General features: G+C 42.7%; 1 long non-coding RNA gene across 4 annotated transcripts; it reads right to left on the bottom strand.

Moving 5' to 3' along the window:
• Positions 1 to 25,929: 25,929 nt before the first annotated feature.
• On the bottom strand, positions 25,930 to 43,146 carry LOC126992092 (uncharacterized). 4 transcript variants are annotated; one of them, XR_007746165.1, is made up of 9 exons: positions 41,217 to 43,146; positions 39,368 to 39,468; positions 38,565 to 38,683; positions 37,352 to 37,478; positions 33,864 to 33,990; positions 28,585 to 28,685; positions 28,124 to 28,322; positions 27,852 to 28,001; positions 25,930 to 27,310 (listed from the first exon to the last, which is right to left on the bottom strand). It is a non-coding gene; the product is annotated as an uncharacterized LOC126992092 (long non-coding RNA). The 4 variants fall into 4 exon arrangements; XR_007746166.1 differs by having other exon boundaries at positions 42,323 to 43,146; XR_007746164.1 differs by having other exon boundaries at positions 39,368 to 43,144.
• Positions 43,147 to 72,089: the final 28,943 nt, after the last annotated feature.

Raw genomic sequence — 72,089 nt, 5'->3', positions numbered from 1 at the left:
CCGACTGCCTGTACATACATGTACACCGTAAGAACACAACTTCAACGGATCTTACACTGTCAGGGTCTATAAACGCCTCAGGCTGTCGGTCGTTCATCCGCCTCAACATCTTCCCTGCACCAACTTCCTTAACCGTCTGTCCTTTGCCTTCGTACTCCTCCCTCCTGTGTTGGAAACACTTGGCTCTGAACAAGGACGCCTTCAGACGACTGTAGGCCGGCCTGATGGATTTGGTGACCTCTCTGACCGTACTGTCATAACATTCCCGACGATAAATGGCCTTTGCAGTAGTAAACCTCTCCCTTATTCCTTCCGCTCCACTCTTGCACCTCTCTCCTCATCTCTCTCCACTTCTCACCCTCTCTCATTTTCCTCTATTTCTCACATCGCCAAACGGCGATAACAGGACAGGAAGTTTCCCTAAACTTTCGGGAGTAGGGAATTTTCCCCATTTTAGGGAGGGGGAGGCGGACCTCTTGTAAAGAATTACCTGCATTAGTTTAGTTTAGGTTATGACACGTTAGATTAGATACCTATCCTGTCCGCTGCGATTGGCACGGATTTTTCCTTCACTGGTAGCCTGCAACCTGTACTACCAGGTCTTTTTCTCTGCCTCTGTGGTGGATAGTGGAGTGTTTCCCATGTGGTGTGCTGGATATCCTTCCAAGGTGCAGGACTTTTACATTTTTCTTCCGTGACTTGTAGCAGGCACTGTTTGTTCCCTCCTGCAGCTTGGTGATGTATTCTTGTAGGAAATCAGCAGTAGAGGGTTATGAACACCCAAATTCTTTTATTTTTTCTGAGGCAAAATCACCCTAAGCTTCCCTTTCCGTAGGAGCCGTCCAGCTGCCCGGAGAGCCCAGCGACCACCCTGCAAGACAGCCTGCTCATCCTGGGACACACAGCCTCACCCTTCAGGCAGGAGACTGACGGTGGGTCACGCCTGGAGAGAGAGAGAGAGAGAGAGAGAGAGAGAGAGAGAGAGAGAGAGAGAGAGGAGAGAGAGAGAGAGAGAGAGAGAGAGAGAGAGAGAGAGAGAGAGAGAGAGAGAGAGAGAGAGATGTGTAACAATTGGCTTTGAAATAATGCATACCCTTCCCTTCCTTTCCCTTCCTTCCTTTCCTCTTCCTTCCACCTTACCCTTCCTTTCTCCTCCCCTTACCTTCCTTTACCTCCTTACCTTTCCTTTACCTCCCTTCCCTCCCAGCATTTCCCTTCCTATCCCTTCCCTTCCCTTCCTTGCCCTCCACATCCTTTCCCTTCCCATCCTTTCCCTTCCCATCCCTTCCTTCTCTTCCCCTTCCCTTCCCTTCCCTTCCTTTCCTCCCTTACCTTCCTTTACCTCCCTTCCCTCCCCCATCATTTCCCTTCCCTTCCCTCCTTCCTTTCCCTCCCCATCCTTTCCCATCCTTCCCTTCCCTTCCATCCCTTCCTTCCTTTCCCTCCCCTTCCTTCCATTCCCTCCCCTCCTTCCCCATCCTTTTCCTTCCCATCCTTTCCCTTCCCATCCCTTCCCATCCTTTCCTTTCCCTTCCTTTCCTTCCTTCCTTCCTTCCCATCCTTCCCCTTCCTTTTCTCCCTCCCCTTCCCTCCCATCCTTTCCATCCTTTCCCTTCCCATCCTTTCCTTCCCATCCTTCCCATCCCTTCCCTTCCTTCCTTTCCTCCTTCCTTCCCTTCCCTTCCCAGCCCTTCCCTTCCCTTTCCTTTCCATCCCTTCTCTTCCCTTCCCTTCCTTTACAGCCCCCTCCCTTCCCATCCCTTCCCTTCCCATCCTTTCCCTTCCCATCCTTTCCCTTCCCATCCCTTCCTTCCTTCCTTCTTTCCTTTCCTCCCATCCCTTCCCATCCTTCCCTTCCATTCCTTCCTTTCCTTCCTTCCCTTCCTTTCTCCCTCCCTTCCTTTCCTTCCTCCCCTTCCTTCCATCCTTTCCCCTTCCCAGCCTTTCCCCTTCCCATCCCTTCCTTCCTTCCCATCCCTTCCCTTCCCTTCCCTTCCTTCCCTTCCCGTTCCTTCCCTTCCCTTCCCTTCCCTTCCCTTCTCATCCTTTCCCTTCCCTTCCTTCCCTTTCCTTTCCCTTCCTTCCCTTCCCATCCTTTCTCTCCCATATCTTTCCTTCCATCCCATCCTTTCCTTCCCATCCTTTCCTTCCCCTTCCTTTTCCCTTCCCATCCCTTCCATCCTTTCCCATCCCTTCCTTTCCCATCCATCCTTTCCCTTCCTTCCCTTCATCCCTTCCAATCCCTTCCCATCCCTTCCTTCCTTCCCATCCCTTCCTTCTTTTCCCTCCCTTCCTTCCCATCCTTTCCTTCCCATCCCTTTCCTCCTTCCCATCCTTTCCCTTCCCATCCCTTCCCATCCTTCCTTCCATCCTTCCTTCCCCTTCCCTTCCTTTCCATCCTCCCTTCCCTTCCCTTCCCTTTCTTTCCATCCTCCCTTCCCTTCCCTTCCCTTCCATCACTCCCCTTCCATCCCTTCATCCGACACCCAACGGCTTCAGGGAAACAAGCGCTCTGCCCTAACAATTTATTAGACTTCTTCAAGGCATATATAAGAACTGGGATGCCCGCATATTCCCAGTGATGTTATATCACCTGGACTTCAGAAAACCTTCGACCAAGGTGCCACTGAACGACTCCTTAACCCGGCAGCGTCAGCGGACCCCGATTTTGGGCTCCTGCGGAAGTCGGTCCGCTGAGCAACCAGACCCGTATGGGCTGAAACGCTCAAAACTCCTAATTCAGCGAGCTAATTGTAGGCGGTGGCGGCATGAGCAACCCACCATGAATGCCCTGGGTCATTGTGAATTTGGTTGATTGATCTTGAGGTGGGCTTATTTTGTCATAGGTGGTGCTGTAAGGTCATGGCAGACTAGATTAGCCATCCAAAACAGAATCTTGTCAAAATTCTCTAAAGCTGAGAATAACAAGCGACTCTCGGTTGAATGCCGTGTGTCATGAGACTGTTTAATTTACTGTAACAAACACCACCCAAAATATATATATATATATATATATATTTTTTTAAACGGCTTTATAGTTATGAGTAGTGTGCTCTGATATATGTTCCATATACTCTTTTCTTAGTCTCAAAATGCAGTGTAATGTTGCCGTTTCTCGGCCACTTCTCTCAGCTTTCCATAGCCCAAAGCCCACGGGTTCAGAAACTTTGCACTCGGCGGGCATTGGAACCAATCTGATCACGTGGATAAGAGATTGGCTCACCGGGCAAAAAACAACAGAAATTACTACTCAACGGACGGCCTAACTGATTGGCAGAAAGCCAGTCACCTAATGGAGTTACCTCAAGGGGTCCAGTTACTGGGAACCCATCCTCTTTATCCATATATATCAATGACCTAGAATCAGGACTGGAAATCCTGGCCAAAAATTTGCTGACGACACCAAAGGTGGGTGGAGATGCCCTCCAAAGACGACTACAAAATCATTCAGAAAGACCTCAATCATTATAGAATTGTCAGAAAAAATGTCAAATGTCTTCTAATGTTGACAAATGAAAGTTATGCACATTGGGTCAATAAGTAACCACACATACATCATGAATGGGAGACCTCTGCAGGCGATGTACCAAGGAGAAAGGATCTTGGAGTCATATCAGCAGTGACCTGAAACGCGAATCACTGTAAAAAAAAGCCTGCACAACAAAGCCAACACTGCTCCCGGGTTCGCGAGGAACTTCAGGTGTAAAACACCAGACAATGATGCTGTCCTTGTATAATTCCATGGTAAGACGCACCTCGAAATTATGCTGTACAGTTCTGGTCTCCCCAATTACAGAAAGGACATTGATTTACTGGAAAGGATTCAACAACGCGCGCCACAAAGATGATTCCAACCTTCAGGGCTCCAACTGTACGAGGAACAGCTCAAGCGACTCAATCTCTTTACATTGGAGAAAAACGCCCTGTGAAGGGATATGATTCAAGTCTTCAGAGTATCTGAAAAAGTTCAATAACGTCGACTACTCCAAACTCTTTGAACTGCAAACCAACTCAAGAACTAGAAATAACGGTTTACCCATTCAGTCGAGTCAATGTAACACAGACATTGGAAGGAGTTTCTTTTTTAAATCAGAGTCATCCGCCACTGGAACAACCTTCTCTCAGAAGTAGTAGAAATCGTGAGATACCATCAACTCCTTCAAATATAAAATTGACCGTCACTTCACTGCGTCAGGAATAAACTGAATATTGAGGTGCTTTCATCTGCTCCTCAATATTAGAGGTCTTACTCATCTGCTCCTCAATATTGAGGTGCTTTCATCTACTCCTCAATATTGAGGAATACTATCATCTGCTCCTCAATATTGAGGTGCTTTCATCTGCTCACTCAATATTGAGGTGCTTTCATCTGCTCTCAATATTGAGGAATTGCTGTCATCTACTCACCTCATTATTGAGGTGCTGTCATCTGCTCCCTCAATATTGAGAAGGTACTTGTCATCTGCTCCTCAATATTGAGGTGCTTTCATCTAACTCCTCAATATTGAGGTGCTTTCATCTCTCCTCAATATTGAAGTTGCTGTCATCCTGCTCCTCATTATTTGAAATTGCCTTGTCATCTGCTCCTCATTATTGACGGTGCTGTCATCTGCTCCCTCATTATTGAGGTGCTGTCATCCCTGCTCCCTCCAATATTGAGGGTGCTGTCATCTGCTCCCCAATGGGGCATCTGTCTCTAATATCGAGGAATTGCTTTCATCTGCTCCTCAATATCGAAGGTGCTTTTCATCCCCTGCTCCCCCAATATCGAAGGTGCTTTTCATCTGCTCCCCAGGCCCCAAGTGGCAGTCAGGCAGATTAAATCCCTTAAACAGGCGAACGTTTCCTCGTAATGAGCCAATAGGCTTTCTGATTACCTGCACTTCCATATTTCCATGTTTCCTTTCTCTCCCTTTTTCTTCCCCTACTCTCTCTCCCTTCATTCCCTCTCTCTTATCTCCCTCCTCCTCCTCCTCCGCCTCCCTCTTTCTTCCTGTCTTTTTCCAGTTCCTATTATTTATTCCCTAATGTTTCTTTCTCTCATCGTTCTTCCCTTCTCCCTTTCCTTCTTTCTCTCCCTTCCTTTCCCTCACGCTACCTTTTTCTCCCCTCTTTCTGTTTCCTCCCTTCTTTCCCTTTTCTTTCTCTCTTCCCTCACCTCTGTAGACATTTTCTCTGTCCCTCACCGCCTTCTTTCCCTTTCTTTCTCTCTTCCCTCACCTCTGTAGTCATTTTCTCTGTCCCTCCTTCTTTCCCTTTCTTTCTCTCTTCCCTCCCACCTCTATAGTCATTTTTCTCTGTCCCTCCCTTCTTTCCCTTTCTTTCTCTCTTCCCTCACCTCTATAGTCATTTTCTCTGTCCCTCCCTTCTTTCCCTTTCTTTCTCTCTTCCCTCACCTCTATAGTCATTTTCTCTGTCCCTCCCTTCTTTCCCTTTCTTTCTCTCTTCCCTCACCTCTATAGTCATTTTCTCTGTCCCTCCCTCCTCCCTCCCCATTCTACCACTGGTTTTGGGAACTTAAAATACAGTTTGATAGGTGATACATAATCAATAGCATCTGTCTTGTTGCATAAAAAGAACTAGTACACTTTTTGGGGAAATAATAGACATTTTCTCTTCCTGTTATTCAGCCCTCACTATGATGCCCTTAAGGCGTTCAAGTCCTAGGCAGGAGAAATAGCCAAAGGCCTCCCCGGCTGTTGATAAAGTGTTAACTGGGATATGTTACAAGAGTGAGTGTAGCATGGCAGGGAAGGACTTCAACCATGTTACAGCAGGGCTCAGGCTCGAGGTTTTAACCTGCAAACTGCTGTACGCCTTCTGGGCGGCTGGGCAGTAGCTGCTGTAAGCCTTCTGGAAGCGGGTTTTTCAAACAGGCGCCAAAAAGTTTCCGCCGCAGCTAGATACTGCCAGAAAAACATTTTTGTGATAGAAAATATAAAAATATGCAGGATACAACACATTTCGAGCTACAGATATGTGTATTGTAATATTTATGACACGTTTATGTAACTTAGATATCATTTATTGAAGGTCAATCTCTCGCTGATATAGCCGCACTGGGCACACTCAGAATCTCAGTCCTGCAGCTTACGGGTTAATGGTGCTGTTTTGACGTGAACAGAATATACTATGTTGTGGCACCAGGATCAATGTTTACAGTCCATTAATTCTAACCTGATTTGTTGCAGGACAACAACAACAACAACAACAGGAGGAGGAGGGGGAGGAGGGTGGTACACAGGAGTGACTGGTGAGTGTTCATTTATCATTAATTTCCTGGTTCCTTCTTGTGTTCAGTTTATTCCTACAAGAGTTTCTTTTGTGATAAATTCTTTGCCTTCTTTTTTTTTCCAACATGTACACCTCTCTTCTTCCTGTCACATTACACGCTTCATTTTTTTCCATGTACCAGCTCCATCTTCTTCTGTTACTTTCCCCTCCTCCGTCTGTCCCCCTCGTCTGGTATTGTTTCAGTGAACATTCCTTTTGTTTGTAGTGTGTGTGTGTGTGTGTGTGTGAGGTGGTGTGGTGTGGTGTGGGTCAGGTCACCTCCCCTAAGGGACAGGCAGGCCACACCAAGCACTGGCTCAGAAATACAGGTAAACTCCTCCACACTTACAGAACAGTACAACACACAAACAAAAATTATTCTCACTATATAATTATTATAATTCGTTTCATTCCCAGACCAGCACAGCTCACTGAAAAATATACATATACTTTCAATTCTAGCAAACACCTTAACCACTCAAAAAAGCAGAAAAAAAAGTAATTATGGCCTTAGGAACGTTACATGGTGCCATTGTCTCTATTATGATGGAAGAATGAAATGTGAAGAGATCAAGGTGTTGCTGTGTTGAAGGCACACAGGCTGCCTGGCCCTCCTCTTAACCCGGTAGCGGCGACGGGCCAAATTTGTGGCTTTACCGTGTGGCAGCGACGGGCCAAATTTGTTATATGATTTAAACCCCTAAAATAGATGATACATAATATGATCGAAATGCTTTGATATATATTGAAATGGTTTGTGTTAGGGTGATTTTTTCACTGTTTTTTTTCTCACTAGGGTGACCATTAAGAAACATGATCCCCGCTGCTACCGGGTTAAAAACACGCTTGCCATTTTCTGGAATGAAGGAGTTGGCTTCTCTTACTCTCAAAGTTAAATTTCAAGTTAAAACACAATTTATAAGCATTAAATGTAAATTTGATAGTATCGTTTGCGTTTACACACCTCCGAGGCCATATGACTGTTTCCCAATGCCACAGAGTAGATGAACTGGGTTTTGATGGGTGGTTCTCCATTTCTTGGCACCAGGTCATGTAAAACTATCACCACCCTCACAAGACAGTTCATGGTCCATATTTATAAGCGTCTCTAGCTCCTATATAACTATTTTCAAGGCCACAGAATAGATTATCCAGATTTTCATGTGACTCTTCATTTCTTGGCACCGTGGCTGTGTAAAACCATCACCACCATCACAAAACAGTCCCGGCAAGTTCTAGAAGGGCTTTTCAAACATCCATATTATAACTGTTAAAAATACCTTAAATTCACTGAAATAATGCATACCAAGATCAGGTTATAAATGTTTGTACCCTTTTTTTATTACATGCACAGAGTCATGAGACTGTCAGTAGCAGGAGGGAGGAGTTGACACAAGAGCCTTGTGTGTGTGTGTGTGTGTGTGTGTGTGTGTGTGTGTGTGTATTTACCTAGTTGAAGTACAGGAAAAGAGCTGTACTAGGCTCATGCTGTCCCATCTCCATAACACTTATTATCAGTTTGACTTTAAATTCATGAATTGTTTTGCACACACAGTCTCCTCCCAAGTCCGTTCCATGTTGTTATGCTTCTGTATGGAAAACTGTATATCTTGATGTCTCTCCTACAGTCGCTCTTCTTCAATTTCTTACCATTGCCTCTTGTCACACTTCTGTCATGTTCCACTAGGTCTTCCTCTCAATTTCTCCAGTCCCTCTTGTATCCTGTACAATGCTATTAGGTCCTCCTCTGTCTTCTGCTCTCCAGTGTTGTTAGTCCCAATTTCTCCAGTCTCTTTCTTCTTCTTAAGTATGTTCTCTCAGTTTCTGGTAATTTAGTAGCTGCTCTTTGTATTCTTTCCAACTTTCTAATTTCTTTCTTTAATCTAGGTGACCACACTAATGCCATATTCCAGTCTTGGACGTATCATTGATGTTATTAGTTTCTTCACCATTTCTTCGTCTAAATATGTAAATGCTACTTTTATGTTTCTAAGAAGATTGTATGTTTAGTTATCCGGTCTGTGTGTTTTCCAAATGATAACTTGTCTGTTAGATCACTCCCAGATCTTTTTCTTCAGTTTTCATGATTCTTTCATTACTCAGTAGTTCCCTGATATTCGTCTACTGCTCTACCAAACTCCATCACAACACTTCTCTGTATTGAATGTTATTTCCCATGTGCATGACCATTCTATCGAGATCTTGGCTCAGGGCTACACAGTCATCTTCATTAGCCACCCTCCTCATTATTTTAGCATCATCAGCAAAACATATTCATATAAGCTTGTCACCTTCTGTCATGTCATTAATATAAGTTACAAACATAATCGGAGCCAGCACCGATCCTTGAGGACTCACTCGTCACTACCATCCAGCTTCATTTATTGTTCCTGATTACTGTTATCATTTCTCTCTTCGTCAAAAGTCCATAATCCAGTCAATATTGAACCACCCAGACCTATAACATGATTAAGTTTCCATATAAATTGCTGGTGTGGTACTCTATCAAACGCTTACTCCTTTAAGTCCAGGTACACTTTAATCTGCCCAACCGTCTCTTTCCTGTACTATATCAATTACTCTTAAATGAAAGCTGATCAGATTAGTTACAAGACCATCCTCCTCTGAATCAGAATTGGCTATTTGTTAATATACTGTATTCTTCTAAATACTCCACCCATCTGTTTTTTATAATTTTCTCACACATCTTTGCTACTACACTTGTTAATGACACTGGCCTATAGTTCAGCGGGTCTTCCTTACTTCCTCCTTTATGTATTGGGACGATGTTAGCCCTCTTCCAGTCTCTCGGTACCTTCCCTTGTGCTAGTGAGACATTAATCAAGTGTGTGTGTGTTTGTGTGTGTGTGTGTGTGTGTGTGTGTTTGTGTGTGTGTGTTTGTGTGTGTGTGTGGGGGGGGGGGGGGTTCAATGTATACATGTACATTTTTTTAGGCGGTGTGTGTATGTATGTTATTGACAAGAACTAATCTCTCTCACTCACTCTCTCTCCCCATTGACCTTGAAAAGCATTAAAAATTAAATTTCTCTCTCTCTCTCTCTCTCTCTCTCTCTCTCTCTCTCTCTCTCTCTCTCTCTCTCTCTCTCTCTCTCTCTCTCTCTCTCTCTCTCTCTCTCTCTCTCTCTCTCTCTCTCTCTCTCCATCAATGCACCAATCAATGATTTCCTGTTCTTGTGAGAGAGAGAGAGAGAAGAAAGATGATTCCATCTCTCTCTCTATCTCTCTCTCTCTCTCTCTCTCTCTCTCTCTCTCTCTCTCTCTCTCTCTCTCTCTCTCTCTCTCTCTCTCTCTCTCTCTCTCTCTCTCTCTCTCTCTCTCTCTCTCTCTCTCTCTCTCTCTCTCTCGCTCTCTCTCTCCAGGAATGCACTAATCAATGCTCTCCTGTGTTTGGAAGAGAGAGACAATCCTCAGAGAGAAGAAGAAGAACCCTCTATCTGTGTGTGTGTGTGTGTGTGTGTGTGTGTGTGTGTGTGTGTGTGTGTGTAAACCAACCCCAAGGAAAGCCAAAATATTCAGGGATATGACTCGTGGAAATGCCTAAAACTCCTCTGAAAGCCATATCAAATCTGTGTGTTTAGGTTCACGGTACAGAGGAAGGGTTAAACTACCACCAGGGTCACAAAACTACTCCTGGAAATGCCAAAAACTCCTAGGAAAGCCTCATCAATACATATGTGTGTGTTTGTGTGTGTGTGACAATGTTTGATAATATGAGCAGGCCCCTTCACCAGACCCCAGACGATGCAGGATCTTGCGGCAGTTTTTGAAGGTGGTGTGCCCGGTGCCTTACGTTTGGTGATGAATAATCCAAGGGCACAGTAGTCAAGGAAGTCTTGCTGCGTTGCTCTAATTCCCGGGAAACTAATTACAACTGGAGATTTTGTGGCCTCCGCCCCTTGTGTCGATGGGTGTAATGACGACTCCTCGTTCGTTATATTACCCTCAGCATAGCCAAAACACAGTCGCAGCCATGCCAACTATAATGGGTGGACATAGCATTGTTACAACACCAGTTTTTATTGCCTTGATCTAGTCTTCGGGTGTATATACAACTCCCTTAGTTAGTTTACCCTGGATGTTAGGGAAGGCAGAATTGTGGGCCGTGTACCGGGACCAGGTAGACATGGCTCCTGCTGGCTCTTGCCTGGGAGAGGCTAAGCGCACAGGTTTATCCATGGCCCTATAACATCTCATGAAGCCACCTTACTGTATTAATATCTGGGGCTATTACCCATGTGGTTGGACCTCAGTGAGCGACAATAGTTAAAAGACCGTCAGATGGCAGTGAAAAGTTTGACGCCACCGTAAAACTCCAAGTGTATGATAGTCTTACTTGCACTAAACTCTGAAATGGCTAAACAAACAGTACCAAGGACATTGAGGACTATCGCCGGTCACGCCACACAAGGTCTGGTCAGAGGCTCCAAAGGCTCACTAGCCAACCTCCATGCAACGCTTGTTTTAGAAACCATGTACGTCTTCCTGACCACACATCAACTGCAGCGCTGGGGTTGTCGGCAAATGAAGCTTTCAAAAGGACCCAATTTTACTCTTGGTGCCATAATGTTGGACCCGAGCTGCACCACAGACTCTATTAAAGGTACTGGTATCGTCAGGCCAATTGCAGTCTCGGCACATTTTTCTTCGAAGGCCTGGCTGGGTTCCTCCTACCCCGGAGTCAGTTTTGGGAGTGCATTCGGCTTCCCAGAACGCAAACCCTTTCCATGCCCACCTGCCACCGCTGCTTCTTCAATTTTGTCCCAGAGAAACACTCATCCAGTACCATGACTATTAGTGCCGTGAACGACAGTGCACTTGCCAGTGTTGTTACCGCGGCACGGCGAGGAATGGACGGCGCAGCGTTCCAAACTCCTGCGTGTCCCCCCTTGCACTCTGCCTTCGGATCTCCCTGGCATTTCCCAATAGTCAGCGACGTGACTGTTTCGCTTACAATAGAAACAGTTGAATTGGAAGCTTTCCCACATTTGACGGATGCAACCACGGAAAAGGTAAACGGCTTACTACCATTATCAATTTTATCATTGTTCTGCTACATATCAGCTACAGCGGGACACCCTGCTCCCTTCTCTTCCAGCTTTGGTCTTGAGTTTGAGCAGGAAATCATGTAGTTGGTCATCGGGGTTGAAGACAGAAATAAGAACTCCTTCACACTGGCGCTTCCTTACATTCCTGTCTGAAGTATATATTAGGTTGCCTTTCATCACTCGGCCTCCTTTACCCAGTGCTAGAATCATTTTAGATATCAAAGGTGTTAGTCATTCCACATTTATTCCAGTCAGGGGGATATGTGGAAATTTGCTAGCTTGACCTGGGGTGGTTACTGACTGGCCCTGGTGGTAACGTGATGATCGCTTTTTCGGTGCCAAGAACTTATTACGGTTGATGAAGAGGCGGAAACATCTGAGAGCACTGACCTAAGCTTTGTATTGAGTTATGGTGCCCCTGTTAGTCAGTCAGCTAGTTAATTACTTCATCCATTGAATTAAGTTTATTAGTTCATTGAGTCCATTAGTTGGTAAGCAGTCATCTCACACATAGTTAATCAGTTACTCCATTCATGTGGATTAGCTTATTAGTTCATTGAGTCATTAGTTAATGGCAGTCATCACACATAGTTAATCAGTTACTCCATCCATTAGTTCATTGAGTCATTGGTTAGTAAAGCAGTCATCACATAGTTAATCAGTTACTCCATCCATTAGTTCATTGAGTCATTAGTTAGTAAGCAGTCATCACGTAGTTAATCAGTTAGTTCATTCACTAGTTAGTTATATATAGGTGTGTGTGTAAGAAGGCAGTGCTGTGATTATTAAATTATTTAGGCCAGCACGTCTGTGCAGAGGTCATAATAATCCACATGATAATAATCTTTCTGTACATATTCTCATCAATAATTTTCTCATAATTTTGTTGATTTTCCTGTCAACAAGGGTCTATACTGTACACATTATAGGGTGGGCCAGACTGTGCAGTGACTTTTCCCCTCCTGCTGTTCATCTTCTTCTTCCTCCTTCAAGTCTTCCTTCACCTCCATTTCTTCCTCAATCTCCACCTTTTCCCTTCACGTATGTTTTCTCCTCCCTAAAATTCTCTCGTCTTCCTCCGGTTTTCCATATCATCTCCTCCTTTTATCTCCTCCTCCTCCTCTTTTCACTCTAGACATCCTTTTATCTCTCTTTCCCTCAATCATCCTCTCCTTTTCCTCCTCCCTCTCCTCTCCCTTGAATTCATCCCTCCCTCCTTCTCTCTCTCTCTCTCTCTCTCTCTCTCTCTCTCTCTCTCTCTCTCTCTCTCTCTCTCTCTCTCTCTCTCTCTCTCTCTCCCCACCTATAATCCTTGCCTAGGTTCAATAATTTCTCTCCCTTCCTTTCGTCAGCCAAAAAAATCCTTCCCACACTAATTTTTCCTCCCTTACCTTCCTCCCTCTGCCTCTTTCGTTGTCTTCCTCCTCATCTCCGCTCTTCCTTTACGTATATTAATTTTTCCTCCTTCCTGACGTTCCTTCTCTCTGTTTCCTCCAAACATCTTTCTCTCCTCTTCCCTCCTTTCTCCACACCTCCCTCTCATTTTGTCCTCTCTTCCTCGTATATAATAGTCCGTCTCCATGCCTTATATATCAGATTCCATGTTATTTCAGCCACTTCACTCTGGTAAAGAGTTTGGTAATTTATGATCCTAATATTACTATGAGTAAATATCATATAGCATTGGAAGAGCTCATTAAAAGGAGACATTTTTGGTGGTAAATGATCTCTCTAAGTTAAATTTTCAGGGAGATATGGGCATTATACTTTCAACTACCCCCGAATTTGCAGGTCAAAATTTTCTCACCGATATACTGTGAGTGAAATTGAGTACCTGAATTTCTCACTTGCTGGCAGAGTTTCAGAAAGTGTACTACCTGATTTTTGTGATAATTCAGAGTGCCCACTGCTATAAAACACAACATAGGGGTGCATCTCATGCACACCAGGAACCCCCCAGGCCATCAGACTATTACTGATGTGATGATGTGGCTAGTGCACATAGGGAGAGGAAAAACACCCCCTAGTGAGTAATGTATAAGGAAGGAGCTCTCAGTTCTCAGCTAAAGGAAGTGCACGTCAAAGCTGTGTCAGGAACTGAGGAAAAGACTAGTGTGTGGACAGACTCTGGGCCATCTCAGCACCCAAGCACACATTTGACTAAAGGCTTTCCAGGGAGTTGTGGGAGGCATTTCAGGGGTAGTTTTATGACTACTGTTGGTAATGTGAGCCCTTCCTCTGTACCATGAACCTCTATAGAACACATTTAACAAGGCTTTGCTGTGGAGGTTTTTGGGCATTTCCAGGGATGAGTTTTTTTGACCCCAGGTGGTAGTGTGACCCTTCCTTTGTACCATGAACCTAAGAAACACACATTTGACAAGAAACTTTCCCTAGAGTTTGGGGCCTTTCAGTGGTAGTTTTTATGACTGTTGGTCGTGTGACCCCTTCTGCTGTACCTTAACCGTCCGCTGCGATTGGCACAGTTTGAGAAGCTCTCACAGGTATCCTGGTAACATGTGCTCCCAGGTCTTCCTCTCTGCCTCTGTGGTGGATAGTGGAGTGTTTCTCCCATGTGGTAGTGTTGTGCTGGATATCCCTTCACTGGTAGCCTGTAAGGTATTGCTTCTGTTATTTCTCTGAAGGAAGGAGAGAGAGAACACTTGGGCTTTTTGATAAGTTTTCCTTTCTATAAAAGTTTTAAAGTAACTCAGAAGGAAGGCTTTTTCATGGAATACCTACTTTCCCTTTTTGTTAGTAGCAGAAGTCTGAGTCATGGGATTGTACGGAATTTTTGCTGGTAATATTTTCTACCTTTCTTCTACCATTCACAATTACTGTGTGTGGTAGGTGGTTGACATTCGGTAGGCTGGTGAGATGGGTCCTTTGACTATGTTCAGATAAATTTGCCGATTTTGGTTGATTGTGGTTTGATTGTGGTGGTCAGAATAGAGAGTCATGCATTAAGTGTGTGGGTTTTCAGGACTTGTAAAGAGGTACATTTTTGTAACACTGTCAGCCTTTTCTCTACATTCTGTTACTGTGTATGGCAGATGGTTGACATTTTAGTGAGCTGATAGATTGGTCCTTTGGCTAGGTTGGGATGAATTTTTGGTTACTTCTCGGTTGATTGTGTGGTCAGAATAGAGAGTCATGCATTAAGTGTGGAGTTTCAGGACCGAGAAATTTTTGGCAATATTGTCAATCTTTACATCTCTACCTTTCAGTTACTGTGTTTTGGCTGGAGGAGATGGTTGACGAGAGGATTTGGTAGGCTGAAGGAGATTGGTTGATTGGTCCTTTGGCAAATGAAGTAAAAACTAGTTGGTAAAGTGTGTGGCTATGAATTTTGGTTGCTCTGAAGCCCGGTTGATTGTGTGGAAGTGGTCAAGAACTCTACAGAATAATCATGTATTCACCTTTCAATAAATGTCGTAATAACCACTAAAACACACCATAGAAATACTCTCCTGTTCCCTCTCACTGGAAAGCCTTAGTACGTACGCTGTCAACAAAGGCTCATATTGTAGGCAGTATAATAATATCTATATGTTGTTACCTTTCAAAACGCTGTAATAACCACTAAATTATACTGTAAATAATGTCAAATTTCTGCTGGATATTCACCGTTCCTTTCTCTAGTAGTTTGACGAGAAGCCTCCTACCACTTTAATCGCCCCTATTTAACCTCTGAGGACTGCATTTGTTTACCTTTCATAAACGTCATAATAACCACTAAATTACCCTAAATTAACCCATGGAATAACATTAAATTTTTCACTGTACCCATTCACCATTCCTTTCTTTAGTAGTTTGATGTGAAGCACTTGCCTTCAACTTCTATTTGACCTCAGGTAATGCTTTCCATCAGGTTTCTCAGGGTAGCAGTAATACCAGAACGCGTCCTGAAGCTCGCTTTGCACCCATAGTAATATTGATACTGTCGATGTGTCAGCCTCCTTATCCTAGGTGTTACTATTACACACTGTGCTGTATAGGTGACAAGGTCTGGTGCATTCACAGAGCTAGCTAGCTATATATATATATATATATATATATATATATATATATATATATATATATATATATATATATATATATATATATATATATATATATATATATATATATATATATATATATATATATATATATATATATATATATATATTTTGTCCAGAAACCTCAGTTTTTAGTGATGTTTAGCGTCTTTGTGTTCTCATTTTTGAGTGGTGTTGTTTTTATGGGTTTTTATTTCATGTATTTCTCTTAACTTCCATTGCTTTTCCAATAACTTTTGAGCTCTTTATATGCAATCTCTTGTCGTTCTCTTATAAAGTTTCCTTTGGTCTTCTCTAGTATTTCTCATGTTTGTTCCCTCGTATTAATCTATATTTACTTTTATACAAGTAGTTTTATGCTCGTTTAAAAATTTGTTTTCCCTTTTAATATAAATAAAATTAGCTTTAAAATGTTCAAAATATCAGGTTTATGGCTCCAAAAAGTAGCTTGAAAATGACAAAAATTGCTGTTAATGCTTGATAATGTTGAAATGCACCTAAGTCAATTTTACCTCAAAAGCGTCCGGAGATACCCAGATTGTATTTTTGGTTAAGATATAAGTCCATAGTTCTAATTTATAACTTTATTTATAAGACTTCATAGTACAGAGATTCCAGTCTCCATCTTCCGTGACGCTGGCTTACAAAACAGTCCCTAGCAGAGTAGAGTCCACAGAGATGTACAAGTCATCAGAGTTGATTAACGTGACTCTCTTTCCTTCTGCAGAATCGAACGGCTGAACGAAACATCTCCTGAAGGGTTCAAGGTGCGTCTTGGTCTGCCTGCGCTGTCTCTGCAAGCGACACACCACAATACCTCTGGAAGAAGAAAGAACAAGATGTCAGGTTCATGCAGAATCGGCCTCATAGCTGAAGGAAATGTGCTCTGTTGGCTGATGTGTTTAAGCTGTCTATTAAATAAATAATTGCCAAAAAATTTTATAATTATTATTTTGCAGACACCAAAGCAGTTTATCTCTGGAGAGTCTTTTAAGTAAAATGGACTTTAAGAGCATTTTTGCACTTTTTTGCCAAAATGGGCAAAAAAATGCACTATATATATATATATATATATATATATATATATATATATATATATATATATATATATATATATATATATATATAGGTGAAAATATATATATATATATATATATATACATAGGCAGATATTAAAGTTCTTAACAAAAGCTATTAGAAGAGGAATCAAAATGGTAAAAAGTTGATGGAGAGTATCAGGTAAGTCTATAATGAAGAAGAGTTGAGATGCTTTGAGTAAAAGGAAAATATTAAAAGGGGAGAGAATAAGAGAAGGATTAATAAGGGAGTCAAAACAAGGAAAAGTTGGAGAGGAGGAGGTAGATTGTTAGAGAGAACAAAGAGAGAAGTCAGAATGAAAGCAGATTGAAAGGGAGAGAGAAACATGAGAAAAAGTGAACTCAGAGAGAGCAAAGCATGAAAGACATGAGAATAGACGTTTTAAACAAAAGTTCTAAATAATAAACAAAAACCAACAAATGAAACAAATATATCAATGGGAGAAGCCTGAACAACACACACAAGTCTCACTAAAAACAGAACAGAGAAGGTAAAGAAATCTTGATGTCAGCCAAAGCAAAAGATTACAAAACTGGTTGGAAGACATCAAACTAAGATAGGCATTAGAGACCTTGTATATGGTGTAAAGGCGAGGGGTCAGAGAGTCTTATAAGTGCTTCTGGGGGAAGAAATCGACCTTAGTATACTCGAGAACAGGTCATCAAACCCTATCTTGGCCAGACGCCTCCATACGAATATTACGCACTGAGGAGGAGATCTTGAGTGGCTGAAATAACATGGAACCGATATATGTATGGAGACGGACTACCATACCGAGGAAGAGAGGACAAAATGAGGAGGAGGTAAGAGAAGTGAGGAGGAGGAGAGAAAGATGTGATGTTTGGAGGAAACGGGAGAGAAGGAACGTCAGGAAGGAGGAAAAATTAATATACGTAAAAGGAAGAGCGGAGATGGAGGAGGAAGACAACGAAGGAGGAGGGAGGAGGTAGGAGGAAGAAGAATGGTGCCAAGGAGGGAGGGAAGGTAGAGGAAATTAGTGCCGGAAGGATTTTTTTGGCTGACGAAAAGGGGAAGGAGAGAAATTATTGAACCTAGGCAAGAGGATTATAGGTGGAGAGAGAGGTGAGAGAGAGAGAGAGGATTATGATTCCGGAGCAAAAGGAAGAATGCAAAGAGATGAGGAGGAGGATGAATTCAAGAGAGAGGAAGGGAGGAGGAAGGAAGGAGAGGATGATTGAGGAAAGAGAGATAAAAGCGGATGTCTAGAGTGAAAAAGAGGAGGAGGAGGAGAGATAAAAGGGAGGGAGACGATATGGAAAACTGAGGGAAGACGAGAGAATTTTATGAGGAGGGGAGAAAAACATGCGTGAAGGGAAAAGGTGTGGAGGTGAGGAAGAAATGGAGAAGGAAGACTTGAAGGAGGGGAAGAAGAAGATGAACAGCAGGAGGGAAGAAGTCACCACAGTCTGGCCCAACCCGCAATGTACCAGTATAGACCCTTGTTGACAAGGGAAAAAATCAACAAAATTATGTGAGAAAATTATTGATGAGAGAATATGTATGAAAAGATTATTATCATGTGGATTATTATGACCTCTTGCTGTGACGTGCCGGCCCTAAATACAATTTAATAATCACAGCACTGGCCTTCATTATTGTCACACACCTATATATAACTAACTAGTTCAGGAATGAACTAACTGATTAACTATGTTAATGATGACTGGCTACTAACTAATGACCCAATGAACTAATAATCTAACTAATGGATGAAGTAATTAACTTAGCTGACTGACTAACAGGGGCACCATAACTCAATACAAGCTTTACGGTCAGGTCTAACTCTCAGATGTTTCCGCCTCTCATCAACCGTAATAAGTTCTTGGCACCGAAAAAGGATCACGTTACCACCAGGGCCAGTCAGTAAACTACCCCAGAGTCAGAAGCCAGTAAAATTTCAATACATATCCCCTGACTGAAATAAACGTGAACGACTAACACCTTTGATATCTAAAATGATTCTAGCACTGGGTAGCGAGGCCGAGCGATGAAAAGGCACTAATATATACTAGACAGGAATGTAAGGAAGGCTGAGGTGGAAGGAGTTCACTTATCTCTCGTCTTCAACCCTCGATGACCAACTACATGATTTCCTGCTCTCAAACTCAAGACCAAAGCTGAAGAGAGGGTGTCCCTTTGCCAGCTGATATGGAGCCTTGGGAATAATGATAAAATTGATAATGGTGGCGCTTCCTACTTCATCCGTGGTTGCATCCGTCACCGAGCCTAAATTCAACTGTTATTTTCTATTGTAAGCGAAACAGTCACGTCGCTGACTATTGCAAAAATGCCAGGGAGATCCGAAGGCAGAGTGCAAAGGGGGGACACGCAGGAGTTTGGAACGCTTATGCGCCGTCCATTCCTCAAAGCCGTGCCGTGGGTAATAACACTGGCAAAGTACTGTATCTGTCGTTCACGGCACTAATGGTCGCGGTAATTGCTGATGAGTGTTTCTCTGGGACAAAATTGAAGAAGCAGCGGGCAGGTGGGGTATGGAAAGCGGTTTGCGTTCTGGGGAAGCCGAATGCACTCCCAAACCTGACTCCAGAGGTAGGAGGAACCCAGCCAGGCCTTCAAAGAAAATGAGACTGCACTAAGCCTGATGATAGTACCTTAATAGAGTCTGTGAATTTGCGATCAGTCTAACATTTGTTATGGCGCTGAAGAGTAAAATTGGGTTCTTTTGAAAGCTTCCTTTGCCGACAACATCAAAGGCGCTGCAGTTGATGTGTTGTCAGAGAAGACGATACATGGCTTTAAAATAAGCGTTGCATGGAGTTGCTAGAGCCTTCGAGCCTCTGACCCAGACCTTTGTGGCGTGACCTGGCGATAATCTCAATGTCCCTTGGTGCTGTTTGTTTACCTGTGGTTCAGGCAAAAAGACTTGTTATCATGGGTTAATTGGAGTTTTACGTGGCGTCAAACTTTTTCACTGCCATCTGACGGTCTTTAACTATTGTCGTCAAAAAAGAGGTCCAACCACATAGTAATAGCCCAGATATTAATACAGTAAGGTGGTTTCGATGGAGATGTTATAGGGCCAGCTGGATAAACCTGTGCGCCTAGCCTCTCCCCGGGCAAGAGCAGCAGGAGCCATGTCTACCTGGTCCTGGTACACGGCCCACAATTCTGCCTTCACTAACATCCAGGGTGTAAACTAACTAAGGAGCGCGTCTATACACCCGAAGACTAGGTCAAGGCAATAAAAAACTGAGTGTTGCAACAATGCTATGTCCACCATCATTATAGTTACATGACCTGCGACTGTGCCTTTGGCTAAGCCGAGGGTAATATAACGAACGAGGGAGTCGTCATTACGCTCATCGACTACAAAGAGGCCACAAAATCTCCAGCCAACAGTGGTTTCCTCGGTATTAGTTGCAACGCATGGGGAGTTCCTAGACTACTGTGCCCTTGGATTATTCATCACCAAATGTAAGGCTTCCAGGCACACCACCTCTAAAGACTGACGCAAGATCCTGCATCGTCTGGGGTCTAGTGAAGGGGTCGTGTACTCATATTATCAAACATTGTCACACACACACAAACACACACACATATGGTGATGAGGCTTTCTCTAGGAGTTTTGGCATTTCCAGGGAGTAGTTTTGTGACCCTGGTGTAGAAGCTAACCCTTCCTCTGTACCGTGAATCTAAACACACAGATTTGATATGGCTTTCATTAGGAGTTTTTAGGCATTTTCCAGGTCATATCCTAGATCATTTTGGCTTTCCCTGAGGTAGGATTACACACACACACACACACACAGATAGATAGATAGAGGGGGTGGGAGGGAAATCAGTCTCTCTCTCTCTCTCTCTCTCTCTCTCTCTCTCTCTCTCTCTCTCTCTCTCTCTCTCTCTCTCGCTGTCTTCAGCACAGGAGAGCATTGATTAGTGCACCTGAAGGGGAGAGAGAGAGAGAGAGAGAGAGAGAGAGAAAGAGAGAGAGAGAGAGAGATGGGGTCGTCTCTCTCTCTCTCTCTCTCTCTCTCTCTCTCTCTCTCTCTCTCTCTCTCTCTCTCTCTCTCTCTCTCTCTCTCTCTCTCTCACACAAGAACAGGAAATCATTGATTGGTGCACTGAAGGAGAGAGAGAGAGAGGGGAATTATTCAATCTCTCTCTCTCTCTGCCAGCACACTCTCTCTCTCTCTCTCTCTCTCTCTCACAAGAACAGGAAATCATTGGATTTTCTGGTGCACTGAAGGAGAGAGAGAGAGAGAGAGAGAGAGAGAGAGAGAGAGAGAGAGAGAGAGAGAGAGAGAGAGAGAGAGAGAGAGAGAGAGAGAGAGAGAGAGAGAGAGAGAGAGAGATTTACAGAAAAATCAGACCAATACAGGACTCCATGGTCCAGACTTGTGGTCTGTCCTTAAACCTAAGTGATTACATTAATCAGAAGACTCAAACGCTGCATTTCTACTCTAGTTGATATCAAGTTGAAGGCTAGTTAGACGCTATCGAGCTTATTTTGGCGAGTCAATCGTGTTACACTGACCCACTAGATGATGGAGTTTATTCCATTCTTCGCACTGCTACAACGTTGGGTGAAGAAAAATTTCAGCAGTCTGAATTTACTTGTTCACATCTGAGTTTTACGCCATTGTTCCTGGCAAAGTGTCATCGATCATAAACAATGTTGATCTGTCTACATTCGTGAAACCATGAAGCATTTAAACATTCGATCAGTTTTCCTCGGAGGCGACAAGTCAAGAGGAGAACACATGTTATGGTAGAGCCTTCTTCAGAGGGGATTTTATGGTGCAAGGAAGGGATAATTTTGCCGTCTGACGCTGAACACCTCTAATTCTAGCAATATCCTTTGTATGGTGGGGAGACCAAAACTGGTACCCGCATATTCCAAGGGGTCTGCTGACTAAACTGTTGTAGAGCGGGAGTATTACATCTTTATTCTAAATAAAAAGTTTCTTTTAATAGTCACACTTGTTCGCTTATTTGCTGCATCGATGCATTGCTGTGAGAATTGAGGTTTGACGCGATTTTGACCCCCAAGTCCTTGACGATTGAACGCTTTTGAGTTTAACGCCGCGCATTTCGGTAATCAAACTTCATTCGTTCAACTTGAAGGACCTGGCACTTGTTCACGCAAGGGCATCTCCCATCTATCCGACCAAGTTGAAATTTTGTGCAAATCCTTCCTTGGAGGCTTTCTTTGGTCGCCTTCAGTGAGAACCGAGTTACCAATCTTTGTGTCGTCTGCAAATTTACTAACGGTTATTGAGTCCAACATCCACGTCGTTGATGTAAATACGAAGAGCACTGGCCAAGAACTTAGCCTCTGGAGGGACGCCACTAGTGACCGGCGCCCACTCTGAGTTAAATCCGTCAATCACTACTCTTTACGTTCGTTGCTCAACCAATTCGCGATCCATTGGGTTTACCTGACCGTCAATACCTATTTGCTTAATTTGTACAATTTATGATGTGACTTTATCAAACGCTTTCTGAAATCGATAGACTACGTCCATGATTTGGTTACGTCATAAACAGTGAAGAGGTCGTTATAAAAGGTTAATAGATTTGATAGGGTGATCTTTTGTTTCGAATATGTTGTGAGTCCCAATTAATGAGTGCATTTGGCAATCCTGCCAATTTGTTCTACTATGCCTCAAGTAGCTGCCTACAACCGAAGTTAGACTAATGGGCCTGTAATTACCAGTACTTTTTTTTACCTTTTCTAAAAATCGGTGTCACGTTAGCTCTTTTTTCCATCTGAAGGGACAATGCCTTTGTCGCAAAGGATATATTGAATACGGTTGTGAGGGAGGAGAGTGCCTTTCGCCTCTTTGTTTCTTTCTAGCAGAGTTGGACATATTTTATCAGGTCCAGGACTTTTATTTGTTTTAAGTGATTTGAGGCTTTAAGGACTTACTGGGTTTTATTTCAGTTAGCACGTATGCTCGGGATTTACATTAGCACTGGTGTTGGTGGTGGTAGGGAGGACTACATTATTAAACACTGTGAAAGTACTATTTAATAGGTTTGCAACGTGTTGGCTGTCAGCTCACTAGTGCAACTGGCTGCTGTTTGTTAAAAGGTCCACCCACTTGATTGCCTTTTCTGTTGTTTATGTAACTGAAGAAGGATTTCTGATTTATTTTACAGTTGGCTGCACATTTTCTTCATATCTACGTCAGATGCAATTTAATCTTTTTACTCGTCGCCTTGCATCATTGTAAAAGTCTAATGTTTTCGGGCGTGCTTTTTGGTCTTTTTCTTAACCTGTAAGACAATTTTTCTCTCCTTGACTGAGAGTGTTTGACTGCTATTAAACCAAGGTGGACTTTATTAGTGTTAATTCGCTTTCTCGCAAGGGGACAAATGTGTCCTGCCGAGTGAGCATGATTTTTAAAGTTTAGCCAGGCGTCTTCGCATTGCCGTCATCTGGATAGTTGCACATTCATTAGTTTTCGCCGGATTTCTACGAAGTTGGCTCTTTTAAACTGGGGCACCTACTTCATTTTCAGCCCACCACGCTGAGCTTCCACGCGCACTGCTGCGATCGCAGGAAACCGAGGTGTTCTCCTACCGTGACATTACGACTAGGTTATTCTACCATAACAAGGCCGGCGCATATTATTTTGTCGAGTTATTCAGAAACCATTTGGTCAGACACTTTCTTCTGAAATTGGACTTCTATGGAACTCACCTTCAAAAATTTATTGGTGTCGCCCAGTCGACAGGTAGCTAAAGTCTCCTAGTATCAGTGAGTCGCTGTTATTGGCGACTGCCCAGATTGCATTTCCAAGATCGCCATCAAGGATTGCCCGGAGCCCGTAAGTGACAGATATATTTAAATTGACTTTTGCACGTTTACTCGCACGCAACAAATGTTCAACGTTACTGCTCTTGCGCTTTTGTCAGTAGGTTGCGTAGCTTTGACAAAAGGGCGACACCACCCCCGCTTGTCAATGATCATTGCTGGAAGAATCAGACACTATGTTGTATTCGGAACTTAAATCGATCATAAACAATGTTGATCTGTCTACATTCGTGATACCATTAAGTATTTTAAAACATTCGATCAGTTTTCCTCGGAGGCGACGTTTCTCAAGAGAGAACATGTTAAGGGAGGAAAGCCTTTCTTCGTAGGATTTGTTGCGCAAGGAAGGGATCATTTTTGTTGCTCGACGCTGAACACCTTCTAGTTTAGCAATGTCCTTTGCATGGTGGGGAGACCAAAACTGTACCGCATTTTCCAAGTGGGGTCTGACTAAACTATTGTAGAGCGGAAGTATTACATCTTTATTTTTTAATAAAAAGTTTCTTTTAATGAAGCTCAACATTCTGTTCACTTTATTTGCTGCATCGATGCATTGATGTGAGAATTTGAGGTTTGACGCAATTTTAATCCCCAGGTCCTTAACACTTGTGAGTTTAACGCAGCGTATTTCGTAATCGAACTTCTTATTTTTTGTTCCAACTTGAAGGACCTGGCACTTGTCTACGTTAAAGGGCATCTCCCATTTATCCGACCAAGCTGAAATTTTGTGCAAATCCTCTTGGAGGCTTTGCCTGTCTTCGCCAGTGAGAACCGAGTTACCAATCTTTGTGTCGTCTGCAAATTTACTAATGCGATTATTGAGTCCAACATCCACGTCGTTGATGTAAATAATGAAGAGCACTGGGCCAAGAACCGAGCCCTGAGGGACGCCACTAGTGACCGGCGCCCACTCTGAGTTAAATCTGTCAATCACAACCCTTTGTTGTCTGTTGCTCAACCAATTCGCGATCCATTGGTTTACTTGACCGTCAATGCCTATTTGCTTTAATTTATAAAGTAATTTATGATGTGGGACTTTATCAAACGCTTTCTGGAAATCAAGATAGACTACGTCCAATGATTTGGTTACGTCATAAATTGAGAAGAGATCGTTATAAAAGGTCAGTAGGTTTGACAGGCAGGATCTTTTGTTACGGAAGCCATGTAGTGAATCCCCAATTAATGAGTGGCTTTCGAGGTAACTCACAATTTTGTCTCTAATTATGCTCTCAAGTAGCTTACCTACAATTGAAGTTAGACTAATGGGTCAGTTACCTGGTATTTTTTTGTCCCCTTTCTTAAAAATCGGTGTCACGTTAGCCTTTTTAGAGAGAGAGAGAGAGAGAGAGAGAGAGAGAGAGAGAGAGAGAGAGAGAGAGAGAGAGAGAGAGAGAGAGAGAGAGAGAGAGAGAGAGAGAGAGAGAGAGAGATGGGGTAAATCAACCTCTCTCTCTCTCTCTCTCTCTCTCTCTCTCACAAGAACAGGAAATCATTGATTGGTGCACTGATGGAGAGAGAGAGAGAGAGAGAGAGAGAGAGAGAGAGAGAGAGAGAGAGAGAGAGAGAGAGAGAGAGAGAGAGAGAGAGAGAGAGAGAGAGAGAGAGAGAGAGAGAGAGAGAGAGAGAGAGAGAGAGAGAGAGAGAGAGAGAGATTAGTTCTTGTCAATAACATACATACACACACAGCCTAAAAAAAATGTACATGAACCCATTGAAAACACACACACACACACACACACACACACACACACACACACACATACAAACACACACACACACACTTGATTAATGTCTCACTAGCACAAGGGAAGGCACCAAGAGACTGGAAGAGGGCTAATATCGTCCCAATACATAAAGGAGGAAGTAAGGAATACCCGTTGAACTATAGCCCAGTGTCATTAACAAGTGTAGTAGCAAAGATGTGTGAGAAAATTGTAAAAAAAACAGATGGGTGGAGAATTTAGAAGAAAACCGTATATTAACAAATAGCCAATTCGGATTCAGAGGAGGATGGTCTTGTGTAAGTAATCTGATCGGCTTCTATTTAAGAGTAATTGATACAATACAGGAAAGAGACAGTTGGGCAGATTGTGTGTATCTGGACTTAAAGGAGGCGTTTGATAAAGTACCACACCAGCAATTTATATGGAAACTTAATCATGTTGGAGGTCTGGGTGGTTCAATATTGGATTGGATTATGGCCTTTTTGACGAAGAGAGAAATGAAAACAGTAATCAGGAACAATAAATCAAGCTGGATGGTAGTGACGAGTGGAGTCCCTCAAGGATCGGTGCTGGCTCCGATTATGTTTGTAACTTATATTAATGACATGACAGAAGGGGTGACAAGCTATATGAATATGTTTGATGATGATGCTAAAATAATGAGGAGGGTGGCTAATGAAGAAGACTGTGTAGCCCTGAGCCAAGATTTCGATAGAATGGTCACGCAAATGGGAAATAACATTCAATACAGAGAAGTGTAGCGTGATGGAGTTTGGTAAGAGCACTAGACGAATATCAGGGAACTACTCTCTGAGTAATGAAAGAATCATGAAAAAAACAGAAGAAAAAGATCTGGGAGTGATCCTAACAGACAAGTTATCCTTTGGAAAACACAGACCGGATAACTGGGGAAACATACAATCTTCTTAGAAACATTAAAGTAGCATTTACATATTTAGACGAAGAAATGGTGAAGAAACTGATAGCATCGATGATACGTCCAAGACTGGAATATGCAGCATTAGTGTGGTCACCTAGATTGAAGAAAGAAATTAGAAAGTTGGAAAGAATACAAAGAACAGCGACTAAATTACCAGAAACTGAGAGAACATACTTAAGAAGAAAGACTGGAGAAATTAGGACTAACAACACTGGAGAGCAGAAGAGAGAGAGGGGACCTAATAGCATTGTACAGGATACAAGAGGGATTGGAGAAATTGGACAGGGAAGACATAGTGGAACGTGACAGAAGTGTGACAAGAGGCAATAGTAAGAAATTGAAGAAGAGGGACTGTAGGAGAGACATCAAGATATACAGTTTTCCATACAGAAGTAGAACAACATGGAACGGACTTGACGAGGAGACTGTGTGTGCAAAAAGATTCATGAATTTAAAGCCAAACTGAATAATAAGCGTTATGGAGACGGGACAGCACGAGCCTAGTACGGCTATTTTCCTGTATTTCACAACTAGGTAAATACACACACACACACACACACACACACACACACACACACACACACACACACACACACACACAACCACACACACACACACACACACACACACACACACACACACACACACACACACACACACACACACATGCAAGACACTTGGGTTTGCTGCTTGATCCAGAGTACCAGCTGCAAAGAGGCCTGGAGGCCTACAGTGAAGTCTTCTCCCCTGTACAAGCAGCATGACTGGTGAAGCTTTTCTCACCAGCCAAACTACTAATGGTGTCTCTCTTCTCCAAGGAGTCGTGGTAACTACATTTTCACCTTTCAGCTCACCCCTGCAGAAAGGTTTGCATAGAAATGACACTTTCTCTTGAGCGTTCCCCTCGGCTGCTGAAGTGTTTTCAAAATCACACAAAGAAGTAAAGAGAGCACCTTGCTGGGATCCTGCTTAAGCCTGACCTCCATTCTGGCCAGCAGCAGCAGTATTCTGTACCCAGTTTTGTGTAAAATGTCTCCTGGTGACTGTAGTGCTGCTTCCTGCCTGTGTGCATGACTCACTGTTAAACATACCTCTTGGGAGCTGGTCCAGGCTGCTCTCCTCACCCACACTGTGAGGCACGAGTGAACGCTCTTGTGGTCTCCAGCGAGCAAAACTTGCATCATCTATCGAGGTCTTTTCTGGTGACTCTCCCGAGTTTGTCCGCCAAGAAACACCTCCTTCGTCCAGGGGTGAAGAGCTGAGGCTTAAGGGTTCTGCTTCACCTGCCGTCTTGGCCCCGGCAGCCACTTCCCTCCTGGCTTGTGGTGGCTTGACATCCTCACACCTGCAACAATCATCATCATCACCCCAAGCTTCACCCCCTGCCCAAGTGTTGCCTTTCACCGGCAGTCACTAACAAGGACTGGAACTTACAAAATAGTCTGCTGGAGAAAATCCTGAGCTGACTTTGCTTTTTAGAGAATGCAAGAGGATTTTCAATAGCAGTTTTGATTAAAAATATGCATCTTTAACCCCTTGACTGCAAATTTCCTACCACAAGACCTCACCAAGCTCCAGGAATGGAACAAAAAGTGGCCGCTACAATAATGAAAAAAAAAATGGCAACAAGAATGGAACAAAAAGTAGCTGCTACAATAATGAAGAAAAATATAAAGTCCTGCACCTTGGGAGGGAATATCCAGCACACCAATACCACATGGGAAACACTCCACTATCCACCACAGAGCCAGAGAAAGGCCTGGTAGTACATGTTTTCATGGTACCGATGAAGCCAAATACATGCCCATCGCAGCGGACGGGTTAAAGATGCTTTATACCATAAGTTTTCCCAAGGATAATTTCAAAAAAAGCTCAAGGCTTCTCACCTGGACATTGAAGTGTTCCTCGGGATGCTCTCGGGCGACGGTGGCCTGCTGCTGTGCAGCCTTCATGGAGAGACTCATCGTCACTGCTGAGGGCGCTGTCCTGCTGCCCCGCGCTGACCTCTGTGAGTCTGCTCCCAGGCAGGCGGCAACCTTGGAGACATTTATAAAGAATAAGAAGAGGCGACACTGGCCACACTTATAACTACCATGTCTGTTTTGTTTATATTCCCTGCCTGTTCCCTTGCCAGTAATCTGTCAGCAGCAACACTCACCAGTATCAGAGCCTTGGTCCACCTGGGCGCTCTGAGCCTGTGTCCGCACCACTGCACAGCCTTCAACCACCAGTACCAGCACAAGATCTTGTGTCAGCCAGTCTTTGGGTGTCTCAGGGAGGCTGCTTGCCTTCAGCCGGGGCACCAGGCCGCCCAGCACTCCCTGGAAGGCTCACGGCCAGCCTGCCGCTCACACAGCCTGAGAGTGAGGAAATAATCAGAATAAAAAAATAATAACATGGAAACAAATACCTCACGTACACAGTTTCTTACTAACTAAAAGTGAATGTTCATATTCTTGTCAAAACATTCAATCAGTATACCTTAGGAACACTTTGGGGTTATGCAGATGATGCACAATGATACAACTAAATATTTACTGCAATATCAGAGTGAAACATTAACCAACATGAATCAATTAGGAGGTTATCAACGGAACATGACAATGACTCCATGCGCACCCTCATGGTTGAGGCCGACCGACTCAAACTCCACCTTGGCTGATTTCCCACACATTGACCCAACAAAGCTTGCAGCGGCCGGGCCCAGCGCTGGACGGGCTCTGCAGAAGAAAGGTGAAAAACAGTGTTTGTAGAAAGAAGAAAAAAGATGCTGCAACAACCACAAACTTCACCTCTTTATGTGTCCATGAGTATACTGGAGACAAGAATGGAAACTAATTCAATCTCGCTAAATAACTGTTGAGCAAGCCCTTCAGTTCGGCAAAGACTTGTAAAAAGAAAAAATACACTCCCAAACCCCAGTGCTTGGTCTGCTGGAGGATCCTGATCACTGTACTGCTGAACAACAACCAAACATGACAACCTTTCATTCCTCTCACACATGACAAATTTCACATCAGGGTTACACAGTACTAATGCACATCCCATGCAAGAAAATGGCATTACATTATTATGTTTAACCCTTGACTGTGGATTTCTTACCAGAAGACCTCACCAAGCTACAGGAGTGGAACAAAGTGTCTGCTATAATTCAGTGAAGAAAAATGTAAAGTCCTGCACCTTGGGAGAGGATATCCAGCACACTAATACCACATGGGAAACACTCCACTATCCACCACAGAGCCAGAGAAAGACCTGGGAGTGTATGTTACCAGGTTACCAGTGAAGGACAAATCCCTGACAATCGCAGCGGACAGGTTAACCATCAACAGTCCACTACAGGATTATGGCCTTTCCTAGGATGCTCTAACTCTCCTGTCCTGTTAGTATACTCCTCCCTGTTCAGGCTAATGCAGGCTAATTCCATTTTTCCGCCTAGTTCTCTGTCTGGCGTTAGTGTGCTCCATCCTGCCCCAGCAAAGGTTCTAATTCCACCTCTCCACCTGCTGGTGAAGAGGTGGATTAGATCCTTTGTTGGGGCAGGATGGAGCACACTAACGCAAACACAGAGAACCAGGTGGAGAGGTGGAATTAAAACCTTTGCTGGGGCAGGATGGAGCACACTAACACCAGACAGAGAACCAGGTGGAGCGGTGGAATTAGAACCCTTTGTTGGGGCACGATGGAGCACACTAACACCAGACAGAGAACCAGGTGGGGAGGTGGAGTGCGGTCGAGATTGAGGAGGCGGGGTATAAGGACACCACTGCCTACAGTAACTTTCGGTAATGTACAATCAATTTGAAATAAAATAGATGAATTAGCAGCAAATTGTAAATATATAAGGAACTACCGAGAGAGTAGCTTCATAGCATTAACCGAAACCTGGCTTCAAGACAAGGATGTAGACGGAACAGTAAATATTGATGGTTTCTCGATAGTCAGGGGAGACAGGAAGGACGTGGTGAAGCAGAGAGGAGGAGGGGTGGCGGTGTACACTAACAAGAGATGGAGTACTCAGGTTAACATAAAGGAACGTTTTTGTTGTGGCGACCTGGAATATTTAGTAATATCATGTAGACCTTTTTACCTACCACGTGAGTTTAATAATGTGACTAATCATAACTGTATACATCCCGACTGATGCCACTGAGGCAATAGCAAATGAATTATTACTAAATTGTGTTAATAGATATGAAAATGCAAATCCTGCAGGAATCATGGTAGTGTTGGGTGATTTTAACCACTGTAATTTCTAACCAAATGTACCTTTGTATCAGCAAACTGTAACTTGGCCCACTAGAGATAATAACATCTTAGATAAAATGTATTGTAATGTAAGGAACGGTTATCGTTCTTATCAAAAGCCTAAATTAGGTAAATCTGACAACAAAATGGTGTTTTTGGCTTCCACATATAAGCAAACTCTGAAATGTAAACCGTGCGAGAAAATTAAGGTGCAGGATTGGAAGAATGAGCACATGGCGAGTCTTGAAGGCTGTTTGATTGTACGGACTGGGATGTGTTGTATAATGAGTCCGACGATGCTGACGTAAATGTAGATGTTTTAAATTCATATACTAACTTTTGTACCAACATGATTGTTCCAACTAAGGAAATGAGTATTTATCCAAATAACAAACCCTGGATAAATTCTGATATCAAATCATTATTGATTGAAAAAAAGAGAACTTTTGTAAATGGTGACCGCATGCAAAGGAAAGTGATACAAAGCCAATTAAATAGGAAAATACTAGATGCTAAACAGTCATATAAATTTAAAATTGAAAACTTATTTAAGTCAAATAAGTCAAAAGATGCTTGGACAGGGGTAAAACTACTGAGTGGCTCTAAAAAGGAAAGGTCATTAATAGACCCACCAAACAGTCAACAGTATGGAAATGATTTGAACTCCTTTCATGCAAGGTTTGATGTGCACCATTTTAATGCTGAATGTGAAAATATTTTGTCAATGGTTAGGGGCATCAATGTAGAACAAATAATTATAACTCGCGATAATACGACGAACTCTATGAAACGCATACAATGTGGAAAAGCAAGTGGACCCGATAAGATTGGTTCTAAACTACTAAAATCCTGTGCCGAGCAGCAGCTTGTTGATCCACTGTGTAAACTTTTCCAGGCTCCACTTGATCAGAGTACAGTACTGGATGTGTGGAAAATGTCAGAGATTATTCCAGTACCCAAAAACAACCACCCGAGGGAGTTTAATGATCTTTGACCCGTAGCCTTAACATCAATTATAATGAAATGTTTGGAGCGCATTGTGAAGAGGTACATTTGTTCAAGCGTAGATCCCTTGAAAGATATTTTGCAACTTGCTTATTGTCAAGGTATGAGTGTTCAGGATGCTGGGTTATCCTTACTTCACCAAACTTACTAACATTAAGAAACCTGAAATTCACAGGTTAGAATTATATTTATAGATTTTAGCAGCGCTTTCAATACAATTCAGCCACATATTTTACTTAACAAATTACCAGAGAATTATAGGAGAAGGGAAAGTAGAAAGTTTTGTTTAGTGGGCGCAACATCTGTGGTCATATGCCGGAGAGAGACAGAAGGGGAAGGAATTATAGGAGAAGGGAAAGTAGAAAGTTTGGTTTAGTGGGCGCAACATCTGTGGTCATATGCCAGAGAGAGACAGAAGGGGAAAGAATTATAGGAAAAGGGAAAGTAAAAAGTTTGGTTTAGTCGGTGCAACATCTGTGGTCATATGCCGGAGAGACAGAAGGGGAGGGAAATATAGGGGAAGGGAACAGACCCAAGGAAATGGAACACAACCCCCGATTAATACCTGGTACCCATTCACTGCTGGGTGGACAGGGGCGTAGGGTATCGGAAAAGACGCCCAAATTTGGCCACTCCGTCCGGGAATCGAACCCGGGCTCTCTCGGTTGTGAGCCGAGTGTGCTAACCACTGCAACACGAAGCCCCCTGGTGTGTGGCGGTGGAAATACACGGCACAAGACATGACAGGGCGGCAGTGTTGCGAGAAATACCTCCCGGCAGAAATAAGTCACTCTGGCGTCCACTGTACTTTCCTGCCGTACCGGTCTAGAGGAAACATATCGAACCGTTACAAAAAAACGTACTTCTGGCACTAAAATAACCGCACCGTGACATCATACCGACATACACAGGCTATTTGGCATTTAAACATACGGCAGACAAAAGACACCACCACCCCTTGGCGTACTCTCCCCTTAGGGTTATGGAATCCTACGCAGCTTAAAGGCAGACAGAAAATTCATCAATGCTTCTTTACTAATGAGACTTTCTGTACAGCAAAGTGAGGTCATTCTGTGTTGGTCTGAGCTATAGGTTTCTGGCTGTCTTGTGTGTTTTGAAGTTACTATAAGCCTTGACTCAGAAAAATCATATATGCTTCCTTACTAATGAGACATTTCATACAACTAGGTGAGGTCATTCTGTGCTGGTCTGTGCTATAGATTTCTGGCTATCTTGTTTTTGCAGACACCCTAAACTTACCCTGATCTACCCTAACAAAACCCTAAACAGTCACTACGGGTCTTGACTCAGAAAACTCATACATGCTTCCTTGCTAATGAGACTTCCTATACAACAAAGTGAGGTCATTCTGTGTTGATGTGTGTTATAGATTTCTGGCTGTCTTGTGTTTGAAGACACCCTAAACTTAACCTGATCTAACCTAACAAAACCCTAAACAGTTACTATAAGTCTTGACTCAGAAAATTCATACATGCTTCCTTACTAACAAGACATTTTATACAACAAAGTGAGGTCATTCTGTGTTGATTTATACCCTTCAAGATACCCTAAACCTATCTAACCTAGCAAATCCCTAAACAGTTACTACAGGTCTTGACTCAGAAAATTCATACATGCTTCCTTACTAACGAGACATTTTATACAACAAAGTGAGGTCATTCAGTGTTGATTTATACCCTAAGGTGCGGGCTGTCATGTGTTTCAAGATACCCTAAACCTAACCTAACCTTGCCTAACAAAACCCTAAACAGTTACTACAGCTCTTGACTCAGAAAACTCATACATGCTTCCTTACTAACGAGACATTTTATACAACAAAGTGAGGTCATTCTGTGTTGACTTATACCTTAAGGTGCTGGCTATAATGTGTTTCAAGATACCCTAAACTTAACTAACCTAACAAAACCCTAAACAGTTACTACAGGTCTTGACTCAGAAAATTCATATATGCTTCCTTACTAATGAGACATTTGATACAACAAAGTGAGGTCATTCTGTGTTGGTCTGTGTTATAGGTTTCTGGCTGTCTTGTGTTTGAAGACACCCTAAACTTAACCTAACCTAACAAAACCCTAAACAGTTACTACAGGTCTCGACTCAGAAAATTCATATATGCTTCCTTACTAACAAGACATTTTATATAACAAAGTGAGGTCATTCTGTGTTGATTTATACCATAAGGTGCTGGCTGTCATGCGCTTCAAGATACCCTAAACTTAACTAACCTAACAAAACCGTAAACAGTTACTATAGGTCTTGACACAGAAAATTCATATATACTTCCTTGCTAATGAGACTTTCTATGCAACAAAGTGAGGTCATTCTGTGTTGATTTATACACTTCAAGATACCCTAAACTTAACTAACCTAACCTAACAAAACCCTAAACAGTTACTAAAGGTCTTGACTCAGAAAATTCATACATGCTTCCTTTCTAATGATATTACTATACAACAAAGTGAGGTCATTTTGTGTTGATTTATACCCTAAGGTGTGTTAGAAGATACCCTAAACCTAACCTACCCTAACAAAACCACAAACAGTTATTATACATCTTGGCTTACAACTACTGCTACTACTACTACCACTACTGTTACTACTACTACTACTACTACCACCAATACCTTATAAGCCAGGGGCAGAGTCTTGCTGTGCCTCCTCGGGTTGTCGTAGCCCTGGGCGGGGAGTGTTCCAGCCTGGGCATCACCAACACCAGCAGCTCAGGAGGGTAAAACTTGACGGCCGCCAGGTCTGAAAAAGTTTGGACCTTTTGTGAGCTAGCTCGAAAAATATTAAAGATAGCTCAGCAGGATTTTGTGCTCATGTGTATCAATAATCTATGAACACACACACACACACACAAGAAAGAAATTAGAAAGTTGGAAAGAATACAAAGAGCAGCGACTAAATTACTGGAAACTCTGAGAGAATGTACTTATGAAGAAAGACTGGAGAAATTGGGACTAACAACACTGGAGAGCAGAAGAGAAAGAGGGGACCTAATAGCAACTAACCTAACCTAACAAAACTGTAAACAGTTACTATAGGTCTTGACTCAGAAAATTCATATATACTTCCTTGCTAATGAGACTTTCTATGCAACAAAGTGAGGTCATTCTGTGTTGATTTATACACTTCAAGATACCCTAAACTTAACTAACCTAGCTTAACAAAACCCTAAATAGTTAATACATGTCTTGACTCAGAAAACTCATATATGCTTCCTTACTAAGAAGACATTTTATACAACAAAGTGAGGTCATTCTGAGTTGATTTATACCCTAAGGTGCTGGCTGTCATGTGTTTCAAGATACCCTTAACTTACCTAACCTAACAAAACCCTAAACAGTTACTATAGGTCTTGACTCAGAAAATTCATACATTCTTCCTTACTAACAAGACATTTTATACAACAAAGTGAGGTCATTCTGTGTTGATTTATACCGTAAGGTGCTGGCTGTCATGCGCTTCAAGATACCCTAAACTTAACTAACCCAACAAAACCACAAACAGCTACAGGCATTATTCACGAGAGGGTAGCCGGCTGATTTTTCAAGATGCCGCCAGCTTATTTCTGGACAACACATGATGCTGCTTATCATGAAAACAGTATTTTTCTCTGGAAATCACTAAATGAGTGACTTTTCAATGGCTGTTGTGCACCCGCCGCCGCAGCCGCAAAATAGCTGGCAGAGAGGTTCAGCTTGCTTACTGTTTCGGTATTTCACGCAGCGCTCGCCTAGATCACAAGTGGACAAACTTTTTTTTCTTTTTTTTTTACGTCTACACCTATAGCACCGGCAGGCTTGCTTGAGGGGCCTGGATGGTAGTTGGCCCCAGCCCGTCATGGCGCAGGCAGGTGTTTATAGTGGCGCCATCTCTTGGCTCGTGCTGCTCCCCGGAACTCCTTCTTGATTCACTTGGACGGTTTCCTCTAGAGTCTGGGTTGATGGGTGGTCTTCAGGACAGCATGTGGGTAGTTTTAAGCCACTCGGCGGTGACTGAAAAATCTGAGGTGGTAGCGTGGGGATTCAAACCCGCGTCGTCCATCACGCAGTGAATGTGGGCCCAGCACGCTACCACTCAGCCACCACCTACCCAAAGCGTGCATGTGTACTGAACACCAGAGTGACTTATTTCAGCCGGGAGGTATTTCTGGCAACACCGGCTGGACCACCGCCACCGTGTCCTGTCCTGCGCTGCGCACAGTTCCGCCACTCTACACCGCAAGCCAAATAAATTTAAACTAACCAAACCTAACTTTATGTAAACTACCTAGCGGGTGGGCTTCAAGAATAAATGGCGCCACTTTAAAAATTGCCTGCATCACGACAGGCTTGGGCAGATCACCAGGCCCCTGAAGAAAGCCTACCAGCGCTATAGTTGGCGAACATGTAACAAAAAAATAAATAAATAAACAAATAAAAATAAAAGAAAACAAAAAATTGTCCCCCCTTCTATTTTACGGAAGTCACTTGTCTCTGCACTGCACAGGGACTAAAAAATAATCCATGTTGTAAGTATCAACTTGGCCAGAGGAGGCTGTACACCCCATCGTGAATATTATCCACAGTCACTATAGGTCCTGACTCAGAAAAGACATCTTATACAACAAAGTGAGGTCATTCTGTGTTGATTTATACCCTAAGGTGCTGGCTGTCATGTGTTTCAAGATACCTTAAACTTAACTAACCTAACAAAACCCTAAACAGTTACTGCAGGTCTTGACTCAGAAAATTCATATATGCTTCCTTACTAACAAGACATTTTATACAACAAAATGAGGTCATTCTGTGTTGATTTATACCCTAAGGTGCTGGCTGTCATGTGTTTCAAGATGACCTACACTTGACCTAACTTAACCTATCAAAGCTCAAAGCAAACATTCTAGGTCCTGACTCAGAAAATTCATACATATTTCCCTACTAACAAGACATTTTACACAACAAAATGAGGTCATTCTGTGTTGATTTATACCCTAAGGTGTTGGCTGTCATGTGCTTCAAGATACCCTAAACTTAACTAACCTAACCTAACAAAACCCTAAACAGTTACTACAGGTCTTGACTTGGAAAATTCATACATGCTTCCTTACTAACAAGACTTTCCATGCAGCAAAGTGAGGTCATTCTGCGTTGATTTATACCCTAAGGTGCTGGCTGTCATGTGTTTCAGGATACCCTAAACTTAACTAACCTAACAAAACCCCAAACAGTTACTATAAGTCTTGACTCAGAAAATTCATATATGCTTCCTTACTAACAAGACATTTTATACAACAAAGTGAGGGCATTCTGTGTTGATTCATACCCTAAGGTGCTGGCTGTCATGTGTTTGAAGATGACCTAAACTTGACCTAACTTAACCTATCAAAGCCCAAAGCAGACACTATAGGTCTTGACCCAGAAAATTCATCTATGCTTCCTTGCTAATGAGACTTTCTATACAACAAAGTGAGGTCATTCTGTGTTGATTTATACCATAAGGTGCTGGCTGTCATGTGTTTGAAGATACCATAAACTTACCTAACCTAACAAAACCCTAAACAGTTACTACAGGTCTTGACTCAGAAAATTTATATATGCTTCCTTACTAACAAGACATTTTATACAACAAAGTGAGGTCATTCTGGGTTGATTTATACCCTAAGGTGCTGGCTGTCATGTGTTAGAAGATACCCTAAACCTAACATACCCTAACAAAACCCTAAACAGTTACTACAGGCCTTGACTCAGAAAATTCATACATGCTTCCTTACTAACGAGATATTCTATACAACACAGTGAGGTCATTCTGTGTTGATTTATACCATAAGTTACCAGCTGTCCTGTGTTTGAAGATGACCTACACTTGGCCTAACTTAACATATCAAAGCCAAAAGCAAACACTATAGGTCTTGACTCAGAAAATTCATCTATGCTTCCTTGCTAATGAGACTTTCTATGCAACAAAGTGAGGTCATTCTGTGTTGATTTATACCCTAAGGTGCTGGCTGTCATGTGTTTCAAGATACCCTAAATCTAACCTACCCTAACAAAACCACAAACAGTTATTATACATCTTGGCTTACAACTACTACTACTACTACTACTACTACTACCACCACCAATACCTTATAAGCCAGGGGCAGAGTCTTGCTGTGCCTCCTCGGGTTGTCGTAACCCTGGGCAGGGAGTGTTCCAGCTTGGGCACCACCAACACCAGCAGCTCAGGAGGGTAAAACTTAACGGCCGCCAGGTCTGAAAAAGTTTGGACGTTTTGTGAGCTAGCTCTAAAAATATTAAAGATAGCTCTACGTGGTTTGGTGTGTGTGTGTGTGCGTGAATAGTTGCCACACGTACACACAAAATCCCAGTGACGCACATGAAATACAAACGGAGAAAAACACACACAAACACACATGAATATCAGGGACAGTATGAAAGAAATAGGAAATATGCATGGAAATGATTGGACGTCTTGTGAGCTAGCTCTAAAAATATTAAAGATAGCTCAGCAGGATTTTGTGCTCATGTGTATCAATAATTTATGAACACACACACACACACACACACACACACACACACACACAAGAAAGAAATTTGAAAGTTGGAAAGAATACAAAGAGCAGCGACTAAATTACCAGAAACTCTGAGAGAACATACTTGTGAAGAAAGACTGGAGAAATTGGGACTAACAACACTGGAGAGCAGAAGAGAGAGAGGGGACCTAATAGCATTGTACAGGATACAAGAGGGATTGGAGAAATTGGACAGGGAAGACCTAGTGGTACATGACAGAAGTGTGACAAGAGCCAATGGTAAGAAATTGAAGAAGAGCGACTGTAGGAGAGACATAGAGAAATACAGTTTTCCATACAGAAGCATAACAACATGGAACGGACTTGACGAGGAGGCTGTGTGTGCAAAAAGATTCATGAACTTAAAGCCAAACCGAATAATAAGTGTTATGGAGACGGGACAGCACGAGCCTAGTACGGCTCTTTTCCTGTATTTCACAACTAGGTAAAGACAACTAGGTAAATACACACTTAGAAACATATGTCAATGGAAACTGACACAGCTAGATAACCTAAGCCCCATTTCACTTCCCCCCCTCCTCCAAGCCCTGTTTCACTTCCCCCAGCTCCACTCAAAGCCCTGTTTCACTCAACCTCAGACACCCCTAAGCCTTGTTATAACTTCTCCAGGCCCTGTTTCACTCCCCCAGCTCTTCCCAAGCTCCCCTGTATGCTCTGATTCACTCGACCTCAGACACACCAAGCCCTGTTTCACTCCCCAAAGCCCTCCCTGTTTCAGTCACTCTGGGTAGCGTCATCTACTCACTTGGTGCCTCCGAGCAGGTGTTCATGGTGACGACAGCGGCATTCACACTCAATGAAGAACACCTGTGAGTTATGGTCCCCTGTTCCTGCTTGTCCATCTCCTGAGAGCCCTGCACCATCCTGGAAGGGGTAAAGGGGGTGGTAACTGACTGATGGTGAGAATTATTAGGGTATAAGTAATGGTGAAGGAGGAAACAGAAGGAGAACCAGATTCTTAAACATTTTGATGCCCAGACACACACACACACACACACACACACACACACACACACACACACACACAATGACAAGGCTTTCATAGGAGTTGTGATTATTTCCAAGGGTAGTTTCTTAGCCCGGTAGCAGCGACGGGCCAAATGTGAGGCTTTACCGTGTGTAGCAGCAACGGGGCAAATTTTTGCCATGATATGAACCCCTCAAAATTAGATGATGCATAAACTGATCACAAATGCGTTGATATATATTATGAAATGGTTCGTGTGAGCGATGATTTTTTCTCCTTTTTCTCGCTTGGAGGGACCATTAACAAACATGATCCCTGCTGCTACCACCGGGTTAAGATCCATGCAGTAGAGCTTTTCCCACTGGGCTATCAGAATGGTGAGTCTGCATGTGTGTGTGTGTGTGTGTGTGTGTGTGTGTATGCTAATTCATGTTCATCAGTAAGAGCATGGCACTTTAGCAATTATATCTTTTTTTAGGACAAATTTTGACTAATATTATCCTTTTTGGTAGCCTGAACTTTTGGCCTAAGGAAAAGAAAATAACTGAGCAGAGATTTGAAGTGAGCACTCCATCCCTTACCATGGCCCCCCTCATCCAGTATGCTGTACTCCTCGCCCTCGGCCTTGCCCAGCGCCCACGGACACCTCCCCATGGCCGCCAGGGTCCACAAAGTCCAGCATCTGTGTGGCAAAGTCCAATTAGTATATCAGTGGGAGATTTAGCACCAGAGAGTACATCACCTTACCCTAGTGTTGGGTTTGCTAAGTATTATAAGGATTCTTTATTATTATTATTTCTTTATTCTGTAATATTTGTTTCGCAGAAATCACTTATTTTCAGAAGGGGAAAGGAAGAGGAGGCTAAGGGGATGCCCACAGAGTCCATGCCGTGAGGTGCTTGGGGTGGGGAGGAAGGGGGCTTGCAGGGGGAAGAAGCCCTGGGGTGGGCAAGGCGACGCACCCCCGGCGTATGCACCCCAATGATTAATTGGCTGATTAGAGAGGGGGGAGGGGAACAAAAATCCTGATTTGATGTAACTAACTAACCTAACTATTCCTGAAGCCTGTCATATTGCTATCCAGCCTATCCCAACCTGTCAAGAATTTAATCTAACCAAACAATCTATCCCAACCCAACCTGACTTGACTAAGGCCGGGTGCCCACTATCCCATTTTGATGGTGGCCGTAAACGTTAATGACGGCAAAATGGCTTGACAGAAGTGGCAGCTGGAGAGCTTGGCTCCATCATGGCTCTTATTGACAACCAAAGCCTGGACCACATGGACCGCAGCGACTCCTTGATTGGCGCCTTTGTACCAGCTGCTGGGTCAGCAGACAGGCCAGCTGCTAGGAGGAGGACAAGGTTCTGGACATGCCAACAATTATATTTCAAGCCTTAAAATTATTGTTAATTAAATGTTACAGGCAACACAACCAGAGGTGGGCATTCCGCTAAGAAGGTCCGCTAATCGCTAATCCACTAATTAGTGAGCTAAAAAAAATGTTAGCAGATTAAAAAAATTAGCAGATTAGTGTTACTTTCAGTACTTTCAACAGTATATTTCACACACACACACACACACACACACACACACACACACACACACACACACACACACACACACACACACACACATTATAATTAGTCTATTAATTTATTCTATGAAAATAAAACTTAAAACTTTGTACATAAGTTAGTTTTACTATTCATTGGAAATTATGTTTTTGCAGATTTAACAAAAAAAAAGTTAGCAGACTCTTGTGGACTTAACAAGCAAAAAAAAAAAAAAAAATATTGCATTAGTGGACCAGCAAATACACATGTTTGGCCACAGTCTCCCCAGCACCAGTGGGTTAGTTTACACCTGGGTGTTGTATGTGTGTCGTTGTCACACTTATGGTTCTCAACAAAAATTATTCATCACCACATGTAAATAACATATAATGAAATTATATTTAAATTATAATTATACTGAAATTTAACTATATATTATTCTGTATCAAGTACAGTAAACCATGGACATAAAGGACTAAAGGTGGGTAACTTAGTCCGTTGATTTTGAAAGTCCATTATAAGCGGCAGAAATTTAAAAATACTTATAATAACCGTGAACCTAAAAAATGTAGGAATATAGTTTTTTTTTATTGTATATGGTGTGTGCACTTTGTCTGTATAGCTGCACAGCACACCTGGCGAGGCTGCTGGCATTAACATGTAGTGTGGGACGGGGCGGGGTGGGTCACTACGCGGGCCTGTGGTAACGGGGCGCCCCAGTGGCAAGTGCATGAGAGCCTTTGAAAAGTCATTAATTTAGTGATTTCCATAAAAAAATACCATGTCCATATTAAACAGCATCATATTTTGTCCATGAATAAGCAGTTGGCATCTCCAAGTTAGTAGGCTACCCTCTCGTAAACAATCCCCTACGTCCTTGTCAGCAGAGGCGGGCCGTGACAGTGACAAGGCGTGTGCTGCGTGGGCTCCGTGTGGGATTGGCAGTGCTGATGATGGCTGCTGGACACAAGATTAGGGATGTGAGAGATTGGTGTTACATCTGTGAAGACTTTACAGGCAATGCATCAATATGGATTGGATGTTGTTTGTGTCCTAAATGGTGCCGTATAAAATGTACTTTCCCGGGTGCAATCAAGCTCGTTGGATATTTAATTGTGATACTATAACGAAAATATCAGACACGAAAACTGAACCAATAGATATTTGTGATATTATTCGTGAAAACAATTAAGACACTCACTCACTACAACGTTTGAGAAAAAGTGCATCCAAGATTACTCTTGAGGCTAACACTGTAATTGTTGACGGCCCTCGTAGAGCGCTGCACCAGCGGCGGAGCAGCAGGGCCTGAAACCTCATCAACGGTGAACGGTAAGTAGCTATTAGTTTGGCAGGAGGTGGCTGGCTGGCTGCCCTCTTGCCATTCACCGCTGATAGTTTCAGGCCCTGATGCACTGTCAGCGCAACACTACCCCAGGACGCTGTGGGCTGCCTGCTGGTGTGGGCTGAGGGCTGCCAGCGGGTGTAAGTCTAGAGTTTTACCAACATGTTGAAGGCAATGACAGGATCATATTGTACAGATGGAGACAAGGCTGTGTGTGTGTGTGTGTGTGTGTGTGTGTGTGTGTGTGTGTGTGTGTGTGTGTGTGTGTGTGTCGAGACAGGTGAATATGCCTGGGCCCCGTAACAGGCGGGGCGCCGCCCCCCACACCGCAGCAGCGTCCCTGGCATGGAGTAAGTCGATCAATCAACCAAGTGGGGCTTACGCCGGGGGGCGCGTCGCCTCACCCACCCCACAAAATAACACTTCTCCACACACACACAAACGCACACACACAAACACAAAAAGTCTGCCACCCCCTCAGCTGGCCGCCACAGCCCTGGTCACCTTTCCCCGTGTGTCCAGGGTTTCCGGCGGCTGCTTGTGGTGTCCAGGGGCGGAGAGAACGATCAGCACGCCACAACAGTCTCACACACCTCCACAAGGCGTTAAACGTCCAAAAAGTCAAAATACATACCGTGTTTTGCTTGACTGGGGTAAACTTAGGCGGCCATCTTGTCTTCCTCTTCCTCTTCCTTGAGGTGAGTCGTGCCGGCATTGTTCAAGCACTTCTTTGGTGATTTCAGTTGTTGTGTTTTAATGGCGCGAAACACTTGAAAAGAATGTGGAGCCTCTTTTCACGGGTCTAAGTTGCGTTAGGGAAGTGTTTGGGGGAGGCTGTTGGATCTCACGGCATTGATAGCGGAAAATGATCAATTAAACGTCATTGTTGTTGTTTTTTGTGAATTTAATTTGAGTTTTTATTTTCATTTTGGTTTGGGAAGTATTTTTTTAATTTGTAATCAACTAGGGGAAATAGTTTGTGTCAGCACCCTCTTCCTTACATAGATTTACATAGAAAATCAGACCACACAGACCCCATAGTCCAGACTTGGTGGTCTGTCCTTAAATCTAAGTGATTTTACATTAATCAGATGGCTCCAAAACGTTGCTTTTCTACTCTAGTTAATATTAAGTTGAAGGAAGTGACGGTCGAGCTTGTTTTTAAAGGAGTCAATCGTGTTACACTGGACCACTGATGGTGGGAGCTTATTCCATTCTCGCACTACAACGTTGGTGAAGAAAAATTTGGTGCAGTCTGAATTTACTTGTCTACATTTGAGTTTTGTGCCATTGTTCCTCGTTCGCAAAGTGTCATCGATCATAAACAATGTTGATCTGTCTACATTCGTGAAACCATTAAGTATTTTAAAACATTCGATCAGTTTTCCTCGGAGGCGACGTTTCTGAAGAGAGAACATGTTAAGGGTGGAAAGCCTTTCTTCGTAGGATTTGTTGCGCAAGGAAGGGATCATTTTTGTTGCTCGACGTTGAACACCTTCTAGTTCAGCAATGTCCTTTGCATGGTGGGGAGACCAAAACTGTACCGCATATTCCAAGTGGGGTCTGACTAAACTATTGTAGAGCGGAGGTATTACATCTTTATTCTTGAATAGAAAGTTTCTTTTAATGAAGCTCAACATTCTGTTCGCTTTATTTGCTGCATCGATGCATTGATGTGAGAATTTGAGGTTTGACGCGATTTTAATCCCCAGGTCCTTAACGCATTGAACACTTGTGAGTTTAACGCCGCGTATTTCGTAATCGAACTTCTTATTTTTTGTTCCAAGTTGAAGGACCTGACACTTGTCTACGTTAAAGGGCATCTCCCATTTATCCGACCAAGCTGAAATTTTGTGCAAATCCTCTTGGAGGCTTTGCCTGTCTTCGTCAGTGAGAACCGAGTTACCAATCTTTGTGTCGTCTGCAAATTTACTAATGCAATTATTGAGTCCAACATCCACGTCGTTGATGTAAATAATGAAGAGCACTGGGCCAAGAACCGAGCCCTGAGGGACGCCACTAGTGACCGGCGCCCACTCAGAGTTAAATAAGTCAATCACCACTCTTTGTTGTCTGTTGCTCAACCAATTCGCGATCCATTGGTTTACTTGACCGTCAATACCTATTTGCTTTAATTTATAAAGTAATTTATGATGTGGGACTTTATCAAACGCTTTCTGGAAATCAAGATAGACTACGTCCAATGATTTGGTTACGTCATAAATTGAGAAGAGATCGTTATAAAAGGTCAGTAGGTTTAACAGGCAGGATCTTTTGTTACGGAAGCCATGTAGTGAATCCCCAATTAATGAGTGGCTTTCGTGGTAACTCACAATTTTGTCTCTAATTATGCTCTCGAGTAGCTTACCTACAATTGAAGTTAGACTAATGGGTCGGTAGTTACCTGGTATTTTTTTGTCTCCCTTCTTAAAAATCGGTGTCACGTTAGCCTTTTTCCAATCCGAAGGGACGATGCCTTGTCGCAGGAACATATTGAATACGGTAGTGAGGGAGGAGAGTATTTCGCACTTTGTTTTTATATATATATATATATATATATATATATATATATATATAGTATATATATATATATATATATATATATATATCTATATCTATATATATATATATATATATATAGAGAGAGAGAGAGAGAGAGAGAGAGAGAGAGAGAGAGAGAGAGAGAGAGAGAGAGAGAGAGAGAGAGAGAGAGAGAGAGAGAGAGAGAGAGAGAATATTAAACGAATTTTGGTAGTGGTAGTAGTAATATATAATAGCACGTAGTAGTAGTAGTAGTAGTAGTAGTAGTAGTAGTAGTAGTAAGAGTGAAGGAAATATATGAAAAAATGGAAATAAAAATAGGGAAAGGGAAATGGAAGAGGAAAAAGTTCAGAAAAAGTAAAAAAAAAAATTGAAAAAATGTTGTAGGCACAATTATTTACATAGATCTCTCTCTCTCTCTCTCTCTCCACGGGAAATGACAAAATAGAAGAATAAGCTAATAAAAGAGAAAGAAAGGAGGAGTAGGAAAAGGAGGAGCAAATAAGAAAAAAAGGAGAGGAAATTAGAGAAAAAAAAAAGATGAACGGAGGAAAGGAGGAGAGTGGGAGAACAGTGAGAGGGAGGAAGGAGGAGAGAAAAAAAGAAAATAAAGGTATAGATGAATAGGGAAAAAAGACAAAAAAATAATAAATATTAGATTGAATAATAATTGAGAGAGAGAGAGAGAGAGAGAGAGAGAGAGAGAGAGAGAGAGAGAGAGAGAGAGAGAGAGAGAGAGAGAGAGAGAGAGAGAGAGAGAGAGAGAGAGAGAGAGAGAGAGAGAGAGAGAGAGAGAGAGAGAGAGAGAGAGAGAGAGAGAGAGAGAGAGAGAGAGAAGGGAGTGACCTCCCTCAGGGGTGCGGGGATAAAGACATATCCCACACCTCATTCACGGGGAAAAGGGATTGGGATTATAATTATCATTCATTCACATAACTCAAAATCTAGCTAAGTGTGTGTGTGTGTGTGTGACTATATATATATATATATATATATATATATATATATATATATATATATATATATATATATATATATATATATATATATATATATATATATAGATTGATAGATATAGATATAGTTATAGATATAGATATATAGATATAGATACATAAGTAGGGGGCTAGTGATTAGACAGATAGATAGACTTAAAGTCACTAAGGCGCCAGGGCCAGATGAACTTTTCCCCAGGGTAATAAAGGAATGTGAAACTGAAATAAGTGGGCAGTTAACAGAAGTATTTAGGAAGTCACTAGACACAGGGGTGGTGCCTGTTTCATGGAGGCAGGCACACGTTATTCCAATATTTAAGAAGGGAGACAAATCTTCTATGGAGAACTATAGGCCGATTAGTTTGACGTCAATTATAGGTAAAATGATTGAGTCAATAATAGCTGATAGTATTAGGGACCATATAGACAGACATAATATAATTCACGACTCACAGCATGGGTTTACTAAAGGAAAGTCGTGCCTCACTAATCTTATATCCTTTTACAATAGAGTATACGAGGCAGCTGACAATGATGAGAGCTATGATGTGGTTTATCTTGATTTTAGTAAGGCCTTCGATAAGGTACCTCACCAGAGACTGTTGAATAAAGTCAGGGCTCATGGGATAAGAGGGAAGGTATTTGATTGGATTAAGGCTTGGATTAGCGACAGGAAACAGAGGGTTACCATTAACGGTAAAAAATCCGAATGGGGTAATGTTACCAGTGGGGTTCCTCAAGGTTCAGTTTTAGGCCCGCTTTTATTCATTATCTACATCAATGACATAGACAATGGGATAACTAGTGACATAGGTAAATTTGCAGATGACACCAAAATAGGACGCACTATTAGGACAGGGGAGGATGCTAGACCACTGCAGGAGGATCTCAACAAACTGTCAGCTTGGTCAGAGAAATGGCAGATGAATTTTAACATCACCAAGTGTAGCGTACTTAGTGTAGGAACACGCAACCCATTACACGGGTATAGTTAAGACTCCACAGCGATAGGCAGGTCTGAGTGTGAAAGGGATTTGGGAGTGTTAGTGAACTCTGACCTAAAACTAAGGAAGCAATGTATTAGTGCGAGGAATAGGGCTAACAGGGTATTAGGCTTTATTAACAGGACGGTAACCAACAGGAGTGCAGAGGTCATCCTCAGACTCTATTTAGCGTTAGTTAGGCCACACTTAGATTATGCTGTCCAGTTTTGGTGCCCACACTACAGAATGGACATCAACTTGCTAGAATCAGTTCAGAGGAGGATGACCAAGATGATTCAGGGGCTGAGGAACCTCCCGTATCAAAATAGGCTGAAACATCTAAACTTCCATTCACTAGAAAGACGAAGAGTGCGGGGAGATCTGATAGAAGTATTCAAATGGGTCAAGGGTTACAACAAAGGCGATATAAGTAAAGTACTGAGAATTAGCCAGCAGGATAGAACTCGCAGTAATGGATTTAAATTAGAAAAGTATAGATTTAGGAGAGATATAGGCAAGCATTGGTTTAGTAATAGGGTGGTGGGGGAATGGAATAGACTCAGCAATCACATAGTTAGTGCAGGGACGATAGCTTGTTTTAAGAGTAGACTGGATAGCTATATGGACGAGGACGACAGGTGGCAGTGAGGTGTGGGTGGAGTAAGGTGACAGGGTACTGGTGCGTGCCTAGTACCGCCGGTATAACGAGGATCAAGCCTCTACCTGTAACCCCTGTCACTACACCTCACCCATCGTGAGTACTGGCCGGGGGATTCTGGAGCTGCCCTGTGTAGGCCACCCGGCCTCTTGCAGTTTCCCTATGTTCTTATGTTCTTATATATATATATATATATATATATATATATATATATATATATATATATATATATATATATATATATATATATATATATATATATATATATATATAGATACACACACACACACACACACACACACACACATATATACATATACATATGCACCCACAGACACCCACCCACACCCACACCCGCATATACGAGCGCGCAAAAGTTTCTCATGTTTTCCATCCTGGATGGAAAACATGATAAACCTCCTAACTGTTTCTCAGGACCGCCCACACCGGGAAAGTTTGTATGGAAACTCAGCTTTGACATTTCGAAGGTGTTAATGAGGCTCATAAAATGATCTTCGCCTGTCAGATTATAGCTGCAGACTGATGGAAGCTGGAATGGCTTTTCTGTGCCTGGTATTGATTCGTTGTATTTTGGGAGCCACCGTTCGTAATAGTTCTTCAAAATCAGTGGTTGACCTTCCAAGAAAATTACTAATTAACTAAACCCTGCTCCATTAACTCTCGGCTCCGCCAAAAGTAAGTCATTCTGTAATGCTCAACTTTCAACAAACTACCGCACCCATACGCGTTTTCTTGTCTTCTTGCTCTCCAGTGAGTGCAATAATAAATAAAACACAGAGGCCATTCTAGCAATCTCCGCACACACCGACATCCTGAGAACAACCCTGAGCTGTGGACAGGAAACATTATTTCCCAAGGGTATTCAAATGTATGCCAGTGGGTTACCGAAACACTTGGGAAACGTCTGGGATTCATTGTTGTCATACAAAGATTCCTGGTGTGGACGCGCCTTCAGGGTTCAGCATAAGGAGAAATTAGGACCAATCAGCGCGCGCGGTGAGCGCGGGGTGCTGGGGGGGACTGGCCGCCACCCACAAGTAAAGAAAATGGAATTCACAGGTAACTTGTGTGTGTGTGTGTTGCCTGCGGTGCCTGTGTGTGTGTATGGGTGTATGGGTGTGTGTGTGTTGTCCGCGATGCCTGTGAGTGTGTATGGGTGTATGGGTGTGTGTGTTGTCCGCGGTGCCTGTGAGTGTGTTTATGCGTGTGTGTTGTCCGCGGTGCCTGTGAGTGTGTTTATGCGTGTGTGTTGTCCGCGGTGCCTGTGAGTGTGGGTGTGTATGGGTGTGTGTGTCCGCGGTGCCTATGAGTGTGTTTATGCGTGTGTTGTCCATGGTGCCTGTGAGTGTGTTTATGTGTGTGTGTTGTCCGCGGTGCCTGTGAGTGTGTTTCTGCGTGTGTGTTGTCCTCGGTGAGTGTGTGTGTGTTTATGTGTGTGTGTTGTCCGCGGTGCCTGTGAGTGTGTTTATGCGTGTGTGTTGTCCACGGTGCCTGTGAGTGTGTTTATGCGTGTGTGTTGTCCACGATGCCTCTGAGTGTGTATGGGTGTAGGGGTGTGTGTGTGCCTGTGAGTGTGTATGTGTGTGTGTGTTGTCCGCGGTGCCTGTGAGTGTGTTTATGCGTGTGTGTTGTCCGCGGTGCCTGTGAGTGTGTTTATGCGTGTGTGTTGTCCGCGGTGCCTGTGAGTGTGTATGGGTGTATGGGTGTGTGTGTTGTCCGCGGTGCCTGTGAGTGTGTTTATGCGTGTGTGTTGTCCGCGGTGCCTGTGAGTGTGTTTATGAGTGTGTGTTGTCCGCGATGCCTGTGGTGTGTGTTTATGTGTGTGTGTGTTGTCCGCGATGCCTGTGAGTGTGTATGAGTGTATGGGTGTGTGTGTTGTCCGCGGTGCCTGTGAGTGTGTTTATGCGTGTGTGTTGTCCGCGGTGCCTGTGTGTGTGTTTATGCGTGTGTGTTGTCCACGGTGCCTGTGAGTGTGTTTATGTGTGTGTATGCCTGTGAGTGTGTTTATGCGTGTGTGTTGTCCGCGGTGCCTGTGAGTGTGTTTATGTGTGTGTGTTGTCCGCGATGCCTGTGAGTGTGTTTATGCGTGTGTGTTGTCCGCGGTGCCTGTGAGTGTGTTTATGCGTGTGTGTTGTCCGCGGTGCCTGTGAGTGTGTTTATGCGTGTGTGTTGTCCGCGGTGCCTGTGAGTGTGTTTATGCGTGTGTGTTGTCCGCGGTGCCTGTGTGTGTGTTTATGCGTGTGTGTTGTCCACGGTGCCTGTGAGTGTGTTTATGTGTGTGTGTTGTCCGCTATGCCTGTGAGTGTGTTTATGCGTGTGTGTTGTCCGCGGTGCCTGTGAGTGTGTTTATGTGTGTGTGTTGTCCGCGATGCCTGTGAGTGTGTTTATGCGTGTGTGTTGTCTGTGGAGTGTGTGTTTATGCGTGTGTGTTGTCCGCGGTGCCTGTGAGTGTGTGTGTTGCTGTGTGGGGGGGTGTGGTGGGGGGATCTAGCCAGGCAAGAATTGATGGGTAACTATGCCATTGTGTGCGTGACTTACATTTTACTATTATCCTTACTATTTTTAAGATTTAATACTATACTTAGGAATGGAAATGAAGATATATTTGTTTCTTCTCCTTGCTTCTATACATTAGGGATATCTTAATAACATAATTAATATTATTTCTAATAAAACAATCAATCAATCAATCAAGTTTTCAGCATGTATCTATTATAATAACTTCCCTATCTGCCTATCTCTTCTCATTCCTTTTCCCTTGTCTTCTACATATTAGGAACTCCTAATTAGATAATACATTATTGTTGTAAGAAGTGGAAATGTGGAGGAAAGGGAAGATATAGTGGGGGACGAATGGGGGAGAGGAAAGTGAGGGTGTGTGACCTGAGTCTGGGTGCGTGACCTCAGACTAGAGTCTAGATGGGTTAGTCGTCCACTGCACTCCGCCATGGCAACATGTGGGGAAGGGTTTAGTTTTGAAGAAGAAGGATTTTTTGCTACAGCTACAACGGTGAAGGACGACATTGTGCAGTTCCGCTTAAATGTTAAAACCAAAGAAGACTTCGTGCGTTGGAGGACGCTGTACATCAAGAGAAGCGACACCTGCTTCAATGTTAAGCATGAATACCCCGCAAAAGAGAGGAAGGTCCTTCATCAAAAACTCGTCTGCCACCATGGTGCTCGCAGCGTTGGAAAGAAGAAAACGTTTACTGGATAAGTACACGTAACAAAGTTTTACAAAAAAGAAACACAAAGGAAGATGGATGGTAATCCTGAGTTCTCCTTTATCATGTGGTTTAATTCTATTGAGCGTTTAAAAACATATGGCAAACTTGCCCTTACATTTATCGTGTAGATGTAGCTGTGTTTACCATTGATTGAAATAAGTATATGTTCATTACAGCAAACTAAATAGTTTGTGCGGTTTTGTCTTATATAAGTTTATGAAGAGCATAAGAACATAAGAACATACGGAGATTTCAAGAGGCCGAGTGGCCTACACAGGGTAGCTCCAGATTCTCTCCAACTGCCACCTGTTATCCTCGTCCATGTAGCCATCCAGTCTACTCTTAAAACAAGCTATCGTCCCTGCACTCACTATGTGATTGCTGAGTCTCTGTTCCATTCCCCCGCCACCCTATTATGCAAACCTATTGTTTCAACCCAGAGGGAATCTGTTTTGCTATCTACCTTGATTGAGTTGTATTAATTAAGGGAGCCAATAATCGTGAAAGTATATTGATGTAGAAACAAGCCACATATGTATGAGGCTGGATGTGGACCTGAGAACTGACGGGAGGCAAACAGTGGCGCCAGTTACTAACCCACCCTGTGTTGACCTGAACCCTGACTTCAGAAGTTTTATCACTGGGGTAATTGTGGTCAGGAAGGTGTGACCTTGTCTCAGCCCTTCCAAGGGACTTCAGAACCTTGATTGCGCTGGTAAAGGTGCTACGATATCAGTACAAAATTACAGTACTATATTTTATCGCACTAGTAAAATGCAAAGGCGATACGAAGATGCAGTACGATGGTAGACTGAGATTTTCACACAGACATGATCACTCACCCACTCTTGCAGATGAAAGATGTGTATTTCTGTACGACCATTCCTTATTTCACGGGGAAAGGACATTTGAACAGAGGCATTGCATTGCAAGGAAGAAGGGTGGTAGGGTCTTTGAGACGAATCATAAATGGCAGAAGTGTGAGCATGGAGGTAAAGAGGAATTTGAGAAATACAAAAATAGTACCAACCCTCACATATGCAAGTGAAATGTGGGTCTGGAATGAAAGTCAGAGGTCTAGAGTGCAGGCAGTGGAAATGAGTTATTTGAGGAGTGCGTGTGGTGTGATTATAGGAACATTGAGTGGGATACTTTATCAGGAGACCAGGAGGCGCAGGATTTGTTAGATGTGATACAGGATACAGCAGTTAATTAGATCACCAATGAGGTAGGAAAATATTTTGGATCTATTGTTAATTAATAGAGAGGACATAATAAGCAACATAGAGGTTAGGGATTCATTAGGTAACAGTGATAATAAGAAAATTAGATTTAATATTAAATGTGAGGACAGAGTCAGCAGTAACAACACATTAATACCTGACTTCAGGAAGGCGGCCTACGAGGGGCTAAGAAAGCAGCTGCAAAGGATTAGGGGAGTAGGTCAGAGCAAGGAGGGGCATTAATCTCTGGTGAGGTCACTAGTCAGGTCAGTAGCTTGGAGGATGAGTACAATAATCTGGTCAGGGAGACTAAACAAGGTCAGCAACAGTTTAAACCTCACAGGGAAGTCAGGTTAACAGGTAATTACTTGCAATGGATGACAGACAGGCTAAACACTGAAATAGGAAGGAAAAGAGGTTTATATGTTATGCTCATGATATCAAAAAAAGCTAAAATGATACTAGAAGACATGAAGCAGGATTGGCCCGATTGGGACTTCATTTTTGTCACCATTTTTTTTCACATTTCAGATTAACCATATACAGTTGGGAGCCATATATAAATAACATTTGAGTAAAAGAGATTCTTAATTTATACCTGGTCAATTGACCCTCCATACCTGGTCAAGTGACACTCCACACCTGGTCAAGTGACACTCCACACCTGGTCAAATGACACTCCACACCTGGTCAAATGAAAAACTGGTCAAATGTCTTACATCCTATTTCACCTCTTATCGCTGAACCGAAATTGTTTGGTGAATACAAACTTTTCGCCGCAGAAGAGGGTTTTATTTCAGATACAGTAAGAAGTTACGTTACAGAGTTTTGTCTTGGGTAAGAATTACGATAAAAGGATCGTACTGCATCATATTGCATGATCTGCTCTTCACCATGGCAGCATGTTGGAAAGTCAGGTCAGGTCAGGTTAAAAACTTGACCTGACCTCACTTCCCTTCCTTATCAAAGTTCTCTGTAAACTAAAACACTTATTTATTGTGGTCATGATTATGTGTGCCAACTATGCAGGTAAATCAATAAAGTTGTAGAATGGACTCCTTTCGGCTGATGCGATGTGTTATAGTAGTTGTAACTATATCAGTGTATTATTATTATTATTATGATATATCACCATGGATTAGGAATGCATGTATAGTGGAAAATACCCACTTCAGATAGATCACGCCACCATTGTAGGAATGTCATCTGTCAGTGTTTATCGGACGAGCGTCTCGGTATGTGTAACAAGCATTTCGTCAAACTTGAGGTCACCTTGACGGACGTGACCAGTTGTAATTTCATTATTTTCCATGTCTCTATCTTCACTCCTTCCTGAGGGCCCGACTGATACAGACCTACTGTCTCGTCTCTCCAACGCCCACTGTATTTAGGTTAAGAATATATTTCACCTAAAGCAGCGAGTGTTTCCCTTCACGCCTTGTTCGCTCACCAAGACCCTGTCTGAGCTACACGCAACCAAGCCCTTCACCGTAACAATGCAACATTATAGTAATCTTGTAATACTCTCATTCATTTACAGGTGTCCTGTAACAATGGATGTTAACATTGGAATCATCACGAAGTACACTGTTAGGAGGGACAGGATGATGGAAAAATACCCGTGCTTCATCACGATGAAGGGACATCACAATCACTCTACAGAGGCTTTGAATCAACTTCGGGTGCTCCCTAAGATAAGGGACACTTTCATCAAGTATTTCGAACTGGGTAAGTACTTTACATTATTTTCTCTTATCCTCTCTGTGTATGTATGTATGTGTATGAAATTCTTGCCAGTACTGCATTACGTAGTCATTTTAATGCAGTTTGATGCTACCAATATTAATCAGAGACTGTGATTAACTTAATGTACATGGATAAATATGTAATATGTGCGTCAATCGTTTAATGCCTCGCTTTTCAATTTTCAGGAATGACTGCACCTTAGGTTGGACGGTTCCATCTGGAGAAAATGGCCATGCAATCAACCCATCCCCTCGTTCCATTATCTACATGAGGACAACTTGGCTGAAAAGTGAACATGGTGGTGATATATATATATATATATATATATATATATATATATATATATATATATATATATATATATATATATATATATATATATATATATATATATATATATATATATATATATATATATATATATATATATATATATATATATATATATATATATATATATATATATATATATATATATATATATATATTTTTTTTAGAAGGGTAACCGCTCCAATCCCTCAAACTACCGCCCAATAGCTTTACTTTCATGTCTATCTAAAGCTTTTGAATCAATCCTTAACCGGAAGATTCAAAAGCGCCTTTCCACTTCTAATCTTCTATCTGATCGCCAGTATGGATTCCGCAAGGGGCATTCTATCTTCTTGCTCTCTTAACTGACTCTTGGTCATCCTTTCTTAGCAGTTTCGGTGAAACTTTCTCTGTTGCGCTAGACATATCGAAAGCCTTCGATAGAGTCTGGCACCAGTCTTTGCTTTCTAAACTGCCCTCTTTCGGATTCTATCCCTCTCTCTGTTCCTTTATCTCCAGTTTCCTTTCCGGCCGTTCTATCTCTGTGGTGGTAGACGGTCACTGCTCTTTCCCTAAACCTATCAACAGTGGCGTTCCACAGGGCTCTGTCCTATCACCCACTCTCTTCCTGTTATTGATGAATGATCTTCTTTCCATAACAAACTGTCCTGTCCACTCGTACGCCGACGACTCCACTCTGCATTATTCAACTTCTTTCAATAGAAGACCATCACAACAGGAAGTACACGACTCCAGACTGGAGGCTGCAGAACGCTTAACCTCAGACCTTGCTATCATTTCCGATTGGGGCAGAAGGAACATTGTGTCCCGGACCCGACAAAGTATATCCTATACTGCTTAAAGAAACAAATAGCGAAATACTCTCCTCCCTCACTACCGTATTCAATATGTCCTTGCGACAAGGCATCGTCCCTTCGGATTGGAAAAAGGCTAACGTGACACCGATTTTTAAGAAAGGAGACAAAAAAATACCAGGTAACTACCGACCCATTAGTCTAACTTCAATTGTAGGTAAGCTACTCGAGGGCATAATTAGAGACAAAATTGTGAGTTACCTCGAAAGCCACTCATTAATTGGGGATTCACAACATGGCTTCCGTAACAAAAGATCCTGCCTGTCAAACCTACTGACCTTCTATAACGATCTCTTCTCAATTTATGACGTAACCAAATCAGTGGACGTAGTCTATCTTGATTTCCAGAAAGCGTTAGATAAAGTCCCACATCATAAATTACTTTATAAATTAAAGCAAATAGGCATTGACGATCAAGTAAACCAATGGATCGCGAATTGGTTGAGCAACAGACAACAAAGAGTTGTGATTGACAGATTTAACTCAGAGTGGGCGCCGGTCACTAGCGGCGTCCCTCAGGGCTCGGTTCTTGGCCCAGTGCTCTTCATTATTTACATCAACGACGTGGATGTTGGACTCAATAATCGCATTAGTAAATTTGCAGACGACACAAAGATTGGTAACTCGGTTCTCACTGACGAAGACAGGCAAAGCCTCCAAGAGGATTTGCACAAAATTTCAGCTTGGTCGGATAAATGGGAGATGCCCTTTAACGTAGACAAGTGCCAGGTCCTTCAAGTTGGAACAAAAAATAAGAAGTTCGATTACGAAATGCGCGGCGTTAAACTCACAAGTGTTCAATGCGTTAAGGACCTGGGGATTAAAATCGCGTCAAACCTCAAATTCTCACATCAATGCATCGATGCAGCAAATAAAGCGAACAGAATGTTGGGCTTCATTAAAAGAAACTTTTTATTAAAAAATAAAGATGTAATACCTCCGCTCTACAATAGTTTAGTCAGACCCCACTTGGAATATGCGGTACAGTTTTGGTCTCCCCACCATGCAAAGGACATTGCTAAACTAGGTGTTCAGCGTCGAGCAACAAAAATGATCCCTTCCTTGCGCAACAAATCCTACGAAGAAAGGCTTTCCACCCTTAACATGTTCTTTCTTGAGAAACTTCGCCTCCGAGGAAAACTGATCGAATGTTTTAAAATACTTAATGGTTTCACTAATGTAGACAGAACAAAATTGTTTATGATCGATGACACTTTGCGAACGAGGAACAATGGCACAAAACTCAAATGTAGACAAGTAAATTCAGACTGCACCAAATTTTTCTTCACCAACGTTGTAGTGCGAGAATGGAATAAGCTCCCACCATCAGTGGTCCAATGTAACACGATTGACTCCTTTAAAAACAAGCTCGACCGTCACTTCCATCAACTTAATATTAACTAGAGTAGAAAAGCAACGTTTTGGAGCCATCTGATTAATGTAAAATCACTTAGGTTTAAGGACAGACCACCTAGTCTGGACCATGGGGTCTGTTTGGTCTGATTTTCTATGTAAATCTCTCTCTCTCTCTCTCTGGCCTGAACTCGCAGACGGCTTATGGACCTGATGGAGGGCCTCCTATTGTCCTTAAAAACTGTGCCTCCTTGCTGTCACCCTGCCTGGTCAAACTCTTTCGCCTCTGCCTATCAACATCTACCTTTCCTTCCTGCTTGAAGTACGCCTTAGTACAGCCTGTGCCTAAGAAGGGTGACCGTTCCAATCCCTCAAACTACCACCCTACAGCTTTACTTTCCTGTCTATCTAAAGCTTTTGAATCAATCCTTAACCGGAAGATTCAAACGCACCTCTCCACTTCTAACCTTCTATCTGATCGCCAGTATGGGTTCCGCAAGGGGCGTTCTACTGGCGATCTTCTTGCTCTCTTAATTGATTCTTGGTCATCCTCTCCTAGCCGTTTCGGTGAAACTTTCTCAGTTGCACTAGACATATCGAAAGCCTTCGATAGAGTCTGGCACCAGTCTTTGCTTTCTAAACTGCCCTCTTTCGGATTCTATCGTTCTCTCTGATTCTTTATCTCCAATTTCCTTTCCGGCCGTTCTATCTCTGCTGTGGTAGACGGTCACTGTTCTTCTCATAAACCTATTAACAGTGATGTTCCACAGGGCTCTGTCCTATCACCCACTCTCTTCATGTTATTCATCAATGATCTTCTTTCCATAACAAACTGTCCTTTCCACTCATACGCTGATGACTCCACTCTGCATTATTCAACTTCTCTCAACAGAAGACCCTCTCAACAGGAATTACATGACACCAGGCTGGAGGCTTCAGAACGCTTAACTTCAGATCTTACTATCATTTCCGAGTGGGGCAAAAGGAACCTTGTGTCTTTAAATGCCTCAAAAACCCAATTTCTCCACTCATCAACTCGACACAATCTTCCAAACACCTATCCCCTGTTCTTCGACAACACTCAGTTGTCACCTTCTTCAACACTAAACATCCTCGATCTATCCTTAACTCAAAATCTTTACTGGAAACTTCACATCTCGTCTCTCACTAAAGCAGCTTCCTCGAGGTTGGGCGTTCTGTATCGTCTCCGCCAATTCTTCTCCCCTGCACAGTTGCTATCCATATAGTACAGGGTATTGTCCGCCCTCATATTGAGTATGCATCTCACGTGTGGGAGGGCTCCACTCACACAGCTCTCTTGGACAGAGTGGAGTCTAAGGCTCTTCGTCTCATCAGCTCTCCTCCTCTTACTGATAGTCATCTACCTCTTAAATTCCGCCGCCATGTTGCCTCTCTTTCTATCTTCTATCGATACTTTTATGCTGACTGCTCTTCTGAACTTGCTAACTACATGCCTCCCCCCCTCTCGCGTCCCAGCTGCACACGACTTTATACTCATGCTCATCCCTACACTGTCCAAATCCCTTATGCAAGAGTTAACCAGCATCTTCACTCTTTCATCCCTCAAGCTAGTAAACTCTGGAACAATCTTCCTTCTTCTGTATTTCCTCCTCCTTACGACTTGAACTCTTTCAAGAGAAAGGTATCTGGAATTCTCTCCTCTCGAAATTGACCTCTCTTTCGGCCACCTCCTCCGATTCTTTTTGTGAGCAGCGAGGTGCGGGCTTTTTTTTATATTATTGTTTACTTTTTACTGTGCCCTTGAGCTGTCTCCTTTGTTGTAAAAAGAAAAATGAGAAAAATATATTATGAAAGCCGTGGAAAAGGAAATGAAGGGCGAGAGGACGATGTAATGAGAAAAAGAAAGAAACAGGAATGTGCAGAAACAAAGGAAAATGAAAGTAAATGAAAGCGGAGTGTAAGGATGGCATGAAGAAAAGGGACTGGAAGCTAACAAAAAAAGTATGAGGGAGAAAAAAGGAGAAAGATGCCGTGTAAATAACACACACACACACACACACACACACACACACACACACACACACACACACACACACACACACACACACACACAGACACACACACACACAGACACACACACACACACACACACACACACACACACACACTTGCTGTCATTAGGTTGATAGTATTTTCATTTCCTTTGGCCGGCCAAGCTTGTAAATACAAGAAATAAAAAACACGTGCGGCGCTTGGACGGCCAAAAAGGCCAAAAAAGTATCCAATTTGCCCCCAAAAGGGTAAAAAGTTTCCAGTTTTGTCTAATAATTCGATTTTGTATCCATTTTGCTCATCGGCGCATGCATCTACGAGCACCGTCAAAATGTATCCATTGGATACATTGTATCCATACTTGCAAGACTGCCTGTAGATTTTTTATATGCGAGCCTGCGAGGTGGGCACGAGTTGTCACGTGCGCTCCTCCGGTCCATCTCATCTCCCCGTGTTGAATCGTGTCTTTGGGAAGTTCACCGTTGATGCACTTCACGTTTAGAGGTAATGTACGCTTTTCCTGCCAGCAAATCGTCATGGCGGATCAAACGTGCAGTAAATTCAATGTTACATCAAATCAAAGGCAACCCGCGGGCCTGGCAGGAGTAACCCTCCATGCCGCTGTCGTAAGAATTTTCTGGCAGCCGCAAAATAGCTCGCCGAGAGAGGATCAGCTTGCTTACTGTTTCCATATTTCCCTCACCGCCACCTTTTACTTGTCCTGTCTGGGCTCCGATACGCGCCACAAGCATCAGAGCAACACTTTTAATACGGAGGAGGGTTTATAACAAACGAACAGGGCGGATTTTAGAAAGAACTACCCCACGTTGATGTTCACTCAGTTCTTTCAGGTTTGAGCAATACCAACCACCACAAAGGTTATAAGTTGACAAACTACAACACAATAAGCCAAATTAACATGCTCTCCTGCTGTGCATTCCCCCAGAGGACATGCGTAGTGGACACAGAGCGAAATATTTATGCGTTGAGCTATTTATCGCAACACCGCCAGACACGTGAATTTACTTACCACCTCTTTATCCTTTTTTTTATTCTCTTGTAATGACATCAGCGTCAGCATTGTTCAACTAAACGTGAGGCTTATGGAAATAACATGTCCTGGAGAACTTCAAGCAACAGCAGCCGGGGAGAACCAGTGGCGAGTACCTGAACAAAGGCGAACACTTCAGCAGAGGAGGGCAAATGCGGTACTTAGTGCGGTAGTGGGGTAGTACCGCATCACAAAAAAAAGTACCGCACTACCGCAAAATTTCTGAAAATGCCGCACTACCGCGGACCGCACTAAAAAATCCTGCGGTACATTTTTGCGGTACTTTGAAAACTATTGAAGACGACATTTGCAGCGCGGCATGCTGCTCACATAAATGTTTTTTTATATATATATTTTTTTTACAGTGAATCGGACTCAATCAGTCAATCGGTATCAGTCATCACAATCAGTGATTCAATCATTCTGGCTTTTCAGTTATTGTTCAAAATTAAATACTATAAATTATAGACAGACTAAACTACTACACTGCGAGTCTTCTCTAACCCGCGCGATGCCGGCCATTTCAACCCCGGACCCGGACCCTTTGTGCCGGACGATTTTTCATTGTACTATTTTAAGCATGTTTCCTTTGTCTGGATAGCTAGGATAGACACTGACGTATTTTTTGTATTATGACTACCGCTGCCGCAGTACCGCACACCGCGTACTGCACTGGGAAAGAAAAAAAATGGGACCGCACTATCGCAACCGCAGTGTTAGGCTGGGTTCACACGAGCCACTTTTAGTGGTCAGTGGCCGCCACAAAAAGTGGCGAACACAAAAAATGGTCGCCACGAAAAGTGGTGGGTAGGTGCACCATACACACGAGCCACTCGGTGGCAGCCACTAATGAGGTCAGCACGTGGTGTCATGGATCTCGTCGAGGCAGCAGCTGTCTGTGCTCTCTTATCAAAAAGCGCTGAAGAAAGTACTGCCGTGGGTTCACTCCATATACTTAGCAACAGACTACTGCGTGTAGCATTCCACACATTATTTACAGAGCTAAAAGAACACGATAATTTTTTTTACTACTTCAGGAGGTCACAGGAAAGGTTTAATCATCTTATGACAATAATTGATCCACGTATAACACGGCAGGACAGGAGGAAGTGTGTGCCAGTAGAAGAGAGACTTGCGGTAATTTTAATATAAGACTGAACATGAATAATATTAAGTCACATTAGTTGTAATTTATTGACGTAATTCAGCAGTCTTTGCGGTTACATAACATTTTCCCCTTTCTACTTCCGAGTAAATAAATCTACCACATTCAGTAATAAATCCATACCAGAATCAATTAATATGCAAAACTGTGAAACGAAATGAAACATTAGTTCTGAAAGCATATAAGAGCTTATCCAGTATATCCTGAACACAAGTTATGCGTGAAGGTCATACTTATACATCATTACGACACTTAAAATTCAGGTGTTCAAGTGTCAAGAGAGAGGGAAAGCGGCGGGTGGCAGGGTGGTGGCCACCGATAGTGGCTCGTGTGCACGCTGCCATTTGAAACAACGGTATCTATCGCTGGCCACAGTGGCGTGGTCGGAAAATGGCACCGTCCGCCACAACTCGCCACTGTTTAGTCGTGACAACAGAAAAGTGTCCCGTGTGCTTGCACCCATAGAGATGTGTGTGTTCTATTTTGACCATTATTTTGTGGCGGCCACTGACCACTAAAAAGTGTCTCGTGTGAAGCCAGCCTTACCGCACTACTCCGGAAAAAAAATACCGCACTACAGCAACCGCACTACTGATTTTTCAGTACCGCGCCCACCTTTGCATATCAAGGACTTTTGAAAGGATTTTCGTAAAGTTTGGTGCCTTCCAGAGGTACCTTTATGACCCTGGTGGTAGTGTGACTCTACTTCTGTACCGTGAACGTTAAAACACCATGAAAACCCGATTAATATCCTTTTTGGCCTTTGGAAATAGTTGACGAGAGTGTTGGAGGCGTCTGAGGATACCTACCCAGGTAAGGATACATATTAACGAAGTCGAGAAACGTAAGTGCACGGCAGAATAAGGCCTGCAACTTACCTGTCTAGAATGAGGCGGAAGTTTCCCATTAATATGTACGGAAGAATTTGAACGGCCGGGCACTGAGCAAGCCTCCCCTAAAGTCTCGCGGACGCACAGAAAACCAGTTGTCGAAAGGGTAACTAGGATACATTATTGTGGAGCACTACGGATTTATTTATTTATATATTTTTGAAGCAAGGGAGGCAGTTCAAGGGAAAAAAAAAAAGACAACAAAAAAAAGGGCCACTATGCGCTGCTCCGAGCAAAGGGAAAAAGAGCGGGACGCCAAAAGCGAGGTGGAGCGAGCGGCGTCTTGATGCTGTCCTCTTCAATGTGAAAAACTCGTGAATACAAACAGATATACAGAGACGATACAAACATGATGACAGGGCGATAGCTAAATGTCAGCTGGTGTGTGAGGGAGAGGGAGAGAGAGAGCAAGAGGGGAAACCAATAACCAGCAAAAAGTGCTCATCATCAAGAGAGAAAATACAGAGATTACAGGAACGTAACTAATGGACACCAACACCAACATATAAAGACATACACTACTCCCATACAGCTGCTGCTGCTGCTGCTAAGATTAATCACCGTGTATGAGGAACCGGGCCTTTGGCCGTACTGCAAAGGAGAGTGGAGGCAATGCAAGCTTCGGTAGCGGGTGTAGGGGGGCGTCCCCGCCGGCAGGTGCGCGCGGCGGAGGCACGGGTGCGCTGGGCAGCCAGTAGCATGACCCGGGTGAGCAGCCACACAGTCAGCTTAAAACCGGCGGACCGGAAGGGCGGGCCAAGCTGCTCACTCGAGGAGGACTGGCGTGTCTGTCTCCCATACATACACCCACAGAGACATATACACCCTCAAGGACAGACATACACCACTCCCATAGACATATACACCTACATACAAACATACACAACCCATACACCCACAGAAAGACATACACACAAACTTGGACAGACATACAATACTTCCATAGATCCACAGATATATAGGTATACTCCCACACTGACAAACATACACCACTTCATTACACCTATAGATATAGACATTTACACCCACATGGATAGACATACACTCACTGACATATAAACACATAGGCTTACGCCACTTCAATACACCCAAAAGAGACATATACACCCACAAAGAGACATACATCACTCCCATACATACACACCACATAGAGAAATACACCACTCCCCTACACCCACAGAAAGACATATACACCCACATAGACAAACACAACTCCCCTACACCCACAGAAAATCATATACTTGACATACGAGGAAAGACTCAAACTGTTAAACTTGCATTCTCTAGAAAGGCGAAGGGTGCGTGGAGACATGATCGAGGTTTATAAATGGATGAAGGGCTTTAGTAAGGGAGACATTCATAAGGTTTTGTTGGTAAGAGAACCGGGTAGGACACGAAGTAATGGGTTTAAACTGGATAAATTCAGATTCAACAGGGACATTGGCAAAAATTGGTTTACTAACAGGGTGGTGGATGAGTGGAATAGGCTTAGCAGTCATGTGGTGAGTGCCAATACAATTGTCACATTAAAAAATAGACTAGATAAATTCATGGACAGCGATATTAGGTGGGGTTAGATACACGGGAGCTTAGGGTCAAAGGAGCTGCCTCGAACAGGCCTACCGGCCTCTTGCAAACTCCTGCGTTCTTATGTTCTTATGTTCTTATGTACACCCTCAATGAAAGACATACACACCACTCTCCAACACCCACAGAAAAAAAAATATATACACCCACATAGACATACACCACTCCCTACACCCGCAAAAAAAAAAACATATATACAAACATAGACATACACCACTCACCTACACCCACAGAAAAAAACATATACACCCACATAGACATACACCACTCCCCTACACCCACAGAAAGACATACAACACTCCCCTACACCCAAAGAAAGACATACACCACTCCTCTACACCCTCAGAAAAAAAACATATACACCCACATAGACGTACACCACTCCCCTACACCCACAGAAAGACATACAACACTCCCCTACACCCACAGAAAGACATACAACACTCCCCTACATCCACAGAAAGACATACACCACTCCTTTACACCCGCAGAAAAAAAAACATATACACCCACATAGACATGCACCACTCCCCTACACCCACAGAAAGACATATACACCACTCCCCTACACCCACAGAAAGACATACACCACTCCCCTACACCCACAGGAAGACATACACCACTCCCCTACACCCACAGGAAGACATACACCACTCCCCTACACCCACAGAAAGACATACACCACTCCCCTACACCCACAGAAAGACATACACCACTCCCCTACACCCACAGAAAGACAAACACCACTCCCCTACACCCAAAGAAAGACATATACCATTCCTCTACATCTGCAGAAAAAAACATATACACCCACATAGACATACACCACTCCCCTACACCCACAGAAAGACATACAACACTTCCCTACACCCACAGAAAGACATACACCACTCCCCTACACCCACAGGAAGACATACACCACTCCCCTACACCCACAGAAAGACATACACCACTCCCCTACACCCACAGAAAGACAAACACCACTCCCCTACACCCAAAGAAAGACATACACCACTCCCCTACACCCACAGAAAGACATATACACCCATTTGGATAGACATAGAATACTCCCATAGATCCACAGAAATACAGGTATACACCCATAATGACAGACATACACCACTTCCACTGAAAGACATATACAGCGGGTATTCGATATATGCGAATTCGCTCATATGCGACTAACCTGTATGTACCAAGTATTCGTTTTATGCGAAAAAAATCGCTATTATGCGAGTAGCGGCGCTGATGCGACTGGTTGGGGAGGTATGGTGGCCGACTCGCACTAGGGACAGTGGCGTAACACCCGTAGTACCGGGATGGACAAACTCCAAGGGCCTTGGAGGTCGTGGGACGAGAGAGAGAGAGAGAGAGAGAGAGAGAGAGAGAGAGAGAGAGAGAGAGAGAGAGAGAGAGAGAGAGAGAGAGAGAGAGAGAGAGAGAGAGAGAGAGAGAGAGAGAGAGAGAGAGAGAGAGAGAGTGTGTGTGTGGCGGATTTACATGGAGGCTGCAGCCTCAGGCCCTGGGTATTCAGGGGGCCCCCGATGAGGCAATGATTAAAAAAACAAATAAATTAGTAAAAGAAACAAAAACAACAAAAATAATGTGAAAATATCTTTTTACTTTTTCTAAATTTACTGCTTTTCTCTTCGTACTATTTTCATTTTAGCTAAAATACTATAACTAATGTGTCAACACTGCAACAAACAACAGTGGCAACACTGTACTGCCACTGTGTGGGATCTGTATCTTTCGCGGTTTTCAGAGTGAAATATCAGTGACAAAGTTGTGTTGTGTATATCAGCATGTCCTGTAATAGCCACTGATCACTGTCAGACAGTGATATAACCCGGTCGTTGCCACATACATGATTTGTGGTGAGTCTTGCAGTGTTGACTTGATCTTTGAAATGAGAAACAAGGCTGGCTGATGGCCACTCGGTGCATGGCATGGTTCATGGGGGGTCTGTATTTTAATAACTTATGTGCTGATGGGTAAGAATCCGACTGACTGATATTATAGTGAATACGAGCAACAACATTGTGTTGTGTTTTATCAGCATTCAGCATGCTGTATAATGACGAGTGATCATTGTCGGCAGAAAGTGACAAAACCCCGGTCATTGCCACACACAAGGTGCGATGAGTTTTGCAGTGGTGTTTCTGTACTGAGTGGCATGATGCGTGGCAGGATCCTGCTGTTCTAACAACTGTTGTGCTGAATAGTGATTATAATGGACTTGTTGGATTTGTGTTGTGGTATAAACCGTAGAATGCAAGGGGCTGCATGTTTAAAAGATTGCACCTAATCCTCACCCTAATCCTAAGTCCTAACCCAAATCCTAATCCCTTCCCAACTTTCTGAGCCCCCCGCACAACCCCCGCATACTATACCGCCCAAATGCGGCCTTTTGCGGATCCGTGACTTGAAAACTTGAATACGCACGATAAATATATTATGTGGCCGTGGTCCATGTGGGAGACTGATCAGCTGGCGTTGTGATGCACGACGCCAAAAGTACCACCACCAGGTGCCACCTACGAGGTGTTGTGCCTGTAAGTATGTTTCTCCGTTTACTGCGTCATGACTGACTGACGTAGTGGATTTTGATCATTTATTGCACGAATATTACATTGTTGACAACTAAAAATAACCTAATTAATAGTTACTATTGCCGGTTACCTTTATTACTTCATCCCGAATAGGTATGTCTCCCAGCTATATGAACACAGTAATAATTTTATAATAGGCTATAATAATAATGTTAATATGATAAGCTAAACTGATATAAGTATAATAGGCTACCTATGTAAAATATAACATTAGGATATATTAATGATATAATAGGATATAGTAATTATAATAATATAATAGGTTACTTATATTAATTTTTATATAATAGGCTGAAATAATATTAATATAATTTGCTATAACGATAATAATAGTAATAATACCTAATAATAATACACTAATTACTAAAGAATTATGCGCATACTACAGGTTTGACAAGTTTTCCAGGAAAATGTCTTGCTATTGAAAATTGTGAGCTGTGATCCTTTTTTTTTTTTTTTTTTATTTTTACTGCCGACTACCAGCCCGCGGGCCATGGCGCTGCTTCGCTTGCCGGCCGCCTCCGGCAAAATTTCGCGAACAAAAGTTTGTCCAGGGCCTCCAGCCAGTCTGTTACGCCATTGACTAGGGGGCGGTGCGTGCAAATGTTTTCCCGCACTTTCCTCGCCTATAATTAACATTTTCCTCCCTCTGATCCTAAAGTTAATACTCAGGTAGCTAATTATCAGCCTAACTTTGGGTGTGTCTCCCCGGAAGCAATCAGCAGCCCTGGGTTGTCAGACTCGGTGAAGCTCTGCCTTGAATAAGGCACACATAGCTTCGAGTGTAGTATCCATGTCCTGATTTCCCTTCAGTAAGAATCAAAATACATATGAATATACATTAAGTGATATAGCAGAAAAAAAACATGCACATTATAACTGTTGCTTTAGTGCTTTATTATTGTGAAACGATGCCGGAATAAATAGTTAGAGGGTTCGAAAACGGGTCGTGGAACATAGCCCCCTAGAATTAATGGGATGATAGGTTTGATATATGCGAATTCACATTATGCGAGCTTTTTGCAGAACGTAGCCCTCGCATATAACGAACACCTGGTCTATACCCACTTTGACAGACATGCCCCACTCCCATTCACACAAACATAGACATATTTACCCACATAGATAGACATAGAAATAAACACTAACATTGACACATGCAACACTCCCATACACACACAAACACAGACATATACAATCACTTTGACAAACAGACACCACTCCCCTACACCCACAGAAAGACATATACACCCACTCTGAGAGACATATAATACTCCTATAGATCCGCAGATATATAGATATACACCCACACTGACAGACATACACAATTCCAATACACCCACAGACATATATAATCCCACATAGATAGACATACACCCAAAGACATAGACATAAACCCTCATAGAAAAACATACACCCACAGACACAGACATGAACCCTCAGAGAATGACATACACCCACAGACACAGACATGAACCCTCAGAGAATGACATACACCCACAGACATAGACATGAACCCTCAGAGAATGACATACACCCACAGACATAGACATGAACCCTCAGAGAAAGACAAACACCCACAGACATAGACATGAACCCTCAGAGAAAGACAAACACCTACAGACATAGACATGAACCCTCAGGGAAAGACAAACACCCACAGACATAGACATGAACCCTCAGAGAAAGACAAACACCCACAGACATAGACATGAACCCTCAGGGAAAGACAAACACTCACAGACATAGACATGAACCCTCAGAGAAAGACAAACACCCACAGACATAGACATAAACCCTCAGGGAAAGACAAACACCCACAGACATAGACATAAACCCTCAGAGAAAGACAAACACCCACAGACATAGACATGAACCCTCAGGGAAAGACAAACACTCACAGACATAGACATGAACCCTCAGAGAAAGACAAACACCCACAGACATAGACATGAACCCTCAGGGAAAGACAAACACCCACAGACATAGACATGAACCCTCAGAGAAAGATAAACACCGAAAGACATAGACATAAACCAACACATATAGACATAGACCCACACAGGTAGACATACACCCACAGACAGACAAAACCCATACAGATAGACATACACCCACATACATAGACATAAACCCACACAGATAGACATAAACCCATACAGGTAGACATACACCCACAGACATAGTCATGAACCCTCAGAGAAAGACAAACATCCACAGACATAGACATTAACAAACACAGATAAACATACTCCCACAGACATAGACATAAACCCTCAGACTCGCAGTGGTTTTCAAACTATTCAGTATGACGGCACACTAAGAAACAACTAATATTTTGGCGGCACACCTGCCCTTTGAGATATATATATATATATATATATATATATATATATATATATATATATATATATATATATATATATATATATATATATATATATATATATATATATATATATATATATTCTTAAACTTAGCAGTACCTTTTAAAATACTACATGTAAATTTCATTATTGATAATGCACACTTACCTTATTAGTGAGAAACGTGAGGTTGGCTCGATTTGCATATCCGCGGTATATTAGGAGGAACACTAGACAGGCACACCCTCATTTCTTCTTCAACGCTTAGCAGTCTTGACCTTTTCTTACTTTTTATGTTAGTGAGGGTTGAGAACCCTAGTTCACACAAATACGAGGTTGAAAACTGGAGAAGAATTTTTTGAGCTTTTTTCGCTAAGTGTGGGAATTCTTTTTCAATATCAATCCAGAAAGTTTCAAGTGACACTTCCTTGTACTTAAGTTTCAGAGTGCGGTCATTACGGATGTCTGTTAGCTCCTCTTCCTCACTGAGACTAAGCTGTTGTGAATTTGATGGATCATAAATGAATGGATTTCTCAGCCAGTCGTAACTTTCAACAGATATATTTGGAAAATACTTTTCAATATTCTTTTCTAGGCTTTCAAGATGCTCACATATCAGTGGAACAATGTCTTTATTTTTTGTAGCAGCAGTTTTGGGAAACATATCCAAGTTGCCATCTTTCACTTTAACATTCCAGAGCCTAATTTTTTCTGTCAGAGCCTTCATTTTATCTGAAGAAGATAACAGATTTTCCAGTCTCCCTTGCATGGTAGTACTGACATTGTTCAGATATTCAAAAATATCTGCTAAGTAACATAATTTAACACACCAAGTTTCGTCAGCCAGTAATTCACAATATTCAAGTTTTCCTTCAAGAGTAAAGAAGGTGAGCATTTCTTCCTTCAGCTCCTGTACTCGAGAAAGCACCCTGCCTCTTGATAGCCATCTAACTTCTGTGTGCAAGATAAGGGCTACATGAGGAGCCCCCATTTCTTCACAAAGCAGGGAAAACAAGGGTGACTTAACTGGTCTACTCTTGATAAAGTTTACCATTTTTACAATGTCATCAAGAACAGATTTAAGTTTGCATCCCAGTGTTTTAGTAACAAGAGCTTCACGGTGCAAAAAACAGTGGGTTGAAATCAATTCTGGATTTTCTTTTTTCACTAATGATACAAAACCTTTCACTGATCCTACCATTGAAGGAGCACCATCCGTGCAAATCCCTACACATGATTTCCATGTCAAATCAACCGTCCGTAAATAGTCACTCACTGTAGAAATATCTTGTCCTGTGGTTTGCACTAGTTCTTTGCAGCATAAAAACTGTTCTGCTATTTTATTGCCAGTAATATACCGCATGAACACTAGTAACTGTGCTTTTCCTCCAACGTCAGTTGACTCATCTACTTGTAAGGCATACATTCCTTTTTCTTTTACAAGTTCACATACACTTTTTTCAATATCAGATGACATCTCCTCGATTCGCCTACTAATAGTATTATCAGAGAGAGGAATTTTCCTGACATCTTTTTCAGCTTCAGCCCCAAACATTGTTTTTACTATAGCACAGCATGATGGAAGAACGAGAGATTCAGCAATTGTATGGGACTTCATAGTTTTGGCAATTAATTCTGCTACTAAATAGCTTGCTTTTTGAGCCTTTTCTGCCACTTTAACCTTTTTCTCAAAACTGCACTTTTGTTGTTTGTTGTCATTTAAGAGTCTCTTGAAATAATCCAGAGGTTTATCAGAAAGGTAACTGTGTTTTGTAGTTAAGTGTCTCTTCATTTTACTAGGAACCATGGCTTCATTCGATAGTTCAGTACCACACACAACACATTTTGGCTTAGGACCAAGTTCATCGTCACACCATGTGAACCCCAGTGCTAGGTAGTTGTCCTGATATGAGCGACGTGGCTTACTTTTGCTAGCAACTGCCATTGTCTTCGTTAGGTCTACACTTGGGGCAGCAGAATTACGCTCATCATCAACCATCACGTTACTTCCACTAGCCTCCTCATCACATTTACGCTTCTTTATGATGAATTTATCCATTTTTCTCAGGTTTTGAAAAAAATATGAATATGACAACCAAAAGAGCAACTTTCTACAGTCACGGTCAAGGCCACACTGATACACACTGGGGAGTGGGGAGCGGCTGGGAGCAGGGTGCTTACAGACGCGTACTGGACACGTACTTGACCAGTCTGACATTCGCATTACAAGTATTATTCTCGCCGATTTATGTGAGGAATTCTCGAAACCTAGCAAAATTATATTATTTTCGCGGCACACCAAGGAGATAATGGCGGCACACTAGTGTGCCGCGGCACACACTTTGGGAATCACTGCCTCAGAGAAAGACATACACCCACAGACATAGACATAAACCCTCAGAAAAATACATAAACCCACAGACATAGACATAAACCCTCAGAGAAAGACAAACACCCACAGACATATACATAAACCCTCAGAGAAAGACAAACACCCACAGACATATACATAAACCCTCAGAGAAAGACAAACACCCACAGACATATACATAAACCCTCAGAGAAAGACAAACACCCACAGACATAGACATAAACCCTCAGAAAAAGACAAACACCCACAGACATAGACATAAACCCTCAGAGAAAGACATACACCCACAGACATATACATAAACCCTCAGAGAAAGACATACACCCACAGACATATACATAAACCCTCAGAGAAAGACATACACCCACAGACATAGACATAAACCCTCAGAGAAAGACAAACACCCACAGACATAGACATAAGCCCTTAGAGAAAGACAAACACCCACAGACATAGACATAAACCAGCACAGATAGACAGAAACCCACACAGGTAGACATACACCCACAGACATAGACATAAACCCTCAGAGAAAGACAAACACCCACAGACATAGACATAAACCAGCACAGATAGACAGAAACCCACACAGGTAGACATACACCCACAGACATAGACATAAACCCTCAGAGAAAGACATACACCCACAGACATAGACATAAACCCTCAGAGAAAGACAAACACCCACAGACATAGACATAAACCCTCAGAGAAAGACAAACACCCACAGACATAGACATAAACCCTCAGAGAAAGACAAACACCCACAGACATAGACATAAACCCTCAGAGAAAGACAAACACCCACAGACATAGACATAAACCCTCAGAGAAAGACAAACACCCACAGACATAGACATAAACCCTCAGAGAAAGACAAACACCCACAGACATAGACATGAACCCTCAGAGAAAGACAAACACCCATAGACATAGACATAAACCCTCAGAGAAAGACAAACACCCCCAGACATAGACATAAACCCTCAGAGAAAGACATACACCCACAGACATAGACATAAACCCTCAGAGAAAGACAAACACCCACAGACATAGACATGAACCCTCAGAGAAAGACAAACACCCACAGACATAGACATAAACCCTCAGAGAAAGACAAACACCCCCAGACATAGACATAAACCCACACAGGTAGACATACACCCACAGACATAGACATTAACCCACACATATAAACATACACCCACAGACAGACAAAACCCACACGGATAGACATAAACCCACACAGGTAGACATACACCCATAGACATAGACACTAACCCACACATATAAACATACACCCACAGACAGACAAAACCCACACGGATAGACATAAACCCACACAGGTAGACATACACCCACAGACATAGACATTAACCCACACATATAAACATACACCCACAGACAGACAAAACCCACACGGATAGACATAAACCCACACAGGTAGACATACACCCACAGACATAGACATTAACCCACACATATAAACATACACCCAAAGACAGACAAAACCCACACGGATAGACATAAACCCACACAGGTAGACATACACCCACAGACATACACATTAACCCACACATATAAACATACACCCACAGACAGACAAAACCCACACGGATAGACATAAACCCACACAGGTAGACATACACCCACAGACATAGACATTAACCCACACATATAAACATACAACCACAGACAGACAAAACCCACACAGATAGACATAAACCCACACAGATAGACATACACCTACAGACAGACAAAACCCACACAGATAGACATAAACCCACACAGATAGACATAAACCCACACAGATAGACATACACCCACAGACAGACAAAACCCACACAGATAGACATAAACCCACACAGATAGACATAAACCCACACAGATAGACATACACCTACAGACAGACAAAACCCACACAGATAGACATACAACCACAGACAGACAAAACCCACACAGATAGACATAAACCCACACAGATAGACATACACCTACAGACAGACAAAACCCACACAGATAGACATACATCTACAGACAGACAAAACCCACACAGATAGACATACACCTACAGACAGACAAAACCCACACAGATAGACATACAACCACAGACAGACAAAACCCACACAGATAGACATAAACCCACACAGATAGACATACACCTACAGACAGACAAAACCCACACAGATAGACATACATCTACAGACAGACACAACCCACACAGAGAGACATACACCTACAGACAGACAAACCCACACAGATAGACATACAACCACAGACAGACAAAACCCACAGATAGACATAAACCCACACAGATAGACATACACCTACAGACAGACAAAACCCACACAGATAGACATACATCTACAGACAGACAAAACCCACACAGATAGA

Source organism: Eriocheir sinensis, unplaced genomic scaffold (assembly GCF_024679095.1).
Source record: "Eriocheir sinensis breed Jianghai 21 unplaced genomic scaffold, ASM2467909v1 Scaffold399, whole genome shotgun sequence".
Classification (NCBI taxonomy): domain Eukaryota; kingdom Metazoa; phylum Arthropoda; class Malacostraca; order Decapoda; family Varunidae; genus Eriocheir; species Eriocheir sinensis.
This window is presented reverse-complemented; position numbering and strand designations above follow the sequence as displayed.